General features: G+C 36.5%; 1 protein-coding gene across 1 annotated transcript; it reads right to left on the reverse strand.

The window, feature by feature from the left end:
* Positions 1-1,088: 1,088 nt before the first annotated feature.
* gucy1b1.L (guanylate cyclase 1 soluble subunit beta 1 L homeolog) lies at positions 1,089-43,150 on the reverse strand. Its single transcript, XM_041589388.1, has 14 exons — positions 43,004-43,150; positions 28,202-28,275; positions 18,409-18,509; positions 16,863-16,981; positions 14,209-14,406; positions 13,065-13,295; positions 12,010-12,126; positions 9,391-9,524; positions 8,730-8,927; positions 8,055-8,292; positions 6,628-6,768; positions 4,766-4,920; positions 2,761-2,887; positions 1,089-2,034 (listed from the first exon to the last, which is right to left on the reverse strand). Exons 1-14 carry the CDS (start codon positions 43,004-43,006, stop codon positions 2,029-2,031), a joined length of 1,842 nt encoding a protein of 613 aa, XP_041445322.1. The 5' UTR covers positions 43,007-43,150; the 3' UTR covers positions 1,089-2,028.
* Between the last annotated feature and the right edge of the window lie 28,939 nt (positions 43,151-72,089).

Consider the following 72,089-nt stretch of genomic DNA (forward strand, 5'->3'; position numbering starts at 1 on the left):
GAGAAGTGGAGGGCTCCACCCAAAGAAGAGTGGGCTGTGACTGGAACCTTGGAGTTAGTTCTGGATTTAGGATCCCTACAAGAGCTTAATTTGAAAAAGGATGGCAGTGAAACTATACAGAAGTAAAGTTTGATGCAATCACTTTAATGAATGCGGTTTTACATGCAACTGACTGCAGTTAAACTTTGTGTCGGCAGTTAATTTGTAGCTTTTTGCATTGGCAGTACTGGTTAGCCAATCAGAATGAGTCTTTGTGTGTCATGTGCTCTTGAAGTGGAATGGTAGATTTGTGTGTGCAGGTACAGGTATAGGATATGTTATCCGGAAACCTGTTATCCAGATAGCTCTAAATTACGAGAAGGCTATCTCCCAGAGACTCCATTTTAAACAAATAATTAAAATGTTTAAAAATGATGTTCTTTTTCTCTGTAATAATAGAACAGTACCTCATATAAATATGAATACCCCTTATTCAGGAAATCCCAGTTCCCAAGCATTCTGGATAACAGCTCCCATTCCTGTATTTATATTTTCCTCGCTAACATTATAAATCCAAATACAACTATCCATATACAATAACACATGAAATAATTTGTGCAGGTTCATGGAAAAAATAATTTATTGTAGCTGCTTCGTACATGAACATTTGTACAGAAACGTGATGCAATGATAAAATAAATATACAGAGACATTTATACATAAACAAACTTTTCTATACTGTACTATAGCAATCCCATTACAATATATACTTCAAAAAATTACACTTTAATACAGCATAGAAATATTTCTGCTACTGAGTAATGTACCACATTTCTAAAATAATTCTCTTTGCATTATTTACACTATAAGAATCTGCAAAAAGACTAGCTGTTTGCACAAAATGGTATGGCACTATATTTGAGCTGAATTACTAAAAATATTTGACGAAAAAGCAGAGAATGAGAAAAAATGCAGGGGAGTAACTACAGAGGAAGCAGTGGAGTAACTAGATGCTACTGGGCCCCACAGCAAATTAATTTTAGGGCCCCCAACATTTCCAGAGGTTTCCTGTTTTACCAATATATATTGACATTTCTCATTAATTAGGGCCTCATAGGCTCCCTATACCTCCTGGGCCCCCCTGCAGCCACAGGGTCTGCTTCCTCTGTAGTTACACCCCTGAGAGGAAGACCATGAGGTATATGGGCCCTGTGAGGCCCTAAACCATATACAATTTCAAGAAATATTGGTAAAACAGGTCAACCTTTAGACATTTTGGGGGCCTGAAAAACAATTTGCTGTTGAGCCCAGTAATATTTAGTTACGCCACTGACAAAGTGCTTTTTATTTATAGTTTTGGCAATTAGGTTTGGTTCCTCTATCGATGAGAGGATACAACAACACTTACAAAATATAACGCACTCTTGTTGAGAGACTATGCTGTTATATTTACACAGCTGGCTGATCTCTTGCAACAACAGGCTAAAAGAAAGGGTTCAGTGGCTACCTTCATAACTATCAGTAAATGTCACTAGCACATATGTTGTTTTACATAACAGAAACTTACTTTTAATTGCTCCAACACTATAAATGCTTAAAACATTTAAAAAAAACGTATTTTAATGTGCATCACAGCACAATATTATTATTATTATTATTATTATTAAGTGTGTAATATCAGCATCACAAAATAACATACAGAACAAACGTATTATTGCAAGGTACAACATTCACTAGAATAGTAAACAGTTATTCTTATCCACCATGTACGTGAGTGCCGCTACTGGGAAATCATTGGAAGTGCTTTTTAGTTTAATAACATGACTAACTGCCACCAGGGCAAGAGACGCTAAATGGAATGTTAACAATATCACAAAGATGCTGAAAACATTGTAGACATGTTATACAGAAGGTAAGGAATAATAATACTGATTCTCCTAATGGCATTACTTAACTTTGACTTGGTCAGTAATACCTTAGGTTGGAGAAGTGCAAGTTTTATTAGCCGATCTTCTAGATGGAGGGACTTCGCGTACAACAACAGACCATTTACTCCTAGATATTGGAAAAAATAAATAAATAAAATGACATTTAATGTATGATAAAATAATGCTTGTAGCATACACAAGAAATCTATCATTCCATATTTATAAAGGGATATGTCTATAAAGGTTTTCATTTATCTAGAGCATCTGAACTTGCTGAGTAATCACTGAGGATGTTTCACTACTCATCAAGCAGCTTCTTCAGTTCAACTGATACGGGAAGTCCTTGACATATAAATAGTGATGGCCGAATATATCCCGTTTCGATTCGCCAAAATATTTGCGAAGCGGCAAAAAATTTGCGAAAAATCGTGAAATCGGAAAGTTCACGAAAAAATCGTGAAATTCAGACGTTTTCTCGAAAAAATCATGAAATTCGTATATTTTCACCAAAAATTTGAGCAATTCGAAAGTTTTCACAAAAAAATCAAGCAATTCGAACCTTTTCACGAAAAAATCGAGCAACTCGAAAGTTTTCATGAAAAAATTGTGAAAATCTGGAATTGACGCCGGCGAATTTTCACCAGCGAATTTTCCCGGGAGATTTGCGAATTTATACGCCTGCAGCGAAACACGGGAATTCGCCGCAAATTCGTGCAAATTTATTCGCCCATCACTACTTATAAACTCTTGAAATAATCTAATCACAATGTAATTATCCAGAGAGAGGTGACAATTGAAAGAAAACTATAGTTAAAGAATACTAAGGAATAACTTACATCGCAAGAAGACCTACCTCTGTTTCTAAAGCCTGTCTAGACAAAAACCAAACTTTCATTGGATCGGTTTTTCCCTTCATGCTTATTGGACCACGGTATTGCATGTGAAACTGAGGATCGGAATTCTCAGGACTCATGAGGCACCTATACATGTATACGCATAAGTAAGTGTTTAAAAAGGGAAAGCAATGTAAGGTAAATCTCTAGATGCAAGTACCATAACTAAGAATATAAATAAACTTTACAATATAATGTCTCAGAAACATTTCCAAAATGCAATCTGTCCAGTTCTTTATAGAGCCATTTGTTGTCACAGCATGTAGGACGTGCAGAAGGTTTGCACATGGATAAATCATTGCAGGCTGGCACCAAAACAGGACCAAGTATGTGTGGACCAACCTCCATGAGTAAGTGATAATATAATTCACAATCAGAGTGTGTTTGTCCTTTCTTTGTAAGAATTAAGATATATAGATGGCATAAACTACTAGGGATGCACCGAATCCAGGATTCGGCCAGGATTCGGCATTTTTCAGCAGGATTCGGATTCAGATGAATCCTTCTTCTCAGCCGAACCAAATCCTAATTTGCATATGCATATGCAAATTAGGGGCGGGGAGGGAAATTGCATGACTTTTTGTAACAAAACAAGGACGTCTAAGCTCTTTTTTCTTTCCCACCCCTAATTTACATATGCAAATTAGGATTTGGTTCGGTATTCGGCCGAATCTTTCCCGAAGCATTCAATGGGTGGATTCGGTGCATCCCTATAAACTACTGATGTGTATGAGTATGTTTTCATTGTACCAAAAGCTGAAATATTTAAGGCCTGTAAATTCAAGAGAGCTTTGAAAGAAATTTGCCTAGAGACCAGATCAAGAAACAGACAGAAAACCACCTAAGGGACTAAAAAAATACATGTACAAATTCAAATTGACAGCTAAGAAAGTCAGATGAGTTGACGTACAGTAAATGTGAACATCAGAGAGGTTAAGCCTCCAGCTATTGTGTGAAACTACAGCTTCCAACACCCTTGACAATATATGTCTTTTGAACTTTTCACAAATTATGGGGGGGGGGCTTTATGGTTCTTATATTTGGACCTGATCTTTTTATCCTTATTAAAGAGATACTGACACCAGAAATTGAACCTTTTTTTCATATACCATAAAACTGACTGTGCATGCTTCTTATAAATTTGCCATAAAGTATTTGCCCAATGCTTTTACATTACCTGTCTGATGCCCCATGTTCCTGTATGAGGGGGCTGCCATATTTGTGCAGCAGGAATCCGTTAGCATTAGAAACTTTAACTGACAGGCTGAGATGGGACAGTCAGGTTGGCAAAACAGTCAGGTTTAGGAAATTCAACTAACAATTATTTACAAAAACAAACCTCTCAGCAAAAAACAGCATGACCTATAGGTAACTTTTAATGTACATTCATATAGTGTCAGTATCACTTTAATCAAATATATTGTGTGAAAGCGGTGTGATAGTTTTGAAAACTTCAGGATAATAATTTAGATAATGAAAAAAGAGGTTTTCCTTCTATAGGCTATACCACGGAGATATCTACTGATAAATAAGACAAAATATTTCTGTACTTACACATACCAGTGAAAATGAAATGATGAAGACTATGCTGAAGGGTGAAAGTAACAGCTTTGCCTTCTTTAACATTTAGCTATAAACGCAAAAAATCTCTTCACTGCTTTTCTTTCTCATTTTCCATTCTTCCTTTTTTCTTTTCTGGCAGGTTAGAGACTTTTTTGGGGAAAAAGCTTTATAAGGAAATATACTTTTGTCGAGGTTTAAATGTTTGCCATTCGGCAATAAATCAAATCTGACAAAGCTAGTATTTAATTACATATGTTCCCAGAATAAGTAATCGCTTTGTGTCTGAAACAACAGTATTGCAGTAAATGTCAAGTTTTCTTTGTGCCGTTGTCTCTCTTTCTATGAGATGATAAAACTCTTTCAGTTTCACATATGAGAATGTTTGACGCTATATTGCCTTACCGGTATGTGTACTCAGATACGTTAATCTTTCCCTTTTCTCCTGTTGTTTCTGTTCTGCTTGTCAGATTAACAGTGTTCCCAAACAGGCAGTACCGTGGCATTCTTTGGCCAATGACCCCTGTAACCACTTCGCCTGTATGAATGCCAATAGTTATCTAGAAATGAGGTAAAATAAAAGACCTGTTTGTTTATTTATATTTGGAAAATAAAATATTTGCAATGGTTTGTTATTATATTATTATTTATATTTGGAAAATAAAATATTTGCAATGGTTTGTTATTATATTATTATTTATATTTGGAAAATAAAATATTTGCAATGGTTTGTATATTACCTTTTAATTTGCTTACCACAAAGCAGTGGTTTGAGAAACCATCAAGTACTAAATTGTGGTAGGACCTTATGTTTGTGTGAAAAGAAATGTCATAGAAATATATATATATATATATATATATATATATATATATATATATATATATATGTGTTCACCTTAAAATTAACTTTAAGCATCATGTAGAGATTGATATTCTGAGACATTTTGTTATTGGTTTTCATTTTTTATCAGCTGCCGTTTTTTAATTATTTAGCTTTTTGAGCAGCAGTTCTTCGGTTTGGAATTGTAAAAGCTATCTGGTTGCTAGGGTCCAAATCATTCTAGCAACCAGGCAGTGGTTTAATGCAAGACTGGAATATACTGTAAATAGGAGGGGACTGAATGGAAACATAAGTAAAATAAAGTAACAATAACAATAAAATTGTAAAAAAACAATCCTTTTTTGGCTGCTGGAGTTAGTAACCCCCCCCCCCATCTGAAAGTTTGAAAGTGGCAGAAGATGGTGGCAAATAATTCAAAAGCTATAAAAAAACTAAGTATTATCAAAAAGTTGCTAAGAATTGCCCATTCTATAACACACTAACTAAAGGTGAACTAAGTTTAAATTGGGCATCCCGATTCTACAATCCTCTAGGTGGAGCTCCTTTTCTATCATAAAATATGTTTCATGTCCTGGTAGATTTTTTAGGTTTTCTGTACATAATGATGTTCATGAAGTCATTTATCAAGTTATGATGAAAATAAAAAGGGACATAGTACAGCACCTTGCAGCGAAAATGTAAAAACTGAGATTTTCACTCAGATGGTTACCTTAGGTTCTAATGCACTAATCCACATCTCAGAGCAACTTACAGAAGGTAACTGTGTGTTAAAGTAGCTGCTCACTTCAGAGGCAGACTCCTGTTGTATGTATTTCCACCCTACTCCCAGTTCCCTTTAAATATTACTCTAATTACACTGGGGAAACTAATGTGAGCAGCCCCCATGGTGACCTACCGTAAAAGACAACAGGGAGTCAGATTTAAGGTGAACTGGCTCATTTATTTATTATTATTATCAAGTATTTTTAGAGATATGAGCAGCTCATCAGTTCTTCTGTAAAACAAAAGCTGAGCATACTATAATTACATTACAAAAGTTCGATGTTTTCATGTTTTTATTTTTATTACTTTGTAAAGCACCCATTACTGTGTCAGTGCTATATAAACAAAAGATAATAAAAAAAATGCAGTCAAGCCACTGAATATCACCTTTAACTTTAACTAGCCTTTAAGCACAATGTACAGCAGAGAATAAAGTGCAACACGGACATGAAAAATCAACAGTGCTGGCATACTAATACTTTATAGCAGCCCCATAGTTTAAAACACTGAAGGAATTATCAGTCACAAACATGAATACCTATTTCATTGTATTATGAGTTTAGAGTCAATCTGAAGCAGGCATATCCAACCAGATGTTCTTGAACTAACCCCCACAGTCTCATCTGATCATTATTATTATTAATACCTGCATCTGATTACTCACCTGAACAGACTCGCCATCTACTTGAACCTGGCCTGCAATTTCCATCATATCTAGAGCCAAGTGGCAAATGGATCGTGCATGGTGCATACATGGCTCTGGAAGGCCACTTACTGTCATGTATTTGTCTCCAACTGTTTCCACCTGATAGATTAAAATGATCTTATGTTTATATAGTTTAGGTTTAATAAAATAATAAAAATGATAGTGAAGCTTAAATGCAGATTTCAGAAGATCTGGAATTTAAGATTATGGGGCAAATTCACTAAAGCGCGAAGCGGCTAACGCTAGCACAAATTTGCCAGTGTGACGTAATTTCGCCCATTTATTAACGGGCAATGGCATAAATTCGAAGTTGCGATATGGCGAAGGGATGTAACAACACTAATTCCCTAACTTGCGCATTTTACTGAACCTTACCTCTTGCGCCAGACTTGCCTTCGCCACCTCAGACCAGGCGAAGTGCAATAGAGTAGATAGGTCTTGCTTCAAAAAAAGTTGACATTTTTTCTCAAAAAAACGCTGGCGTCTTTTACTTTTTTAAGGATGAAAGGCTGAAAAAGATTGTAAATTTTTTTTGGGGGTACCCTCCTGTCCCCCTACATTGCCTAACATATGGCACCTAAACTATACAGTGGGCACATGTATAAGGCAAAATAACAACTCTATTTTATTGTATGAAGCTTTCCCAGGCTTGTGTAGTGTAATGTATTTGGTGCTACATATACAACCATTGTACTTTAACTTGGCGCCGTATGCAAATTTGGCATCGCTAGAGTAACTTCGCTTTGCTTGACGAATTAACGCTAGCGCAACTTCGCTACCTTTCGCCTCCCTGAGCGCAATTTAGGATTTTAGTGAAATAGTGGCACCCTGGTGAAACTTCGCCTGTCGAAGTGCAGCAAAGGCGTCACTAGCGTATTTTCGGCGCTTAGTGAATTTGCCTCTAAGTCAAGAGGTTGAAGACTGGCTTTCTAATCACAAAGATTGCAACGTCACCAAAGATATGATTAGTTACATTTTCCTACAAAAGCATCATTTAAAAACAATCATTTTCGCTATGGGAAAACGTTGCACCTTTTATTACGTAACCCTATCTACTAATGCCTGGATGCCCAGAAGTAGACAGTAATTGCAGGGCTCCTTCTGCTCCAGAAAGCCAGTTGCAATGTTACTGAGAGTTTATCCCTTTACATAGGAAACCCACGCAAATGATTGCAATTAACAGGCATAGAAATAATGAGGGAAGAGACCCGAAAAAAGAAAATGGTAATAGCTTATTCAAATCATCTAAAATTGTTTATTCAGGTTTAACAAATGTAGTTGTTAGATGTCCTTCTTTTTATATATATCACACACTTCAGTGATGTAACATTTTACAGAACAAAAGTAATGTTATATACATATGTTCTCCTTAATAAGTCCCTTACCTTATAGACATATGGATTATTTCGGGAGTCGGTCAGAATGTCAAACTTTGTGTAGATATCATTTAGAAGGTTAACAATTTTCATTGCACCTTCCCCAGAAGCATGTTTACTACAAAATGTATTGAATCCCACAATGCCGCTGAAAAGAATTGTCACATTATCGTATCTCTTGGCTGGAACAGGACGCTTATGTCGGAGCTCATTTGCAACAGAAGGTGGAAGAACAGAATACAGCAAGCTGCATAAAGAGAAACAGATTTCATTCTGTGTTCCACGGTGTTAAATTACTGATATTTTGTGTATTTGAGAACATCTTCCAAGAGCAGTCATGGACATAAGCTCCCTTGGCATTGGTAACTGTGCTACAGCATATGGCATTACGTGCAACATTAAATCAATTAACTAAATGTTAAACATTCAATCAAATGACTGCATTAAAAGGCAGAGTTGTTATGTAAAGACTATTGAGACCATTACAGAGAGGCCATATTTGCCATGAGACAAGCTGTGGTGCTCAATTCACTTGGGTAAGATGTACACACAAAAATCTGGAAATTAATATAGGGGTTTCTGATGAAATGATGTTGATGTTTTCTTATTTTATTAGACTAGATTTTTACTCGTCACAAATTTAAAATATTGACTATGAATCCTTATCTTTGTCAAGAATCTTACGTATCTGTCTTTTTCTTCTCATCTTCCAAGGCTCTCAGTGTGTGCTGAAGTCTGTCTGTCAGAATTTCCAGTTCTTGAGTCAATTTGTATTCCTCTCGGAACTGTTCCCCCAGCAGGACCAAATCGCGAGTAGCATCATGTAGTGGAATGTCACTGAGGTACAGCCCTCTTCTTGTGAGATCATCGAGATTCATTACACTGCAATGTAAGTTAGCCAGTCAGCTTTGGAACCTGAATGTCTACCTTCATTTTATGTATTTGAAGGCAAGGATTTGATCCTATTATTCTGCAATCATATGTAATGATTGTCCAGGTTCATATGAGGCTATGAATAAGTCTGAAGGCCGGGCGCCGTTCCCAATTTGACTCTTACGTTACCTCAACTTGCACACAAAAAAACCCACATTTTTATAGATAATAAACCTTATGCCTTTTATAACAATATTTCCAAATGTTCTTTAGGAAACAATCTTATTAACTTTAGTCTATCCCATAAGATTAATAATATCCACTTCGCTATGAAATTGTTGTGCCCCGATTAACCAATAAAAATGGAAGCAATGAACATTTAATTAGAAAATGTTCTGGAACTTCTCCTAATCTGACTCATAGTGCATGCAGTTAAACACGAATAATAAACTTGGGAAGCACGTCAGCCTACCTCGGAGAGCACAGGAACAGAATGTTGTCAGCTTCGGGCAAGTAGATCATTTGTCCTTTCAGACGAAGGCAACTAATTTCAGTGCCAGTCAGCTCATCTTCACTCTCTGACTTTTCCACATCAAGTAAGCCTTCCTTGAATAGAATATTTCATTCATTTCAAAGTTATTATAGTAAAAAAGTTATAAAAAGAAGTATGGTTTTTCAGTAAAGGAGATATTTTAAGTAGTTCCTCAGAGGATGCAGTGCTTGGGATAAAAACATTCCAGAAATACCGTAATAGAGTCTTTTTGTGCGCTAAAGTTAATATCACACGTGGTGCTTTCTCTACCGGAATCTTTTTGCCAATGTCAACCCGCTCTAATATACACTGTGGTTAGTGAGCACTAACATACAGATAAAATGCATTGTATGACATTAGCCTTAGGAACAAATAACTCATTGTACCTACTACTCTTACTTGAAGTACTGTTGTTTGGGAAGGACAGAAGTTGCAGTTCAGCAATCTAAATAATCTTTATCTTGGCTTTAGTGAAGGAAAATGCTTTTACCCTCTACTGCACATAGTAATGCTGGGGTAAAAGAAAGAGAAAATAATCTGTGCAAACAGTAGACACAGATGACATTCATATTGTCTCAAGTTTTATGGGCTTTCTTGTTCCCTGCTTGTTGTACTGTGATCCTGAATTTGCATCTATTCTTATGATGAGTATTTATTCTGTTTAACTGCTGCTCTTATATGGACTGTGTACTTATACTGTGGATATGTTTGGAATATTATTGTATATGCAGTGGTGTAACTAGAGTGTGCCAGGCACCCCTGCAAAAAAATCTTCAGAGGGGCCAGACGCACTCCGATCCCCATCCTCCTGCCAACTTCTGGTCTCGCCCACTCCCCGCCCATATCCTGCCTCTGCCCCGCCCACTCCAGCCCACCTTGCACCCCCTTTCCTCACCGCAAGTAAGAGAGCAGCTGGGGAGGAGGTTTTTTCTTATTAGTTATAGAGGAGGCAGACCCCACAGTCTGGGCCCCCCTGTTCCCCGGGCCCTGGGCTGTGACTGCACGGTCTGCTTCCTCTGTAATTAAGCCACTGTGTATATGTTTGCAGGGTCGCCATCAGTAATAAGAAGGCCAAATACTACTAAGCTAGCATGGACCACCCCCCGGGGACCCCAATTTTTTACCTCACTGGTCTCCTGGTCCCCATGGACTGGGCCCTGATAACAACAAAGTAAAATGGGCCCAAATGACAAAACAATAACCTTACATGCATGGCCGCACCCCTGAAACTACCCAAAACTCTGCTCACAATCCATTTCTTCCCACTTCCACACAGACCTGCCATTTTGGGACTCCATTTTGGGACTCCATTTTGGGACCACCTGACTGCACTACCCATGTAACCCCCTATTGGCAGCCCTGCATACTTGCTACATTTATGGAATGAAATTGGCTTGGTTGGCAGCTGGGTACTTTTGATGTAGAAGCCCAATGCAATTCTTTATCCAGACATCTTTTTTTCCAATTTCTCACTGTTGCATTTAGATGTTATGCTATAGCTGCATGAAAATGTATTTGTATAATAAATTTCATACTAGTGTGATTTTTTATATTTGAATTAATGAGTGATTGGGGTTTTTTTCTTGGCTGTCTCTTGGCAAATTCAATGTATATGTACTGTACAGGGTATATTATTTTACATACTGGGGGTCATTTATCAAGACTGGGCAAAACCCATGGCAACCAATCAAATTGCTGCTTTCATTGTTCTACTTGCAGCTAGCTTTAAAAAGCTAATCACTGATTGGTTGCTATAGGTAACTGTACATGGGCAAATTTGCCCAGTCTTGATAAATGAGCCCCACTGTGTTTATAAAGTGGTAACATACTTTGCATTGCTGTACAATAGGAGGGTGTATACATCAAGTCCAGGGATCCCGTTGCATAGTCAATCTCTATGGCAACCAATAAATGGATTGCACCCGATTACATGTTCAGTGATAGTGGCACCTATTTTCATTTTGATCCATTTTGATCCATTTTACAGTGCCCGGGTGAGAATAACCAGATAACTGTGGGTGGGGAATATGGCTACAGAAATACACTTCTGCTTGTATAGGTATAGGAACTGTTATCCAGAATGCTTGGGACCTGGGGGTTTCCAGATAATGGATCTTTCTGTAATTCAAATCTTCATACCTTAAGTGTACTAGAAAACCATGTAAACATTAAATAAACCCAGTAGTTTGCTTCCAATAAGAATTAATGATGAGTGGATCAAGTACAAGGTACTGTTTTTTTATTACAGAGAAAAAGGAAATCATTTTTAAAAATGTGGATTATTTGAATAAAATGGAGTCTATGGGAAAAGGCTTTTCCTTAATTCAGAGCTTTCTGGATAATTGATTTCTGGATAATGGATCCCATACCTGTACTAACCTCAAGCTTTTAATGTACAATTACATATGGCTACACTAGCTAATGCCTCACATCCATAGATGTGAGGAATCATCTGTTCTGTTCTTCTACTATCACAAAAAAATAGTTAAAATACTGAAATCTTAACTACAAATATTGTGAATTTTGAACTGTGTTTGTACTGCTGTAATAGCACATTACCTTGCTTCTTAGTACAAATACAGTGTTGATATGAGAAAGAATCCCATGGAAACTGATGTCTATATGAGGCCGCACCAAAGAGAAAACTGACAACAGGTTGCAATTTCCAGGCTGGAGCTAAAATATGGTGAGAAAACATAAGAAAGGTGATAATTAGTTAAATACATTTTTTAGAAGGAGCACAGTTGTGTAATCAGCACATGAACCAATGAAACAAAATGCTAATTAATAAAAATTGTGTTCTGAAAAATTTTGTTATATAGTAATCAGCATGTTGTTTGGGAAGGACAGATATTGTCAAACAAATGTACTTTCTTTTATGATGTAGAAAATAGGAAGATGGGTAGTGGGGTTGCATAAGGTGTGAACTGTTTGGTTTAATAGAACTGGCTAGAGTCTTTGTCAAAGGTACATCCACTAAATGGACTAGGGTTCTATTTTTTTTATTGGGTCTGCTTTTATTTTAACTGTTCACTGATTAATTCATAACTGAAAAATAATGTATTTATTCGGAATGCTATCCTCGCAGACTAGAGACCTGGGCCATAAAGTACTCATGCTTTTATATGGTCATGGACTTCTAATATCCTCATATTTTACAACAGGGGGATTTGTAGGTATCATTTTGTAAAACTTGCTGCAAATGACTTCTCAAAAAGTAATTTTGTTTGCTTGCAGTCAGGCATGTATTTCATTCCACTAATATAACCGTTTCAATTTTGTCTCTGCCAAGCCACAGAAGGTCTGTCTTGTTTTAAGGCATCTATTGAAGCTAATTCACTTTTTGCTACAGTATACTGCTGCTTTGATATGTATATGATTAGCAATGCCAGAGAAAGAGATAAGAAAGCTTAGCTGAAGCGGAATACATAGAAGAACTGGACCATAACATGGCAGACAATTATGTAACTCTATTAAAGCTGATAATAAAAAAAAAATCACTGTATTATAAAAAAAAATTAAAATGACAGTAGCCATTTCATGTTACTCCGACAGGATCAAAATTCTGATAAATGGAAAAATACACATCTGGACTGAATGAATGCATAAATTACCTGTGGAAGAACTCTGTAGATAGCATTTCCACACTGTGTGACAAAAAGGTCTCTGTCAAACATTATGTGAAATGGAAAAGCCTTGCAGAAGGTATAGGGACTAATGCGGGACTCTTGAGTTCCATTTTCTTCAAATCTGTCTTGATCTTCATAAAAATCTTCCTCTTTTGTATCCTTTTCTTCAATCAAAAACTGTGTGTGGTCACACTCCTCATTTCTTTGTTGAATTACCTAAAAGAAGTATATTGAATACGGCACTGAACTGCTACAAATCTTACAAAAGTTATCACCAACAATTTAGTTTCCAGAGAACTTCTTTGTGAGAAGCCTTTGCCACCCACTCTTCAGAACCAGGGGCTAATGTACTAACTGCTGAAAAGTTCATTTTTCATTCTAGTAAGAGGGCCACCAATTGGATGGTTTTTTTTTCAAATTGCAAACAGTAACTTCTACTAGCTTATTGGTTGCTACAGATTATTACAACTGTAGGAAACTGTAGCTTTTTGGGATTACTCCATAGTGCCCCTTGTTATTTTTTTATATTTCATTTTAGGGTTTTCATTAAATTCAGAATCATTATCTCATAATTTGTTATAATTCAACAATTAACAGCTCAAGCTCATTTACTGTATGATTACAAGTGTGGCAAACAGAAATTGTGTTTTTTGAGATCATACATAAAAGGGACCTGTACCCAGTCATGTTTTTCACAATTCTGTGCTGAGTGCAAATGCACCGGCCCAGCCTGTTCTGATGCACAATGTGCTTACACTAGGAACGCAGGTATCACCACCATGACTCAGTACCATGCAGGTACAAGAGCGTAGGGCTCATGGAGATGCATTTACACTTTTAATAAAAACTTTTTTTTAATTTACACTTTTGACTGTTGGATAGCCCTATCTTTTTTCGCTCTGCATATCGGTTTTCCAATCCCTTAAACTGGGGGTCTGGGGCAGGTGCACCTGGAACATGTGATCAACTTGGTGAGCTATTTACTTTTTCATTCTGGAGCACCATTCATTAATTCTTAATGCTGTTATTAATGCCATGTGCATTGGCAAACCACAAGTGATGTCATCCTCACTACCAAACTAAACAGTAGTTAATATAAACCTTGATTTACTTGATAATTCCCTGTTACCTTCATGTCAATTTCTGTTCCATGGATCTGCTGAGCCACTGTCTTAATAATCCCAATAACGATGTCCTGGAGACCTTCTCGTTCTGAATAGTAGTGCAAGATAAGCCCTTTTCCTTTCTCTGCGTCACTACATCGGAAGGATGGAGCACGCATTCCTGGATAAATAGTACCAAGGTGGTCGTGCAGGGCATCCAAGTTCTGCAACATAGCAAAATGATCATTCTTATCAGCATTGTATCTATAAAAGGGAAATGGAGAGGAAGTGGCATGGCAGCTGCCATTAATCAACTCCCAAATATGAAACCAAACATTTATAGATAACTAAAGAGAGACAAGCTTACTCATCACTAGTGTATATATATTTTCTCATTCCAAAAGTGCTAAAAAAATTCACTTTTTTACTCTATTGAAACATCTTATAACTGTCAGATTAAAATACTATAACCAATATGCCATTTATAATATATTAGCATCCAGGCACAGTACTTAGCATAATTGATTTTATTCTATAATACAGATCTTAAATACACTCTAGAGTCTTATAACAACAAACCCATTTACTTGCTGTCATTTTTAAAGCCAGCATTGATTTTCTTTTAATGTTAAGAGAGTGAAAAATAGACGTGGCCTGTTTTTTTTTTGGACAGCATGAAAGTAATGGCTGGTAATTTATTTATTCTAAACACCAACAGCATTCAAATAGGGCATTTTCACCTCCTGAAATGCACCAATGATGCCTCATGTGTCTCCTATTTACATGAATCAAAAACACTGCACAGAAAGCTCTGTTGAGTGCTACCCCTATATCCTATTTAGGTGAAAGAAACACCAAGAGGCAATCCTGGGCACTTGTTGCCTAAATGTTTTCTTTGGTATAAACCATTGTGCAAATGTTAAAAAAAAACACTGTGCAAAAGTCCATCATAAAATGTAAAGCAACACTTTTTGCACAGTAAAAAACATTATAGACCCCTATATAAATTGAGTGGGGCATATGGATTTTTTTTTTCTTTGCTGCCATTTGTTTCTACCCAAAGGGGCAGATTTATCAAGGGTTGAAGTGAATTCGAGGGAATTTTCAAAGTAAAAAAATTCAGAATTCAAAGTAATTTTTGATAGTTTGAATATTCGACTATTTGATCATCGAAGTACTGTCTCTTTAAAAAAACTTAGATTTCAATACTTCGTCAATTTAAACCTGCCGAAGTGATATGTTAGCCTATTGGGACCTTCTAGAGCATTTGAGCATTGGGACATTGTAGACTTTGGAAGTCGTAGAGAAATCATTCGATCAATTGATGAAATCCTTCGAATTGTTCGATTCGAAGGATTTAATAATTTGATCGAACGATTTTACTTTGACCGTAGGATACCCAAATTCGCTGAAAAAAACTTCGACTTCGATATTCGAAGTATTTCAATTCTATGGTTGACTTTCGAAGTATTTTTAACTTCGGCCCTTGATAAATCTGCCCCAAAGCATACATAATTAATAAATTGAAGGGGTTGTTCACCTTCAACACTTATTTTCAGTTCAGATATTTGTTCACCAGACAGTTCACCAGCAATAGAGACTTTTTTCAATTATTTTCTATTTGTGACTATTTTTCTAATATTGACATTTAGAGGAGTATTTACTAAAACTGGAATGTATCTAATTTTTTTATTAAAACAAAGTCGACATAACTCGCATCCACACAATTAACTCATTTATCAATAATCAGCTTGAAAAGTTGTTGCTCAAAAACCCAGACTTTTTCGGATTATGATACGAAAACCAGCGCAGATCACAACATCTTGTAAAAGGGACATCGGCCATTAACCTCTACATGACCTCAAAGGGTTTTAGCTGGATTATTTTCAGATTTGGATTTTGAGCGTCTTTGGGGTATAATAAATCTCTAAAAAAAAATCCAGTTTTTTTCCTCTAAAAAAACTCAACCAGAAAAAAATCAAGGTTTAATAAATTGTTCTTTTAAAGTTTAATTGTTTCCCTTCTTATATCTTTCTGAAGCAGCTCTGGGGGGGCGGGGGTCACTTACTTTTATAAACTGTTCTAAATTGATCCATTTCTTACATTTGTCCCTGCTGAGCAAAATCCCTGAGTTTCATTAAAGGCAGCAGTTATAATTGATACAATAGTTGCTAATACTCCAGAGATGCTGCTGAGAAACGTATCAACTAATGTAGCAAATTGTAACAGTTCCAAATCTGCACCTGAATTACTGAAGCAATGGCAGCAAAGAAAAACTATTTACTATGCGTAGAGGCTTTCTTTGCATTTTTTTGTTGATGGACTTTTGAATTGATACAATAGTTGCTAACTTTCCACAGATGCTGCTGAGAAATGTATCATCTAATGTAGCAAATTGTAACAATTCCTAATCTGCCCCTGGATCATTGAGCTGCCAGACTCAAACACCAGCGACAACATGAATCTTTACACCTATAAAATAGAAAATGGAAAGCAATTGAAAAAAGTATTTATTTGTGGTGAACAATCTGAAAACAACTCAACTGAAAAATGTGTTTGGAAGGTGGACTACACCAGCAAAAAGCCTGTGATGGCTTGCACTTTTATAATTACACAACTCATACAGTGAGCTGGAAACAATGTTGCCGAATAACATGGAAAACATTAATGGTTTTCTGACCTGCAAAAATTCTCTGACATTGGATCCAAGGACACGAAGGATTGTGTCATAGCCAGACTCTTGACAAAAAACAAAAAACATATTTCCAAACATCTGGAGAATGTCACCTGCATTGAGATCTGTAAGGCATTCAAGCAATATATTCAGAGAGTTGTTATGTTGGTCAGTTACTGGTAGCCTAGATGTGAATACTATACATGCATTAGCTGTGCCATTAGCATGCCATTCATAACTAATGCTAATGTTATTAGTGCTTGCAGCAGCACCTGCAGATGACCCTTGTTGCCCTGCTCGTTAGTATCTAACAGTACATGCCATCTATGCCACTTCTAAAAATTATTCTGCACCCCTAATTATCACTGGAAGGAAACATGTTCTCTAGCATATGTAAATAAGAAAATATCCTTATGGAGTTATAGTGATTATGCATCTGGCACACAGAGCATGCACCCTTGTTTGTTGATGAATGTGTGTATTTCCCTCTAGAAAGAAAGCCCTAAAATGCCCTCTGCATGTAGGGGCACATGACATGGCAGCACAATACTGCACAGGAAGGGGTTAAGTTAGGGATGTTAGACGGACTAGTGCAGTGGGTTGTAAAAGGAGGGATTGTGGGACACAGCGTCCATTGTGGAAGAGCAAAGTGTAGTTCCACCATCCCTCTGTTTCATTGGTTAGCCTTTTGTGTTAGTTGTGATGAAGGCTAGGGGATTCAAGTTTGGTCACTGGTCTCTTGTATGGTAAGTTGGCATGAGTAAAGCTTAGTTAGCTAGGATTGTCACAACGAGTGGCGGGTCCATGGTGAAGGAATTTGTTTTATTAGTTCAATTTTGGTTTGAAATAATACAGTATTAAATTTTGCTTCCCAAGAGCAGGGGTCTCTGGGAGGTGGTAAGCCTGGAAATGACAGTAGTGTAACCTTGTGCATACCCACCATGCTGGAGTAGGTAAAGCGGCTGGCAGCTGGTACAGTTATGGCATCTATTGAGGGGGGGGGGTGCCCGGGCCTTGTGTGTTAGATTATGATTAACATGTTATACACCTTTGCTATTCAACGATGCATTATTATAATTATATATCTGCTACTTATGTATGTATTTATATTCTGCTATGTTCATTTATATAAAGCTTTTGCCAAATTGAGGCAGTCATAACACTGTCCATGTAATTACTTGCTGCAGTAAGGGAGCAGACAGGGGCAGAGAGATTGCTGGTAGGTCAGTACCAAGTGACAGGTCAGCACAACTAAATTGAAAGTTCTCTGGAATATTCATGGCAGACGAGATATTGGTTGTGATCGTTTAGCCAGCAATGCATACTGAAAACTGTATGAAACAATTCTATTGGCATGTATACAGTCAGTTTTAATCAGCTGGCTATTGCTCATTGTTTCAGAAGTCAGAATATGTAGTGCAAGATATTGCTTTCAGTAGCAATCACGTTGACTTTCATTACTTTAAAACAGTTCTTGGGTGGAGTTCCCTTTAACTTCCTGAAACAGTTATCAATGGAAAACAAAACCTCAATGGGAACAAAACATACTTACTAAGTACTTTGCTTGCTGCACCAACCAAGTCATAGGTTTTTGAGTCATCATATATTATTCTAACCAGAAATTGCCCCTCTTCATCCAGCTGTGCCTCTTTCCTACAATAAGGAAAAGCAAGTAAGATGGATGTTCTTTGTTTTGCAGAGAGGCAATTGGATCTGTAACATTGTTTGGATGACTTGACTTGCTGTGGTCAGTCAAACTCTTTAAAATGTCAAATGCTTCGCGTGGAGACAAGCTGTTCCTCCAGCAGAATCCTGTGTTGAAATCAGTTTTTCAAAAGAGCAAACTGATTTTTTTTTACATATTGTCACTTTCCCAGGTGCCCCCAGTCATGTGACTTGTGTGCTGATAAACTTCAGTCACTCTTTACTGTGGCACTGCAAGTTGGAATAATATCACCCCTCCATCCCCCCCCCCAGCAACCCATCAAGAACAATGGGATGGTAACTAGATAACAGCTCCCTACACCTGTATTGCTAAAAATTCTCCCATGTCCCACCTAGTGGTAGATATGAGAACAGCACTCAATGGTAAAAATCCAAGTCTGGCTAACACAAGTCATGACTCCTTCAGTACATAGGAGAAGGAAAAACAATAGCCTATCATAAAGTAGTTCAATTGTGAAGTGCTGGCTCTTTCTGAAAGCACATGACCAGGCAAAATGAGATGGCTGTCTACATACTAATATTACAGCTAAATAAATTACATTTATTGGTACAATTTTTAATGGTAGAATGATTGTGTGCAATGTACACAGTGAAATTTAGTAATACAAACTATACCATACAAATCATGACAGAATCCCTTTAAGGTTGTAAAAATCAATTTTAATATAAGATATACCCCTGGAAAGCAACTTACTTTTTATTAATTAGCACCATGGTAAAATGAATTCAGTCAACAGATACTCCCATCCTATAATTAAATCAAAATAATTGTCCTAATAGAATAATAGTATATTTAGGGTAATTCCTCATATAGTTCATTGTATTCTCTAAGAAATCACCAGAGAAACTGATCAAAGGAGCAAATATAACACGGAGCTTTTGAGCAAGTGTGAGCTGAGGGCCTCATTTGTAAAGACATTTTTATCTGGCTTTTGCCACTGTGATTATCTGTGAGACAAAATCTATTAACAATGCAGATTGTAGAAGGTACTTGCCACTAGCACAGTTTATTTATACAGAACAGCATCTATAAAAATTTGCAAAAAAAGCAGTATAAATGTATAAATAAAAAAAAACGTAAACATAATAAGGTTCGATCACACATACAACTTTAGTCGTCCGCAAGCTTTTCCAGTTTCACCAGCTAATGGTGGTGGGTGAGCATGATGGGTAAGCAAGGGAAAAAAGGTGCCATAAGCCATCAGGGCGTCTTTTCTGATGGCATAAGAAGGCTCAGTTTGATAGGCTGCAATGAAGCAGTCCTATTTGCTGCCACAGTTCCTTCTGAAATAAAGATCATTGGCCAGCACTGAAATGTGGCGATCCACTTTTTTCCACCAGATTTTGCTTTCACAATAGAGCGATTCAGTTGACTTGGCTTTTGTGCCATCAGTCTTAAGCCATTATGAGTTTCCAGTGAATAAAAAAGTTGTCCACTTTGTATGTCTCTTTAAAATTCCAGATCCAAAATATTACCCTAACGCCAGTCCAATTTACTGACTTACTTATTTACTTATTTGACTTACTGAAGTATTACTGACTTGTATTATTTGTTTGTTAGGTCCCTGTTTGTGTTTTCGTGTAATAGAATATGTTTGGAGTTTTAATATAAACAATAATATTAATAACAAGGTTGATTTCTTTTTGAGAAAATCAGTGATCTTTGTGAAAACTTTCCTCACTACCAAATTCTCACATCTTTGGTTTCACTTTAAAATATATATTTAAAGAAGATTCTAGATTTACTGTATATTGCAGCAGCGCAAGCTATCGTTGGCATGAGACATCAGCATCCAAATGTTCACAAAATAGTTACACAGTTAAGTTGGGTTGAAAAAAGGCCAAAGTTCATCAAGTTCAACCCCTCCAAATGAAACCCAACACACATACATACACACAATTATACTGACCCCTCCATACACTCACATGAACTATATATACCCATATCTATACTAATTGTAGTCATTGATATTATGCTTTTTCAAGCCCCTCCTAAAAGCAGAACAGCCATCACAACATCATCCAGCAGTGCATTCCACAGCCTCACTGTGAAGAACCACCTACGCTGCTTCAAATGAAAGTCCTGTTCTTCTAATTTAAATGGGTGGCTTCTGATGTGTTCATCATTTTTATGGGAAAAAGATTATCTGTCTATAATGCCCTCTAATGTACTTGTAAAGTGTAATCATGTCCCCTTGCAAGCATCTTTTTTCCAGAGAAAAAACAACCCCACCCGTCACAATCTACCCTCATAGTTTAAATCTTCCATCCCCCTAACCAGTTTAGTTGCACGTCTCTGCACTCTCTCCAGCTCATTTATATCCCCCTTAAGGACTGAGGCCCAAAACTGCACTGCATACTCCAGATGAGGCCTTACCAGGGACCTATAAAGAGGCAGTGTCCCATAACTATATAGTTAATTTGTGCCACTTCCAGTCCCCTGGAGTTTGGGTCTTTATATGGCATGACTCATTAGAAAGCCAAACACATTTTTCTTTCATGATACAATGTCTATAAATCAAACCAGACATTCAAGTTAATTATTTATAGACTTGTGTGAAATGTTTCATTTTATCAGCATTACAAACAAAATACTGAATCTTTTTTTAACTAAATTTCTTTCTTTTATTTCTTTTCTTTTTTCATGTGCCACAATTTCTGTAGGGCAACCAATAGCATAATGAACAGCAACTTTTTAGTGAAGTTAAAAAGCCTTTATTTTCAAATGGCTCAGACCAAACCCAGCAATGTTTCAAGCCGCTCCTCTGCTTTTTTTCAAACAATTTCCGTAGTGAACAGACGTTTCCGTAAAGCTGCTTTTGCTTCTCTTGGCACTGTATTATCCTGCTGGGACAGCTGAAATCTATTTAGCACCATAACAGTTATTTCCAAAAAATATGCTTAAAATACTTATGTTGTATATACAGCAATCTACGAGAATGGCTCAAGGGTGGGTTTTAATACTGGCATACAGTATATACACTAGCAGAGAAAAGCTGGTTCACAGGCCCACGTGAGAATTTTTTTTGTAATGTAATATTCATTAGTTTTTCATAACAAACAGATTTCATGACCAAAAGTTATTGTGCACAATAACTATAACATTAAGGGGCAGATTTATTAAGGTTCAAGTTGTGTTTTCCATGAAAAAATCAGATTCTTCGGGTTAAAAAAAAGCTTGAATCCAAAAATACGCCATCTAAAACCTGTTGAGGTCATGTAGGAGTCAATGGCAGAGGTCCCTTGAACCATTGGAAGATGTTAATAGCTTTCAGTTTCAATCAATTAGTTCAAACTATTTGAGTTTTTCTCCCCTGAAAACTTGATCAATTGATGGACGTGTGTCTTTTTTCAACCTAACTTCAACCTAACTTACTATGTTACAGGTTTGTTAAACCCGACTTCAATGATTCAAGTTTTAACATTAAACTTTTTCCTCAAATTAGAAACCATTTGAGGTTGTGAGTTCATTCGAGGTCTAAAAAAACCTCACATAGCTCTAAAATTCGACCTTTGATAAACAACCCCCTTAGTTATTACATAACAAATTAAATAACATAGAAGAATATAACAAGCTTTCTAGATTAATTGACTCTAGCATTATTACATCTTCATGTACATTTTGTACAAGTTGTATGCATTTTGAATATTTCTTTTACTGACAAAGTCTCTTGGTGTTGCTGTTTCATATTCTAGATTGTTAACTATTTTTTAACTTGGGTTATACTTGGTATTTCTTGCTTTTTCCAGTCTCTAGCAATCTAGCTAAGATTTGAAAGGTTACTATTTTCATTGACTTTGTTGGTAATGTATTGTATATGTTTAGTAGCATTACTTCCGGAGTCATGATAAACTTATTTTGAGTGGAATCAACAATCACTTTAAATTGCTGACTTCCAGAAGTTTTGTGCTTCTCCACAGGCCTATCAGATATGTAACATGTTTCCTGTATCTTTGCCACATCCCCAGCAATGGTTATGAGTATAAGGATATGCTTTTGCGCAGTGAGAATTTTGGTGCGAACATACTGAAATATGCTCTATGTGTGCTGGGGGTCACTGAAAGAGCAGTGAACGTGCTTTTATTTATTATTAGTAACGGGTGAATTTGCTGTGAATTTGCGCATTTCGCCACCGACGAATAAATTTGCAGTTAAAATTTGCTGGCATCAAAGTATTTTTGTCCCCGGCGACGGTTCTGACGCTGGCGCCAATTTTGACACTGGCAATGATTAACGGACACCCATGGACTTTAATGGGCGATGGCGTCAAATTTGATGCTGGCACCCATTTTGACTCCGGTGAATTGTCGTCGGCATCAAAATCTGCATTTCAGTTTCGCGAAATTCGTGGCAAAGCGAAACGGGACAAATTCGCCCATCACTATTTATTATTGATAAATTATCTTTCTATTCAGGCACTCCTCTCCCATTGATAGTCCAGTATCTCATTCAAACCACTTCCTGGTTGCTAGGGTAAATTTAAACTCTAGCAACAAGATAGCTTCGGAAATTCCAACATTGTCAAGCAAAATGATTCAAAATCGAAAACAATTGTAAATGGAATTAGAATATGACTGCATCACAATAAAAACGAATTTAAAGGTGAACTATCCCTTCAACGTTATATATTATCAAAATAGTTACCAATAATGGCAAGTTTTGCCTCAAATTTTTAGGGAGATGGTTTCCATCAGCCTCTATTTGGCTCCAGGTATAGAAACGTTTCAGACATTTTGGGAGTTATGTAATAAAAGGCACTAAGTTTGCCAGTAACCCATAGTAACCAATCAATAGCTAGAATTCACCTGTTTAAAAACAAATATCTTATTGGTTGCTATGGGTTACTGCCCTGGGCAAATTCAATGCCTTTTATTACATACGTGGGATTTAGTATAAATAGAAAGACTATATTAATTTAAGCTATGTTGGAGATAAGTCCACCATGCACATTTTGATTCCCTCTATTTATCTGGTATTAAAAACCACTTGTTTACATAAGTAATGTTATTAAAGCAGCTAAATATTTAGGTATAAAAAACACCCGACTCTACATGACTCCAGTGTATAGCTTAGCTTTTCCTAGACATTTTTTAATGTAAGTTTGTTGATCTTAAAGTGTCAAAGCTTGGTATAAGTATACTCTATATAAAAAGAAGTGAAAATAAAACACACACACATTCTCACAATTTCTATGTGTCCGGAAGGCCAGTGTGTGAACGTTGGAAGAATATGTGTTTTGAAAATAGATGAAAGTAACTACAGCAACACAAATCATCACCAACACTGAAACCATCACAATGTTTATCTTTTCTAAACTACAAACGTCAATTTCACTGCAAGTCTATTTTAAATTATTCTTCCTAGTCAGCATAGGAGCCATCCCACTGGATTTTTATAACAAAGATACTGTACACTTTTACAATGCCTAGTAAAACCATAGCAACCAATCAATGCAGTAATAGCTTTTAAAGAAGTACAATTTAGATAACAAAATAAACATGATTTTTTGAGTGTTAAGATGGCCATACGCAGGTTTATCCTATCATTTGGTGAGGTTGCTACGCAAACAAATCTTTTTCCAGTTATGTCACCTAAATTGTGGGCCTAATTAGGCCCACTATAACTTTTAGTATGTTATAGAGTGGCTAACTCTAAGTAACTTTTCTATTGGTCTTCATTATTATTTGTATATAGTTTTTTTTTTAATTATTTGCCTTCTTCTTCTTCTCTTTCCAGCTTTCAAATGAGGGCCACTGACCCAATCTAAAAACGAATGCGTGACCAACCCGAATTTATCGAGTTTGACTTCTGAAAGCTTGAATTTCTTGAATTATCGTGCAAAACCCAGTGCAGACCACAATATATTTAAATTAGGATAGTGACATCTGCCATTGACTTAAACATGAATCCGGCAGGTTTGAGATGAAGTATTTTCAGATTCTAACTTTTAGCAGCCTCGGGGTATAAAAAAATCTCAAAAAAATCCAGTTTTTTTGTGAAAAAAAATGTAAAAATTTTTGACCGTTAATAAATAACCCCCAAATTCTAAGCCTTAAAATGAGTTTAAGGTGGCAGTAGATTAAATAGCCCTGGACTAATCAGTGAGCCACCAAAGCTAGTCCAGTTTCTTATATTATTACCATGTATTTATGGAGCTCCAACATATTGCGCACATCACACACTGGTTATTCCTTATGGAACAATTCTGGAGTTTCCATAAACAACATAGAGTGAGAATATGTGCTGGGAACTAATCCTGAGATGCATATTGTATGATTCATGTAATAACTTAAATGTCCTCTTTTATCTCGGTGCATCCATACAGCACATTGCAACTTCCTGTCCATTTTCTTTAGTCCTGTCAATGTTTCCTGTTCCACTGATATGAGTATTTTGATATATTTTGAGGCATTTAAAAAAAAAAAACATATCTAGAAAAACGAATCTGTTTTAGGATGGTGGGAGGTGTAGCATTATAACTTGAAAATCCTTGATTTAATCATTAGCTGTGCCTAACAAGTAGTATTTTCATACAAAGTGTTCTCTAATACAGTGTGGCAGATTTAATAAGGTTCGAAGTAATTTTTTGGATACTTCGACCATCGAATAGGATACTACGACTTCGAAATTTACTTCGACTTCGATTCAAAGTATATATCGTTCGAATAATCCACCATTCAATAATCGAAGTACTGTCTCTTAAAAAAACCTCGACTTCAATACTTCGCCAAATTAAACCTGCCGAATTGCTATATTAGCCTATGGGGACCTTCTATAAACTATTTCTAAGTCTTTACACATTGAATAAAAATCCTTCGATCATACGATAAAACCGTTCGAATCGCTCGATTGAAACGATTTAATCCTTTGATCGAACGATTTTTATTCGATCGTAGGATTGCATATTCGGTGAAAAAAATTAGAATTCGATATTTGAATTTGAAGTTTTTCAATTCGATGGTCGAATTCCGAAGTTTTTTTGTACTTCGAAATTCGACCCTTGATAAATCTGCCCCTGTGTGTGTCTGAATGTGCACAGCAAATCTGGAGCCAAACATACATTGCTGTAAAACATGTTAATGCTCACGATGGTTGCAATCAAGGATTTTATACTGCTCTAGGGATAATCCTTTCAAAGTATGGATTTTTGTCACTATCTGAATCCCCCACAATTTAGCATCTAGTATAATCTGCAGAGAGAGCCAGGGACCTGCAATTCTGATTGGTTGCTAGCTGCTTAATGTTATAATGAAACACTGCATAGTGTGTTCATCAAGAAAGGTGGGACTAGAAGGCAAATGGGTTTGTTCATTCCACAAATTTCTGAAGAAGGTGGAAGCATCCAGGTTTGAAGGAATGCACCCAAAGTACCATGGTCACAGTAGTTGTGTTCTCAAATAATAATAAATATTGTATTTTATGAGAAAGTGATGGTAATTTGCTATATTATTAAGGGCACATACAACTGGGTAAGTACAGGCAGAGAAATCCCTTTTGCCATGTTGTCTATTTCCTATAAAGGACAAAAGTATTAATATGTTATGTACATAATGTTGGCTAGATTTGGAGAATATAGGCTCTTGCAGGGAATAGCTTGCTGTAGTAGATAATCACGAGGCTAGGGAAGGTACACGGATTATTATTTTTTTTACATGTTTTTGTTCTATGTAATGCCCATGCTATACAGCCATCATTTTCTTAATATTTCAGCCAGCTCTTATGTATGAGAGAAGATTTGCTGGTATGTAAAAAGATAACCACACTGTATGCATATCGATCTGCAATCAATGGCAAGCAAGAACACAGCATATTTGTTTATCAATGCCCTTTTCTTAATAAATGTATATGTCTAATGATAGTTTTGTTTACTGTTTTAGTAAGTCTGTTGGAACAATGGAGATGGAGTTATCATGCTGTTTTATTGTTTGGTGTCCTTTACTTTCTTTAACAATCAACCTGATTACATTAAAATGCATTTAAAAAAAAAAAAAAAAAAGAAATGTGTAGAATGTTACAGTTGAGCAGAAGAGACCATTTTATCCCACAGTAAATAAATACTGTAACAGGTTAGGTTATGATTATACAACATGTCTGGCAGCATTAAGAAATAGGACTGTTTATCTCGCATGAGCATGGGTTGTGGGTACCTTCAGAGAGCTCAGCGGAGAGTGCAGAAGAATGCCAGCCATACAGCACTGAACAAGATGCAGCAATCATTAATATACTGTACTATTCACCATAACCCTTAAATGTGTTTCCCAAATGTGATAGATTACTAATTATCAGCATAGTCTGTGTCTGGCCTGTTTATCACTGCCCTATACTTGCTAGATAAATATGCTTTTTAATTTAAGTATTTTCTCAACTAGCAGGGTTCAGCCACAGGTCTTACCATGTGAACAATGAGCCAGGTTAGGGAGGATTTGTTTGACTTTTCCAACTACCATGGAACGAATGCCTCCCAGCATTCCATTGCGATGACATGCATGGAAGGCATGTTTGGGACCTCAACCCTTTCATTTTAGTTAGATATTGAAAAAAAGAATGATTGTTACCATTCCAACTTAAATCCTGTATTAGATGTTGTCTTATAACATGCCCAGGAATGATTCTGACCCCTCTACTGCCCTGAGGTGGCTTTCCTGCTGCAGGGGGGACCATGCCGAGTGCAGAGAAAGCAATTGCATTCTGTACACTAGAACAGCCAAATTTATGATTTGAAAAACGGCTCTTAAAGTTACTAGGAGTGGCTTTTTGCAAACCCTTGTAACTAGTGGGGGCACTGCCACCTGAGTCAAGTTTCTCAACTCTCTTTATTGGCACACTGCCCCTGGACATACCAATATTATAATCAGATATTTGCTACTCAAGAAGAGCAGAGTATATATATATGTTAATAGTAGAATACCGTGTTTATATACAGTTTGTATATTTTAAATGTTAAACCGTGGTGTGGTATTTTATCTATTTCCAACTTCACAAGCATGGCTGACATACCATAGCCTTAAAGGGATTGTTCACCTTTACATTAACTTATAGTATGATGTAGAGACAGGGCCGGATTTACATAGTTGGCCCCCCCTAGGCCCACTGCCGTTCGTTGCCCCTGTCCCCTCCCCTTTATTTGTGCAAATTTTCATCATCTGAACTGGAGCAATGGGGTTTTAAAAAAATAATTGTATCCCCAGCGCACCCCCAGTGTTTTTGAACCAATGTCGGTGTGGTTGGGCAGCATGCCGCCCCCCTAAAATCCTTTCCACAAATCAGGCCCTGTGTAGAGTCTTATTGTGAGACAATTGGTAATTGGTTTTCAATTGTTATTGTTTTTGTTTTTTGAGTTATTTAGCTTTTTATTCAGCAGCTCTCCTGTTTGCAATTTCAGTCATCTGGTTGCTAGGATCCAAATTACCCTAGCAAACATACATTGCTGATGGAATATGAATAGGAGAGGGATTGAATAGAAAGATACACAATAACAAGTAGCAATAACAATATATTAGTAGACTTACAGAGCATTTGATGATAGCAATGATGACCATTGTCAACTAAAGCTTATTACATTTCATTGTAGAATGTACAGACTAAGCCAATAGCCCATATGACAAAACAAATCACTTACTTAATGTCTTCCCACACTTCTGGACCATAGTTTCGTATTACAAGCAGCTCCAAGGCATGGTTCACAAATCCATACTATCAAAACAAGAAGAGAAAGAGAGAGACTTTTCAGTTAAAACTTTGAGTAGATAGAATTGGAAAACCACTTGCTAACTATGAAGCAGAGTAGTAACAGTAACAGTGGCTGACACTGAACAATCAGATGTCTATCACGTTCAATACTTGAAATGATTCCTAATTACTTTCATAAATCAAACTGAAGAAAAAAAAACTTAAAAAGGGTTAATTTAGCATCAGACAGGGGAATCCTCCCTTACTGCAATATGCAACCGGTCTTTGGCTTAATGCTGAACTGTGCATATTAATATCAATATCCTAGGATTGTCTCAGCTGTTAAACAGACATCTGTTTTCTTGAAGCAAGTTGCATCTTGTATCTTCCATTATAACCACCCTTTTCAGCAATAAGTTTTAATACTGTATATACACTTGGAATACGGCCAGCCATTAACTGTTGCCAGGAACCCAGTGAAATGTGACTTATGTATCTAACAAATATTTTACAAAGAAATTTACTAAAAATACATATCAGTTAATGACACTGTTGAGCAGCTTGTATCATAGTAGGTTTGGTTGAAAAAAAAAAAACATCAATCATGTTCAACCCTTGCAAAATTTACCAAACTTCTAGTTGATGTTGTGTAGCACATACTAGGGATGTTGTCAAAAGTGTTGGTACTACTACATGCTTCTGTTCATAAGGGTAGTCTTTCTTTTCTTCTAACCGACAAAGTGCTACTGTCATGTTTCTCCATTGTGGAGAATCATTAGTTGCCATAATTGCCAATTTTTTTCTAATACCTGTCTTTGGGAAGTGAATCACTTAGCTAGTTCATGCGTTCATCCACTCAGGCCCGGACTGCCAATCTGTGGGTTCTGGTAAATGCCAGAGGGGCTGCTGTAAGGTGCCATAGAAAGTCAGTATTTAGTGGGCTGGTGGGGGCTGTTTGGGCCTCTATGTGGGCTGACTGGGCCTCTGTGTACCTGAAATGCCAGGGCCTATTTTAATTCTCAGTCCGGACCTGCATCCACTGTACCTATTTGGGTAACTCCTGGCCATGCTGGCATATTTTGAAGCAGCCCAGGAGTATATATATATATATATATATATATATATATATCTTCCAGGTGAGTATCCGCACTCCGAAATCAATCTTAATGAAGGCAGGGGTGCACGGTAAATCTTGTATACACCAATGTTTCATAGACCAGCACTCCCTTTGATGTAAAACAAATAATCTTTTATTGCATCTTTATCCAACGTTTTGGTCACTGTTGGGACCTTTTTCAAGGCCCAACAGGGACCGAAACGTTGGATAAAGATGCAATAAAAGATTATTTGTTTTACATCAAAGGGAGTGCTGGTCTATGAAACATTGGTGTATATATATATATATATATATATATATATATATATAAAGTCAATTGTGGTGAGCGCACTCTTACCGGATTTCTTAGATGATGGGTGCGTTGGTCAAGTTTTTTGCATATGTAGTAAAGAATGGACCCGCACTCCAATGTTCTTAGTGAAAAAAATTTTGTGTTTTATTCACAATGCATATCCAACGTTTCGGTCCACGTTGGGACCTTTCTCAAGGATAAATGGCATTTTCACAAACAGTGCTTAAATCCCTTTAGAATTGGCGCCAAGTATGACGTCATAGGATGGAAAAACCCCAAGTTAAACATTCAGAACATTCGTATTGTGGAAAATACAAAAAGTGTAATACATACAATTCACCACTGGGTGTCACCGTAGTGTCGATGGTGGTAGTGTTCAATTGAAACAAAAGTGTCCATTAAAAAGTGTCCATTCATAAAGTATTCATGAACAATCTGTAAAATTATACAAATGTATTACTTTGTTGTTTGTTTCAGGCAAATGCAAAAAAGACATTATATGTATCAACTCATATTTAATCATATTCAATAAAGTATTTTATGCAACATAAATCAGCTACAAAGTGCTTTCATGTATTTTCTATATATATATAGAAAATACATGAAAGCACTTTGTAGCTGATTTATGTTGCATAAAATACTTTATTGAATATGATTAAATATGAGTTGATACATATAATGTCTTTTTTGCATTTGCCTGAAACAAACAACAAAGTAATACATTTGTATAATTTTACAGATTGTTCATGAATACTTTATGAATGGACACTTTTTAATGGACACTTTTGTTTCAATTGAACACTACCACCATCGACACTACGGTGACACCCAGTGGTGAATTGTATGTATTACACTTTTTGTATTTTCCACAATACGAATGTTCTGAATGTTTAACTTGGGGTTTTTCCATCCTATGACGTCATACTTGGCGCCAATTCTAAAGGGATTTAAGCACTGTTTGTGAAAATGCCATTTATCCTTGAGAAAGGTCCCAACGTGGACCGAAACGTTGGATATGCATTGTGAATAAAACACAAAATTTTTTTCACTAAGAACATTGGAGTGCGGGTCCATTCTTTACTATATATATATATATATATATATATATATATATATATATATATATATATATATATATATATATATATATATAGAAAATACTGCTGTTGCACGCACTCCTGCAAAAATCACTATTTATTAATCATATAGCATTAAAATACATCGACGTTTCGGTCCATGGTCTAGGACCTTTCTCAAGATGTAAACCCATATAAAAACATTGTTACAAAGATACAAAATTTAAAACCATTGTTGCTCCTCCCCTGGAATGACCTAATTTCCCCACCTGTCGAGGTAATACACCTCAGCAAGATTCAAGGGAAAATGAAGCAACCTAAAGATATCAAAAAATGCTGGCACAAGTTAAGTTTAAACATATAGATATTCACATTACACACATTATGAAGTATCCTGTGGTCAACATCTCTCAAGGAAACAATTGAACGAACAATATTCGTTCAAGCCCCCTGGTGTTACTGTCCCCAATTTTTTTATCCAAAAAGTTTCCCGCTGTAATAATAAGCGAGATCGATCGCCACCTCATTTGGGCATAGGGATGTGGTCGATTGCAATATATTTAAAGGTGGGCAACCTGTGCCCCATCTCCAAAAAATGCTTCGCCACCGGTTTGGTGGTTTTCTGGTCACGGAAAGCAGTATTGATGGCCGATCTATGGCCATCCATCCGTAATCTAAGTGTTAAGTCTGTCTTGCCGACATATGAAAGCCCACAAGGGCACGTGATTAAATAGACAACATGTGTTGTGGTACAAGTGATATGTTGTCTTATGTTGAACCTGTGTCCTGTATGTGGATGGACAAATGTTGTGCCCGGTGTCATATGGCGGCAAGACAGACATGAGGGACACTTAAAGCATCCGGCTTTATTAGCCGGCAACCACATCGGGGACAAGTTTATTGGAGTATAGCATTTCACTGGATCGCTCTTAACTAGCAAATCTCTAAGATTTTGGCCCCTTCTATATCCAATAATTGGTGGCTCTGGACACAATTTACCAATAGTTTCATCTGCTTTAATAATAAGCCAATTGTTGCGAATAGCTTGGCTAATAGAGGGAGCCAAGGTATTGTAACAAGTTGAGAGAATTAAAGGATTATTATTTTTTTGAGCAATAAGCCCTACATCAATTTTATTTCTAGCCTTTAAAAGGGCATTATCAAGGTCCTTGCTAGAGTATCCATGTTGTATAAACCTGTCTTTCATTTGCAACAATTGAGTCTCGCATATAGTTGATTCTGAATTATTCCGTAATACTCGTAAAAATTGTGAAAAAGGCAGAGATCGTTTTAAAGCAGGTGCATGACAACTTCTCGCATGTAGTAATGTATTTCTATCTGTGGACTTACGATAGAGTGAAAAGTTAATGGTCGGTACATTCAACTTTAGATGAATATCTAAAAACTCCAATTCAGTGCCACATTTGGCCGTGAATTTAATGGTCTCATGACACGTATTAAGTGTTTCCACCATAGACAGGAAACTGTGTCTATCACCTCTCCAAATAATGATGATATCATCGATGAAGCGTCTGTAAAGCAAAATGTTGCTGCCATATTTAGATAAAATGTTAGTTGATTCAAATTGGTGCATAAAAAGGTTGGCATAAGAGGGCGCCATTGGAGCCCCCATCGCCGTCCCCGATACTTGTTGGTAAAAACTGTTTTCAAAACGAAAGTAATTCAAACTCAAACATAAGTTTAAAAGTTCAATAATAAATTTTATAGGTGGACCAATGAAATCAGTCTTTTCCAACAATGACCTTTCTACTGCTTGTAAACCCAGTAAATGGGGAATGCTTGTATACAAACTGGCAACATCAACAGTTGCTAATATTAGCGGTTCATCGATGGGTAATTTGAGGCTTTTAATACTAGATAAAAAATCAGGAGAGTCACGTATATACGATTTAGTCGAAGTAACTACTGGTTGTAGTAGCTTATCAATATATATACCCACAGGATGTAGTAAGCTGTCCCTCGCTGACACAATAGGTCTACCAGGTGGCGCTATTAAGCTTTTATGCACCTTAGGTAATGTATACAATATTGGGCAGCGAGGGTGGTTCTGACAAAGAAATTCAAAAAGCGACTGTGTAATCCAGTTATTTGATAATGCCAATTGTAATAAAGAATCAACCTTGGATTTAAATGACCAAACCGGATCATGATCTAAAATTTTATAGACAGTAGTATCAGCTAGCTGGGAAAGAATTTCAGAACGATAATCACTGTAGTTCATAAGAACAATACCACCTCCTTTATCTGCCGGGCGAATTACTAATGAAGTATCATTTTGCAAGGTTATAATGGCTTGTGACTCAGCCTTTGTCAAATTTTTACTCATATGGCCTGGTCTTAAAGATAAAAGATCTACATCTTGATCAATGGCCTGCTTAAATAATTTAATTGCAGTATTTTGAATCGGCGGACAGTAATTACTTTTCAGTTTTAAATCCCCCAAATCTACATCATGGTTAGAATTTACACCAAAATGTTCCTTCAAATTAAGTAGCTTAATAGCGCCACCTGGTAGACCTATTGTGTCAGCGAGGAACAGCTTACTACATCCTGTGGGTATATATATTGATAAGCTACTACAACCAGTAGTTACTTCGACTAAATTGTATATACGTGACTCTCCTGATTTTTTATTTAGCATTAAAAGCCTCAAATTACCCATCGATGAACCGCTAATATTAGCAACTGTTGATGCTGCCAGTTTGTATACAAGCATTCCCCATTTAGAGGGTTTACAAGCAGTAGAAATGTCATTGTTGGAAAAGACTGATTTCATTGGTCCACCTATAAAATTTATTATTGAACTTTTAAACTTATGTTTGAGTTTGAATTACTTTCGATTTGAAAACAGTTTTTACCAACAAGTATCGGGGACGGCGATGGGGGCTCCAATGGCGCCCTCTTATGCCAACCTTTTTATGCACCAATTTGAATCAACTAACATTTTATCTAAATATGGCAGCAACATTTTGCTTTACAGACGCTTCATCGATGATATCATCATTATTTGGAGAGGTGATAGACACAGTTTCCTGTCTATGGTGGAAACACTTAATACGTGTCATGAGACCATTAAATTCACGGCCAAATGTGGCACTGAATTGGAGTTTTTAGATATTCATCTAAAGTTGAATGTACCGACCATTAACTTTTCACTCTATCGTAAGTCCACAGATAGAAATACATTATTACATGCGAGAAGTTGTCATGCACCTGCTTTAAAACGATCTCTGCCTTTTTCACAATTTTTACGAGTATTACGGAATAATTCAGAATCAACTATATGCGAGACTCAATTGTTGCAAATGAAAGACAGGTTTATACAACATGGATACTCTAGCAAGGACCTTGATAATGCCCTTTTAAAGGCTAGAAATAAAATTGATGTAGGGCTTATTGCTCAAAAAAATAATAATCCTTTAATTCTCTCAACTTGTTACAATACCTTGGCTCCCTCTATTAGCCAAGCTATTCGCAACAATTGGCGTATTATTAAAGCAGATGAAACTATTGGTAAATTGTGTCCAGAGCCGCCAATTATTGGATATAGAAGGGGCCAAAATCTTAGAGATTTGCTAGTTAAGAGCGATCCAGTGAAATGCTATACTCCAATAAACTTGTCCCCGATGTGGTTGCCGGCTAATAAAGCCGGATGCTTTAAGTGTCCCTCATGTCTGTCTTGCCGCCATATGACACCGGGCACAACATTTGTCCATCCACATACAGGACACAGGTTCAACATAAGACAACATATCACTTGTACCACAACACATGTTGTCTATTTAATCACGTGCCCTTGTGGGCTTTCATATGTCGGCAAGACAGACTTAACACTTAGATTACGGATGGATGGCCATAGATCGGCCATCAATACTGCTTTCCGTGACCAGAAAACCACCAAACCGGTGGCGAAGCATTTTTTGGAGATGGGGCACAGGTTGCCCACCTTTAAATATATTGCAATCGACCACATCCCTATGCCCAAACGAGGTGGCGATCGATCTCGCTTATTATTACAGCGGAAAACTTTTTGGATAAAAAAATTGGGGACAGTAACACCAGGGGGCTTGAACGAATATTGTTCGTTCAATTGTTTCCTTGAGAGACGTTGACCACAGGATACTTCATAATGTGTGTAATGTGAATATCTATATGTTTAAACTTAACTTGTGCCAGCATTTTTTGATATCTTTAGGTTGCTTCATTTTCCCTTGAATCTTGCTGAGGTGTATTACCTCGACAGGTGGGGAAATGAGGTCATTCCAGGGGAGGAGCAACAATGGTTTTAAATTTTGTATCTTTGTAACAATGTTTTTATATGGGTTTACATCTTGAGAAAGGTCCTAGACCATGGACCGAAACGTCGATGTATTTTAATGCTATATGATTATTAAATAGTGATTTTTGCAGGAGTGCGTGCAACAGCAGTATTTTCTATATTCTCCAATTGAGCACAGCACCCGCTACAACCGATATCTAATTAAACAAAGGAGAGCGTGTGCGGACCTCATTGAACATTTATATATATATATATATATATATATATGTATATAAACTTAGTCCAAATGGGTTCAGCACACCTCACGATAGAAAATGACCCAGGTGCTACTCTCATTAGCAGTATACAAAAATATCGAAGGAGCGAGGTGCACACCAGGAACCTTTGAAGGGTAAAAAAATCTTTTCTTTATTTATTACATCTTATAAAAACAGGTATATATATATATATATATATATATATATATATATATATATATATATATATATATATATATATATATATATACTAGAAATAACTAAATTTCACTGAAAAGAGCATGAAACTTAGTTGATGTACTTGAATGGATGCAAAAGCAGCCGTCACTGCATAGAAACAAAACTGTTGTTTATTTTCCCAAATGTTGATATGTATTTGTCATGTGCAAAAAATAACTCTTGCAGACATAGGATTATTGCAACATCTGTAAGCTTCTTTTGTAACAGGTTTACAGAGCAATGCACTGATCATGTAATATATAATCAAGCTAGTTTAAACCAATGATACTGGACTGTATACCACATCATTAATCATTTTAATGTTTGCCTCCTAATGTAATTGTTAGGCATAGGGTGCCTAGTTAGGAGGCTGTTTTTAGAACACATCACAAGTGCCAAGCAAGGCAGATGGTTTTGCTCCATCATTAAGTGATCTCTGTGACTCCCAGACTTTAAACAAGACAGGCCTGCGTTACTATTGGGATCTTCACCGTGTGCCTTTTGAGCTGCTAAAGTGACGATGAATCTTCCCATAGTGCAAGCGTAGAGTTATACCGAGAAGCTTTGTTCCATAGAAAAACATGAGCTTGTTGTATACTATACTGCACAACGACTGAAGCAAGGAGTCATATTCCAACGCTATTGCATTTGATATATTGTATAATCACTTGGCAGAACTAAGCAAGATCCAGAGGCCATTCTTTTGTCTATGAAATAAATATTTGCTCTGGGAAAAAAGGATATCTCCAACTATCATTGGTATGAACATGCAGATCATAATGCTTCTAGGCCAATTCTAGGCCAGCTTTTTCAATGCATTTTCACAATTATGACATGGACCCTGCAACTAAGTGTCATGGGGACATTGGAAAGATCCAGAGTAAACAAAATGCTATGGAAATATATTCGTCGTTGCACCTACTGCGGTTTTTTCTGTGTTTTTTCCAGAGCAACTTCAGACGGAAATTATTTGCTGTTGAATTTCGGCCTTGTGCTTTTAGATGGTAATGGAACTCCTCAGTGACTTATAATATACTTATATTTTACAATAGGGGATACATTTAAACTACATATGTTGTTACAAATCTAATACAGGTATGGGACCTTTTTAACTAGAATGCTGGCAATTTCTGGATAATGGATCTTTCCATTATTTGGGTCTTCATACCTTAAATCTACTAGAAAATCATTTAAACATTAAATAAACCCAACCGGCTGGTTTTGCTTCCAAAAAGATTTAATTATAGCTTAGTTGGGATCAAGTACAAGATACTGTTTTATTGTTAAAGAGAAAAAGCAAATCATTTTGAAAAATTTGGATATTTGGATAAAATGGCCTCTATGGGAGAAAGCCTTTCTGTAAATCGGAGCATTCTGGATAACGGGTTTCCGGATAACGGATCCCATACCTGTACTGTGCAAAACTTTAGCCATACAAACTAATAATATGATACAGATACTTAAAGGGCACCTTTTGGGCGAAAATATGTTCCCCAACCAAAGGTGTGTGCTCTATTACCCCCAACCGGAGTGCTGCTTCTATTGGCCCATACCTTTGATTGGGTAAAATATTTTTGCCCAACAGGTGCCCTTTATGACATCTAGTAACCTGTTAACTATTTTAAGTTACAACAATATATTTAACTCTACCTCTACTTATAGCTTATAGGGATTGTGTACCATTCAGAACAAATACAGACTAAAATGTTGCTATGCAATGTATGTAAACGTTTTCAGCAGATCAGTGGAATACAATTTCTTTCCCACTCCTTTTTCTCTTTATCGAGTCAGTCGTTCTGCTTACATTGGCCTCAGTGATGACAATAACCAGAGCAGCCAACTGGTTACCAGTGCACTTTTTATTGTTGTGGGACAGAGGAAAGTTTTCTTTACGGATGTGTGAAAAGGCAAACTCTGGCCCTACCGGACCAACAACAGTTTTATTAATTAAGAATAATTACGTTATTAGGTGTGGGGGTCTTCACAATGGTAAGCATTGTCTTGCAGTGCTGGGATTCTAGGTTCACTTCCAGCCAGGGGAGTTATCTGCAAGATGTTTGGTACAATTTAAAATATATCTTCCCACAGAAGCTTAGCAAAACTCATAGGAACAATAATGCTAAAAGTGCTTGGCCACAATATGGAACTTACTATAAACACTATTGCCAAAAAGACCTCTCCATGTGCGGGCATTTTCTAACTGTGCCTTAAAAGGGTTGTTCATCTTTAAATTAATTTTAAATTCAATGTAGCAAGGGATATTTTGAGATAATTTGCAGTTGATTTTCATTTTTTATTACTTGTGGTTTTTGAGTTATTTAGCTTTGTATTCTGCAACTCTCCAGTTTGCAATTTCAGCAACCTGGTTGCTAGGGTCTATATTACCCTAGCAACAATGCATTGATTTGAACGAGAGACTGGCATATGAATAGGATGGGGCCCACATAGGCACATGAGTAATTAAAAGTAGCAATAACAATACATTTATAGTTTTACAGAGCCTTTGTTTTTGGATGGGGGCAGTGACCCCCATTTGAAAGCTGGAAAGAGTCAGAAGTGGAAGGCAAATAATTAAAAAACTATAAAAAAAAATTATAAAAAGTTGCTTAGAAATGGGCATTCTATAACATACTAAAAGTTAATGTAAAAGTGACCCATCCCTTTAATGAAAGTTTCATTCTTTCTGGACAAGACACTCAAAAATATAGAGCCTTATACCAATCTTCTACTGTCCTTAATTATCTTTATTTATGTCTATTGGTTGCTAGGATTTTGATTAGGAGATGTTCTCTTATCTGGACACACTTCCATAACTGAGATGCTTTACTTTGTTGCTAACATGTTACCAAGCAACCTCTATCATTCCACAGAAAGATACCACTAACCAGTAAATGCTGTCTGTTGATTGTTTGCTACAGGTAAGTAGACCTGTGGCAAACCTTGCACCTTTTATACATAACCCCATTAGATGCTTCTTAGAGCACAATAAGGCATGCAGTCGGCGAAATTGGAATTCTGCCTTCCAGTCGTCATAAGAAAATTATGGCTTCTGCATTATCACTAAATTCTGGAGAATAAAAAGGATAAAAGAGCTGCAACATGCTGAAGTGAAGTGCACCATTACATATATATATATATATATATATATTGTGCGCCGCATTTTCAATCGATTAGTACGATACGTAGTGGCAGGTAAAATAACATCTCACATTTTAGGCAGATTTTTCCACCTAAAACCTGTTGAGATTTAAAAAAAAAAACACAACTTTTTTTATTCAGCCATGATGTTTAAAAAAGTTGTGTTTTTTTTTTTGCACCATTTAATATACCTGCCCCTACATCTGGTTTTAGAGCAGATTCAAGTGGATGGACAGCAAAGGGAGTATGGGCAGATGTTACTGAGGCATGGCCAGGTGAACAGTCCCCAGCACCAACCATCTGGGTTTATTCAGGGCCTGTCTGGGGCCTGTACAGAGAAATAACCTTTATTTATGGTAGGACAACTATTTCCTTGAATTAAGCACAATTTTGCAGGAAAAACAAAGGCTACTGCAAGCCTCTTTTCTCTAGAAAATGTATCTAAAGCATTGTTAAAGGAAGCGTTTGTCTGTTTAATTCCCAAAAGCCACTTACAATAATACTTATCTCTCTGCCATTTAAAACTAAATCTCAACAAAGATCGCCTATTTATCTAATTGCTGTGTAAAAAACAGTACGCAAGCTGTGTATGAAATTTCAGTCCAAAAGTAACATTTCTATTGGAAAAAAAACAGTGCCCAGTTGACAATTCATCATCCATTGCAGTTTTTTTTACACATTTTTTACTACCAGAATTTTCTTGTCGCATTAATCTCTCCAATTGCCATGAATGATTTACACCATAAACATAACAGATACAAATAACAGAGTTTAAATCTGGCAGTGTAAAAGAAAATAGCCATCTTTATCAAGATAAAATTATTTTACACCGCATAAATAGGCTTTCAGCTTTCAGTTCCTAAAATATCCCTAGGCCATTGTAGCCCTTTAGCAATGAAGATGCTGCCAGCAGCCCCCATCTTTTTTTTGGGGCAATGGGCCATGGCATTAGTAGTCCAGATAACTGACATTCCTTGATTTCTCTTGAAAGCAGTACAGAATGGATGTGGGAGCCCCACTGCAATGTTGACTTCCTATTTATCCATAAATGCATACCTTCCAACTGTCCCGTTTTTCACGGGACAGTCTGTATTTTGACAGTTCAACCCACAGTCCCAGATTGTTACTGAAATGTCCCGAGTTTCTCTTTGATCTCCTGCATTGAAGTTTCAAAACATAATTGACTTTTGGGAGAGAGCCCAGAATATGTGGCAAGTGCACTTAGATACAATTAAGCAAAAAAAAAAACAATTGTAACCACTTAAGAAAAGCAGTTCTCTTAGGGAAACTGTGACTTGCAGCTTAAAGGACAATTCACTTTCATTAGCAAAACTGTAATAACACAGAAAAAACACAGAAATGTGTTCAAACTTTCATAATCTGCCAAATTTTGTAAAATGAACATTATAATTTGGGGGTTTGGCCACATAATGGGCGTGGCCAATAAATTTTGCTGCGCTACACGCACCAAATTTTTTTTGTCCCTTTTTCTATTTCCATAATGCTGGGAGGAATACTAAGTGGTCTAAGAAGATTGGGGGTGGGGCATACAATTCTCTGGTTCGTTTTATCTGTAATGTTGGCAAGATAAAAGGTTTTCATCTTACAGAACATTACCAATAACTTATAGTGTAAAATAACATAATTAGTAACCAGTATATGTTGCAAAACTGAAGAATGCCTTTATTACTGGGTGAGTATTTTATTTTAAAAAAACTTCAGTCTTGTTTGCAGAACAAATCATAGTTGGTGGTGCTGTTCTATTGCAGCCTCAGTGAAACATCTACTGCTGGCAAAACATGGTAGCGCATATGCCAGTGTCAGAGATACAAAGTCTTCCATGTTTTAACTTTGCCTTGTGAAAACTGTCTTAATTTAAAGGGGTTGTTCACCTTTCAGATAACTATTAGTATGATATAAAGATTGATATTCTGAGACTATTTGCAATTGGTTTTAATTTTTTATTATTTGTGGTTTTCGAGTTATTTAGATTTTTATTCAGCAGCTCTTTAAGCAATCTGGTTGCTAGGGTGCAAATTCCCCTATCAACCATGCACTGATTTGAATTAGAGACAGGAATATGAATAGGAGAGAAGCTAAATAGAAAGATTAGGAATATCAAGTAGCGATTGCAATACATTTTGTAGAGCATTTCCTTTTTAGAAGGGAGTCAGTGATGCCCATTTGAAAGCTGCAAAGAATCAGAAGAAAAAGGCAAATAACTATAAAACAATAAATAATGAAAACCTATTGAAAAGTTGCTTAGCATTGGCCATTCTATACATACATACATACTAAAAGTTGCCTTAAAGGTGAACCACCCCTTTAAAGGAAAACTATACCCCCCAAACAATGTAGGTCTCTATAAAAAGATATTGCTTAAAACAGCTCATATGTAAAACCCTGCTTCATGTAAATAAACCATTTTCATAATAATATACTTTTCTAGTAGTATGTGCCATTGGGTAATCATAAATAGAAAATTGCCATTTTAAAACATAAGGGCCGCCCCCTGGGATCATACGATTCGCTGTGCACACAAACATACCAAACAAACTATACGTCTTAGGTCACATGAGCCAATTAATTAATCTTTTGCTTCAACACTTCTTCCTGTTACAGTTAGAGTTGTAGTATTTCTGGTCAGGTGATCTCTGAGGCAGCACACAGACCATCACAAAATGGGGGTTCAAGGCAAGAGATGTAAAAGGGCAATATTTACTTAACTATATATTCCAGTTTGGTAATATTCTTTAATATGTCACTTAATATGATATATCTGTTGCTTACATTTTGATTTTGGGGGTATAGCTTTCCTTTAAAGAAGAAGGAGAGGTGAAATCGCTGGGGGTGACACATTTCAGACAACCCCCATCCCAGTGATTATAATGATTTACCTGATACCCGGGGCCACTGGTCCTGTTAGCAGCAAAAAAATGTACCAGGGAACTTCTGAGTGAGCTCCAGTACATGCGTAGTAAAATTTGTTTTTTGATAAGTGCACCCAACAGTGTCGAACTGGGAGGGGGTCCATATCTACTGGGGCTGCCTTATCAGGGGCCCGCCAGCACCAGCTTCGGCCCCCTGACTCCTCCCCCCGCCAACTTCAGGGCCCCCCTTCGGCAGCCTCCCGCAACCCGCCTCCACACCTCCGTGACCAGCGCGTTCCTGCGATTTTCTTCTATCGGTCGGGAGGGGAGAAATCGCCAGGGAGATGAGAGAAAATCTGGGCTGGCGGGGCCCACAATGGCCAGGGCCCACCGGGATTTTTCCTGGTGTCCCGTCTGCTTAGTCTGACTCTGGCACCCATTGTGAAAAGAAAGAAGCAGGAAGAAGATGCCTCCTATTATAGTACCCCGGGCCAGTGCAGTTTTCTGCTATTAGGTACATGATTATAAGGGATGTTCCTAACATTTGGCACCCCCTGTGAATTCACCCTTCCTTCCCCAATACTGTAAATACATATGGCTAAAAGAGCAACTAACATTTTGGGGAGATACAGCTACAAATAATCATGTTCTGCACATTGTATACAGAGTAAAGGTTTGACAAATAGGGGGCACAGGCAATGTTGGAACCTGCTTAGGAAAAGTATATAAACTGGAGGGTCCAGCCTGAAGCCCTCCAGCTGTTTTGCTACTACTCATTGCAGCAGAGCCCTGAGAATGTTTCTTGGTCATCAGTTGTTTACAAAACCGAACACTTCTTAATGGTAATATATTAATTTTCTCATCCCACAGATATTTTCTAAAGCAAGAGCCCCTCTTAGACTCAGACTCACGAACAAACACTTTTCAAGTTATGCTGTAAAACTGACAACATTTTTTTTAAATGACAATAGTAGGAATAAATCTAATGTAACATGAATGCAATTGAAATGATGCTGTGTTCATTCTATGGCTGAAAATATACAGATTCTTCTTCCTGGCAATCTATGGCCTCCATCTTCCCACCACGTCTCATACACAGACACACATAGACACACAGAATAATAAACTCGTAGATAGAATTTTTCTACAATTTATTTAAAACAACCAGTATTCGGCCAATAAATATTTGTAACTGCTTTATCACCTAAGCTGCAGTGCTTCATAGCAGGGAATTTCCTCCCAGACTTCAATTGGAAGAAGCCAGAAAAGGAAAAAAATAAGCATATACATTTGATAGGATTCCATTCATGTACTAAAACCATTTCTGCATGCAATTCCCTTACATATGATTCACAAACCATGTTGCTCTGCTGTTTCATATTCTCTCAGCTCAGCACTAACAGGCATTGCATTTAATGCTTTCTTTTTTTTACATTCAGACTGTTCTCTAGCAAAATATTATATACATACAGAAATGACTTACCATTCTAACTTTAGTGTATCCCTGCCACTTCCAAGAAAGAAAATGGAACCTGGGCAGTTGCTTAGCTACAGCTTCTGCAGTGTTAATGAAGCCTGCTCAAGGCAGAAGCACAGACCGAGGCGATCAGCCCCACCTACTGATAACAGACAGCAGCTAAGAGCCAATCACTGCTCAGATGAATGAGGCTCGCAATCCTTCCTCTGTGGTGTATGTGAGACTGGTCTGTAGGCAGCCGAGGATGCTTGCAATGACAATGAGCTCGGTGGAGGGAGTTAGGGATGGTCTGATGATGCTCTCTCACCTCCTCTTGTTGCTTCAGCAACAGCAAAGTCATTTTCAGGAGCTTAGAATGTACAGCTTTAAAATGTACAGCATGAGGCGGATCAGCCAGTCTGCCAGTTGGACATTAACCCTTCTCATCAGTTTTCTGCTAGTCATAAAAGTGTTGAAGCCAATTTATCATCATCATTTATTTATATAGCAGCAGCAAGTTATGCAGCGCTTTACATTAGCATATTTGTTTATATTGGGTTTGTTAAAGGGCATGTAAAGTCTAAAATAGAATAAGGCTAGAAATGCTGTATTTTGTATACTAACTATAAACATGAACATACTGCACCACAAGTCTAATCAAACAAATAATTTATGCTTTCAAAGTTGGCTACAGGGGGTCACCATTTTGTAACTTTGTTAAACATCTTTGCAAGACTAAGACTGTGCACATGCTCAGTGTGGTCTGGGCTGCTTAGGGATCGTCATAACAAAGCTGCTTGAGTTCTGCATGGCTGGGAAGTAAGGCAGAGGCTCCCCCTGCTGTTCATAATTATGATTGTTTCCCTGCTCAGCAGTTAGGGACCATCTGACAATTCCTATCCACAGCAGTAAAGGAAGGGAGAATTTCACTGCATACACATTTTTTAATTAAAGTATATTGGAGATAGGTTTCTTTTTCATTAAAGAAAGTAAAAATGGGATTTTATTTTTTGCCTTTACATGCCCTTTAATCTCAGTACTCAGTCATGATTTTTATTTCTATATTACACTGTTTAAATTGCAAATAATTCACTCTAACATTTAAAATTTTATTCTAGAAGCAATTTTTGAGAGGCACGCAGTGCTCTGTGGTACAAAGCCCCCCCTATTCTTTATATTTGTCTTTAACTAGGAAAGAATTACAGGGTTCCCCATTTGTTTGATAGCAAAATCTTATTCCAGTTGCCCAGGTTTAGATTTGTGGGATGGTCGAAAAGGACCCAACCTAGGATGGTATTATTTTTATTACATGCCACTCAGCTGCATCTTTATTTGTTCCCAGAGCATTTGAGACTTGGTGCACAGCAGATCTGACAGTTGTTTACATGTCACTTCTGAAGAAACAAGAAACAAGAGTGCGCACGTGAGGGCGACAGGTGGATTGACCTTGGGGCAGTAGCGCTACAATTGGCCTGCGGATGCTCTCTGATACACCATGACCTTCTTTCTCAGCTAGGTTCTCGGAAGGTAGTGGAGAAAAGGAAGCCTGACTGCAACTCTCAAACTTATAACCTGAATTTTTAAAGTTTATACTTTATAAATGTATAGGTTTTATATAGATTTATATTACCGGTATATGAAATGACTGGATGTTAGTGATTCTTAATCTTAAAAAAGAAAAGATGTATTTAACAGTAGCAATGGTACTTCTTTAGTAGAACAAGTACCTGTGGCTCCACACAAACTACACACAGACACCAAGTTCACATAAGGTATTAAACACACCACTGGTGCCTGCTCCCCCTGGACCAGAATGTCTCCAAGGGTGCTCCACAGAATTGCACTAAGAACTCCTGGGGATTTACGCCACACTATGCCTCTTTGAAGGACCACAAAACCGTTCCTACTAGCTAGCTTCTCTATACTCACATTCCTAACCTATGATAGTTATCCATTATCTTTACCCCATTCACAGATAAGAAGATTGGACCCACACCATCGGCATAACAACAGAGCATTGAGCCCCCCACAAAAAATCTTCACAGGGACCGTTGTGTATCTTGTGTCCCCCGTTTCCCACTTTGCACACAAAGGATTTCTTAAAGCTGTAGAGAAAGCCTGATAACTGCACGGTCTGCTTCCTCTATAGTTACACGCCACTGACTCACACTACATACTGGGGTCTTATGCTCCAGACTTCCAAGCAGCATCCAACCATTCCTGGAGTGGAGTCTAAAAGGCTAGTGCCACACAGGGGCTGAAATTGGTCTACTGAAATACACAGGCTGAAAATCAGCCCCTACGCAGGCATTAGCGTCCTCTCCTGCCTGAACTCTGAGTTGCTGTGTCACAATTTTAGCCCCATTGTGGCACTAAAGAGCAAGAACTATGTGCTCTCTCACATTATAAAACCCAAAGACATGAACTGCAATCATGGATCCCTGTCAGTTAGGGTAACCTCCCTCCCACAGGCAGGGTTTGTCAGAGATATCCATAAGCCGCCTAGGTGATGCCCAGCATGACATAGATACAACTTATGAGATATTTAAAATTAGGGCCTATATTTGCTCCTTCATTTGAGCCGTGCACTACTAGAAGGGTAAATATTTGCCTTTTTTTCAGCTTTGAACTCATTAGTAATTGAGGCTTATATTCAAGTTTATGGCAAAAAAATATATTGGCATAAACTTACAGTGATCCTGAGCACTATTTCTACTATTTATATTTATATAAATGTCATATTTTAAGTTGTTTCTGAGATAGCAGTTCTTGGAATTTTTTGGCTTAAAAGATTCTTCTGAAGGCTCAGCATTTCTTAACTATCTGTGCACTTTCTTTGTACATTCTGCATGCAGATGTCTCAGAAAACATTAAAAATAGAAAATAAAAGTGCTAAGAGAAGCACATTTATTTCAAATCGTTTTAGGGGATTAGTTCCCCTTTAAAAACAAAATGTCCTGTGTTTTGAGAGTCAGTGGCTGGTGCAGAAACTAATAGAAATATAATATTTTGTTTAATAAAGTTGTCCAAAGCTGGGAAGAAAATTGGTGTCAGCTGAGCCACTCTTGATGCAGTTGGTAGCCTGTGTGCCATTGACTACTTCAGGCCATATATATAGCCAACGAGCCGAGGAAGGAAGGGATGAATCATGCAATCTGCATTTGGGTAGCAGATCAGTATTGCAAGCTTTAAGCTAACAGCATTCAATTGATCTAAGTTAACTTCTAATTGGCTGCAACGGATGGCAAGCCTAGTGCACAACTCATCTGCATTCATCAATTTTCTTTCAAGTGTACAACTCTCTGCAATCCTTAAAGCGATACTGTCATGGGAAAAAATTTTTTTTTCAAAATGAATCAGTTAATAGTGCTGCTCCAGCAGAATTCTGCACTGAAATCCATTTCTCAAAAGAGCAAACAGATTTTTTTTATATTCAATTTTGAAATCTGACATGGGGCTAGACATTTTGTCAATTTCCCAGCTGCCCCATGTCATGTGACTTGTGCCTGCACTTCAGGAGAGAAATGCTTTCTGGCAGGTTGCTGTTTTTCCTTCTCAATGTAACTGAATGTGTCTCAGCGGGACATGGGTTTTTACTATTGAGTGCTGTTCTTAGCTCTACCAGGCAGCTCTTACATTATCTTGTATTAGGTAGCTGCTATCTGGTTACCTTCGCATTGTTCTTTTATTTGGCTGCTGGGGGGGGGGAAAGGGAGGGGGTGATATCACTCCAACTTGCAGTACAGCAGTAAAGAGTGATTGAAGTTTATCAGAGCACAAGTCACATGACTTTGGGCAGCTGGGAAATTGACAAAATGTCTAGCCCCATGTCAGAATTCAAAATTGAATATAAAAAAATCTGTTTGCTCTTTTGAGAAATGGATTTCAGTGCAGAATTCTGCTGGAGCAGCACTATTAACTGATTCATTTTGAAAAAAATGTTTTTTCCCATGACAGTATCCCTTTAAGCAGTACATGTGTATATTGTAGTATGATCTAATTTTTAGTCTGTGACCCTGGGTGTTATATTATTTTAAAGACTTTATATACTGTACATTTTTGTATAATATGTAAGCAACATAGGCATAAATTATGATAATTAGTGATGGTCGCATTCATTTTACCGCCTGTTAATATTTTCGCAAAAATTCGGTGCTACAAAAAAATTGTCATACAAATTGTCGCGCTTCAAAATTTTTCAGGCGGCCATTGACTTTAATGCATTTGGACAAAAGAGTGCCAAAATTGTTGTACAAAAATATTTTGATGCCCATTGACTTCAATGCGTTTCACAAATTTTTTGCCGTTTCGCTTCACCGAAAAACTCGCGAAACTCCAGAAAAATTTGCGAAACGTCTAAAAATTTGCCAAAAGCATTGAAATAAATGGGCATGAAAAGATTCGCCCATCACTAATGATAATGTATACCTCTGTAATCCTCTAGCAGTAAATGAATATAACATACTAGAGCATACAGTAGAACCTTGATTTTACATTTCCCATAGGACTGTTAATTTTCCCAAAATTATGTTAATTCTGGCAAAACTTGAAACCCAGGGGAAAAAAGATGCCACTTGCCTGTATGGAACAATCACAAATATGGAGCGCTCACCTCCCAACTCATCTCACAGTTGTTGTGCCAGGTGCTGAACCGGAAGACCCCAATCCTGTCGAAGGGTCACATCAATACTCCAAGAAATTACCAGCAGCACACTGTTAGTCTTGCATAAGTGCTCAAGTGCAGATTTATTGTGTAGCCCATAGCATATAAAGGCCTGTATGGAACTGCAAAAAAATAGTGTAAATTTCAGAAAATATAAAATCCAGGGTTCTACTGTGTTTCTAAACTCAAGAACATCTTCAAACTAAAGAAATAATGGTAATTCCAAGGTTCCCTTTGAGAGTAACTGGGTTGAACATTAATGCCTAATTAAAGGACTGGAAAAATGAAAATCACAGGGGGTGCCGGTCAGGTGCCTTTGGACCAATGTTTGCTCTCATTAAAAAACACCCCAGCACAGGGTATATTCCTATCAGCAACATGCAGCTTATTGTGTATTTATCTTTATACAGTGCTCCAACTGTAAATGTATACAGTATAGCATGCTGCCAGGGGGACTTCCGTTACTGCTGCCGATGCTTCAGTGAAGCCTGGTGACTATTAGACCACAACAGTAGATCCCTGTTTACAATCATCCCTCAGCTCTACTCAGGAAAGGGATCATCTCAGGTGTCTTTTCTCAGGTCTTTCCTGAGCAGTGCAGTATCAGAAGAGTTTTCTGTTTTCCTTCAGGACATACTTTCTTTGACTGCACAGTTGGAAGAACTTACCAGCAGGTGGTACTGTTGTTACAAAAGTCCAAGCAGCTTGATAACTATGAAACAAAAATAAATGTAAATTGCTGTAAATATAACGTGCTTAGAAGACCGCCCTGAACAATTTGACATTCTTCCCTTTCTTTCAAGGTTTATATATACTTTAATGTAAGTAAAGAAACTAGTGTGTGCTAATTGGCCTGAAACCTGCAGGACCCACGAGTTTACCAGCAGGTTCGGGCCAACATTCAAACCAGATTTCCGGGTCGTGCACAGGTTAGGGTTGGGTGTAGGACTTTTTGTCCACCTGCACATGTAGAAACATATTCAGCCTTGCAATAGAAAAGGGGAAATTTAACAAGTAACACAGGGCACCCTGCACACAACAGAGGAGAAGGTTTAACTTCAGGCAGAAAACATTATATTATTAGAAGACAAACCCTTCTCTGAAGATTAGCCCACTATATCCCATATATAAGGCTCACTTGTTTTACCCTAACTTTCCTAAAGCTGACCATACATTTTCACCAAGATATCAGTCAGGCAGATCCTTTTAAGAACAACATACATAGGCCAATATGCCTTTAAGGGGCCCATTTACTTAGCTCGAGTGAAGGAATAGAAAAACTTCGAATTTCGAATGATTTTTTTGGCTACTTCGACCATCGAATTGGCTACTTTGGCCTTCGACTACGACTACGAATCGAACAATTCAAACTAAAAATCGTTCGACTATTCGACCATTCGATAGTCAATGTACCGTCTCTTTAAAAAAAAAAACTTCAACCCCCTAGTTCGCCACCTAAAACCTACCGAAGTCAATGTTAGCCTATGGGGAAGGTCCCCATAGGCTTTCTAAGTATTTTTTGTTGAAGAAAAATCGTTAGATCGATGGATTAAAATCCTTTGAATCGAACGATCAAACTATTTGCGCTAATTTCTTCGACTTTGATATTCGAAGTCGAAGGATTTCAATTCGGCAGTCCAAAATTAACCCTCAATATTCGACCATAAGTAAATTTGCCCCTTAGTGTATGGCCAACTTAACCCATGGATTTTAAGATAGCCTGCACATAACTAATTTTAAAAACCTGCATCATGTATAAATCAGCCCCTGCCCCATACTAGGCTGGTGGATGATACTAAATAAGAATTTTTGCATGGCACTCCAGCCATTGGATTGTGGATAGTGTGATGGTAGCACACTCTGTAGCAACCAGAGAGAAGTATCCAAAGGGAAAAAGGGCTGTAATTATACAAAATAGGATCAGCGGGGAGCCATTCAAAGTGACTTCCTTACACAAAAAAATGAAATTGTGTCACTTTTATAAAAAGCCCTGTTTACATAATAACCAATCTTAATCCTAAGTGTCATTCACAGAGTGTAACAACTAAAATACATTTGTTAGTAATATTTTTATTTTTCATCCATCAACAGTTACATAAATCTTTTAGTATACAACAGCTTGGATCTGTAACTGGCAGCAATCCTACACATTCACAAAATTAATTGCTACTTTTTCGCCCAGGGAAAGCGTTAGGATTTTTTTTTTTAGTTTCTTGAACAACAGCCAATAATCATTAATGCAAACAGCCGAGATAGAGAAAAAATTGTCAGAAATGTACAAAAGCATTTTCTAAGCCTGGTTCAATGCTCTCTATTAACTTTGAAATCAACCTATTTTTGTGGCATACGATGAATGCTTTTGGCCACAAACAGCTAGGAATATAAACTGTTTTCTGTCAGTTTAATGTGTGGTAGGATACATTAATTACAGAACTAGATGAGGAAATCTTTGTTCGCCAGCGAATTCACGGCTGGCGAATAAATTCGCCCATCACTACTTACTGCTTTAGTGAGTGTTTTCAAGGTGAAAAATTTCCAGGTTAATGAGATTCAGCATCAGATATTTCTGGCTATTGTCCAAGAGAGAGAAATAGAGAATATGCTCCATGGACCTAAACCCTAAGGACCATGGCATACCGAGAATTTTGATCTCCCTTGTGGCACATTGTTTTGAGTGCTGGTAGCTGGACAACCCATAGTGGATCCCATTCGACTAGCTGTGAAGAGACTTGAGGTGGCATAATGTTAAAGGTAAGAATGATCCTTAATCCTTAATGATCTCAACCTAAATGTATTTAGGGGAATGCACAGTAATATATTTAGCTTTAGATGCTATACACCGCTAAACTTTTTTTGCTTAGCGTTGTAAAAAGTAGAATTTTGTTCTAGCATTTCCTCTCCGTACAAGGAAATCTATTAATTCTCTAGTAAATCTGATGGAATGCCTAACCTCTGGCACACATAGAGCTCTAGATGTGCCAACTACACACTTTTTCACAGATTCCATATTTTATATCTATTGCTAAACAATTCTGCTTACTGCATGCAGCCCAGTATTTGCACAACTCTCAGTTCTAACAAACTGTGGTTTGTGGCCATTTCCCTTATTTTTCCTGAATAGAAATTCTCTTTCACATGTTTATTTCAAATAAATAAAAATTTTGTTTTAGGAAAAACAGTTCCACAGATAAATCTGGAGATCTAATACATTATGGAAGTTATTTACTATTCAAAAAAACCACAACCAAACTCCCTTGCCTGATTTATTAATAAAAAAACTCAAATTAATTTGATTGGGAAAAAACCCTGATAAAATCGAACAAAAACCCAAATTGTCTGATTTTATGGACTTTTGTCCTTTTCCCGAATCACACGATTTTTTCTGGCTTTTACCTGAAAACCCCACATTTTTTGGATTATCAGGCTTCACTCAGCGCAAACCACAATATCTTCAAATTGGTATAGGTTCCCCTCCCATTGACTTATACAGGCCCTTGACAGGTCTGAGATGATGGATTTTCAAATTCTGGATTTTTGCGAAAATTTTAGGGTTTTATTCCAGAAAAAAATTTAGTTTTTGTCCCAAAAAGCTAAACCAGATTAATTTAAGGTTTACTAAATACCCACCTAAACGTCTAACTTTAAAACACATTCTAAAAAAATTGGAATTTCAAACTGATAAAATGTCAGTGTAGGATTTGTTAGTCAAATTAGAGAATTGGTCAAAAGTCTGTATACTTTTGTAAGGCACTGAATATACTGGTACAAGATCTAATATCCAGATTGCTTGGGACCTGGGGTTTTCCGGATAAGGGATCTTTAGCTCACTATACCTTAATTAAATCTGCTAAAAATAATTTAAACATTAGAAAAAACAACTAGGTTTGTATCAGCCACCAATATAGGTTCATGCTTAGTTAGCATTAAATACAAGCTACTGCTTTGCTATTACAGAGAAAGATTTTTTTAAAAAATGATTTGCTTATAATTAAATCTATAGAGATGACTTTCCCATAATTCAGAACTTTTTATTTTATTGGTCTTCTGGATAACAGATCCCATACCTGTATAAGTTTAGTACCCTGTAAGAATGCTACAACTTATTATAAAACCAGGAATAACAATGAGCACATTTTACTTTTTTGCTCACATATCTAAAGAATATGAATACTTTTTCAAAATTAGCCGGAATCGAAATAGAAAAATAATGGAGATATTTTTATTATGGTGGGAACTTCAAATTGGATCAAAGATCTACATGCTGTGCTGTTAAGACTTCTGGGAGGTAATGATTTAACAATTACAAATATTTTACTGCTTTTCAACAAGTTCCAAACTTACAGTGGGATCATGTCAGATCTGTTCTCAATGATTGTTCTTTATACTGGCATTTTTAGAGAATGGATAGTTTAGATCCAGAGTTAACAGCAGTCATGCTGCAGACACTTCATCTTGTTCAGATCGTAGCAGAGGAAAATATTTTCACTTCACTTAAGAGGTGATGTATTTAAGACCATCTAAAGGATCTGCAGAGATGAACCTACAGCAAAGTCAATATTACATGTTTCTCATATCCTGACATCCCAGGTTTACATTTCTTACTGGGCTGCATCATCTGGCTGAGCCGTTTGCCTTTTATAAGTAATATAACAAATCTTAATCTAAATACATTGGCAACACAGCATGGGGAAACCATTATAGAGACAGGATTATGTAGTAGACAAAAAATAAAATAAGATCAAGCTCGAGTAAAAAAATTCCCATGACTAATGACAGATACTTTTGTAAGTCAGCCAGAAGTGAAACAAGTTAAGAAAGCCAAACAAAATGTACACTTGTATTATTTATAGAGCAGTTTCTGGCAAAAGGTCAAACAAGAGAACATGAACCATAAATCTGAAAAAAGTCCCATGCTCATTATGTTAGGGAAACGTTCCCTTGTTAAGCCTAACTGTAAAGGTCACGTGAAAATATTATTCTGCTCTGTACAAGAGGAAATGTATGGCAGGAGTTTAAACAAGCAAATAACAATAATTTTTTATTAACATTTACAAAACAGTCCTCTTTTTTTCAACCTTCTTTGTAGTAGAGGGGGTTGAAAAGAAAGGACTGTTTTGTAAACGTTAATTAAAAATAAAAAACAGAAAGTTAACCAGCACTGGCAGAAATAACTTTATTCAACGTTTAGGCTCAAATGTGTGCCTAACAAATTTCAAAAATGGATTTCCATGGCTCGTTTTTCGTATACTCTGAGGAAGTACCATGAGGTACGAAACCGGTCAGTAGTAACGACAATGTGCACTGTGTCAAAGCTGACATGCAATTAATATAACAATAAATAAAGAAGCTTTTATTGTTTCACAAAAAAACGAGCCATGAAAATCCATTTTTGAAATGTTGCTGTTGCCAGGGAGCTGGATCTTGGACACGTGATGGTCGGGAGCCAACTGGGGAGCTTCACACTGGTAAGAGAAGTGTTTTGAGCTGAAACTTGAAATATAAATTTAAGCATGTGCATTCAAATGTTCTTTTATCATATTAGAAAAACGCATTAGCAAACAATTCAAATTGAAATAAGATTATATAAATAATTATTTTTAAAACATTTTTGTTTGTAAAAACATAAAAAAGAAAATGTTTGCAATTAAACTTTCTTGTTATTAAACTCTTAAAAATGCTAAAGGTGTTTTAATAGTTACCAGTTATTCCCATGCTCCTAATAATACAGGTATGTGATCCATTACCAGAAACAACCCATTTTCCAAAATGCTTCTAATTACAGGGAGGTCATCTCCCATAGATTCCATCGAACAATTCAAATCTTTAAAAAATATTTCCTTTTTCTCTGTAGTAATAAACAGTACCTTGTACTTGATTGCAACTAAGATGTAACTGAGCCTTATTGGAGGCAAAACAATCCTATTGGGTTAATTAAATATGTAAATAATTTTTTAGTACACTTAGGGGCAGATTTATCAAGGGTCGAAGTGAATTTGAGGGAATTTTCGAAGTAAAAAAAATCGAAATTCAAAGTAATTTTTTGGATACTTCGACCATCAAAAAGGATACTATGACTTCAAATTTACTTCGAGTAAAATAGTTAGAATATTCGACCATTCGATAATCGAAGTACTGTCTCTTTAAAAAAACTTTGATTCAATACTTCGCCAAATTAAACCTGCCGAAATGCTATGTTAGCCTATGGGGACCTTCTACAACATTTTTCTAAGTCTTTAGAGGTCGAAGGAAAATCCTTAGATCGATCGATTCAATCGTACGATCGAACGATTTTACTTTACTTTACTTCCAAATTTGGTGAAAGATCCTTCGACTTCGATATTCGAAGTCGAAGTATTTTAATTCGATGGTCAAATTTTTAAGTATTTTTTACTTCGGAATTCGACCCTTGATAAATCTGCCCCTTAAAGTATAGAGATCTAAGTTACAGAAAGACTACCAGGTCCCGAGCATTCTGGATAACAGGTGCCATATCTGTACCTATTTTTGAACAATAATTATTATATATCTATTAAAATGTGGGTTTTTATAGCAATCTCCCTGTATGTATGCATTTTTAAGTATTTCATTGGTAATTGAATTTCAAAATAGGGTTATACCAAACTATTGGGTCATTTACTAAACTCTGAATGCCAAATACCCGAAAAAATGTGTGTTTGTTTAGTATAAAATCCCAATTTTTAGGGGGGAAAAATCACAAATTTTTCGGAATTTATTAAACCCCGAGGATGGAAAAGTCCAAATCAGAAAATCCGGCATCTCAGACCTGTCGACGTTGCATATAAGTCAATGGGAGAAGTCCCAATGATTCTTTGATGTGCGCTGGGTTTCTTGCAATAGAAATCGGAGTTTTCGGTTGAAAAATCCGAAACAATTGTGAAAATCGGGTGGAAATTGCAAAAAAAAACCATAAAATTCGAGATTTTTTGGGGATTTTTTCCCTCAAACAACATTTTCGGAAAGGTGTATTTAGAAATAAGCCAAAAAAATCCTGAGTTTTTTTCAGAAAAAATTTAGATAAATTCAGACTTTGATAAATAACCCCCTTTGAGTGCAAGATTAGGATGACTGCAACATATCATTGGCTTTGCTCAAAATCACCTTGAGGTACAAACAAAAATAAAACAATTTTTTTCACATGTTTCTGACTGTGCAAAGTGATTTTTTCAGACACGCATGCACCACAAGAGTACATTATTATTTGTAGTTTTCTATTCTTATTATAAGGTTCCTTTAAAAATAGTTAAAATTATTACTTAGAGACAGGGTTTTGACCCACCATAATACTTCTGCCTTCACAATCACATTCACAGGGTTACATATAAAAAGTTCAACATTCTAATTTCTGATGCACTTGTGTACTTTGTAATACAAAATATTATAGAATCATCAAAGCTCTAGGGAAATTCTGGAAATTTGAAATTAAGAAAGTCCACATTGTAGTTGTTTTCCAATATTTCCTGTATTAATTTTTAGGTATTATTTTGGTACTATTATCATAGTAATTCCTATTGTCAGTATAGTCAGCTTTGTGAAAATCACAGTGACTGTTTTTTGTTTATACTACTTAAATTATATTAATACTTTACACATTGTGCCACATTTCATACAGATAAGAATCTATCTTGTCCTGTTTACATTTTAGTTGTATAAGCCACACTAAAAACTAAGGTGGTGGAGAGGCCTCATTTTCAGTAATAGAAATTAAAACAAACATTGCAGGTTAATCGACAGTATGATTAGAGGAGCATCAGTAATAGTAAAAGATTTTGCAATTAGTTATATGTGGAAGATTTTTTTGTAATCATATTCCCTTCAAGTATTTTACATTAAAAACATTGAGACATACAGAAATACATGGTGAAACAAATTATCTTATTTTCCCTATAAGTCTTATAAACATTAAAGAATTACAAAAGCCCATAGGTTTCTTGAAAGTGGAGCAGCTGTCCTACAGATTTTTGGGAAATTAAAAGAGATCTGACAATGAGTTTGTCAAGAGCTTCCTTAAAGTAAGTTTTCTTGGCAATCCAGTAGTTGAGATATGAATATATTCCCTTATTCACTTAGGCGAAAGGAAAGTAATGTTAGGAAAAACATCTGCAACTGTCATTATCTAAAAAAGATATATATATATAAAATTCATATTCATGGGAATGAATTTCACATCCTTAGACTTAAATTTTTAACAAAACAAACCATGGCAAAAAACTGAGGGATGTGGCCAAAGAACATACTTTATGTAATATTTCAAACTAATACAACAAACATATGCTAAAAATGTGATAGAAAGAAACCCTGCCTCCTGGTTTATTTATTATGGTTGTGTTTTCCATGAAAAAGGAAAACATGTCAAAAATCTATTTTACGGGTTAAAAAACCTAAATTTTTTCGAAAACCTGTCAAGATAATTTTTTCGAAACCTGTCAAGATCATGTCGGACTCAATGGCAGAGGTTGAATACTTGATCAATTTGAGTTTTTGGGTTGTTAACCCGAACTCGCTGATTTGAGTTTTTTCTTAAATTAGAAACTATTTGAGTTGTGAGTTCATTCAAGTTCATTTGAGGTATAAAAAAACTCCAAAATGTAACCTCTGGTCAATAACCCCCTAAAACTATACTTACAGAAATACAGGGGCTGATTTATTAAATATCAAATTGGGGAGTCCTGAAGGATTCCCCATTTATTGAAGATTCCTAGCTGTCAGTATCATTTTCTTTGAGGCAAGTTTTTGAGTTTTTCAAAAGTTGGTAGACTCCATGAAAATGATGAGTAGAAAGTGATTTTGCTGTGTCGATGGTTTTTTTTTTTTTGTAATTGATTATGTTTTTGAGATTTAGGGGCAGATTTATCATGGGTTGAGTTGAAAATTGTAATTTTTAAATTCGAATTCCAGGGTTATTTTAGTGTACTTCGACTGGGGAATAGCCCAAATTTGAATCGAATTTCAAAAAGATTTGATAATTTGAATATTGAAATTTTCTCTTTTAAAATTCGACTTCGACTATACGCCATTTAAAACCAGCCAAATTGCTGTTTTAGCCTATGGGGAGTCAAGTTTGAAAACTTTGAATCAAATTTGAATGAAAACAATCCAAATTCGATTCAAATTATCGAATACAACCTATTCACCCGAAATTAGATTTTTTTTTTTTTAAATACATTTCGGTTGGTCTTTTTTTATTCGTATTTAACATAACTCCCATCAACTCGAAATTTGGCCCTTAATAAATCTGCCCCTTAGTTAAGAAATAAAAGCATGTACGAGTTTGGTACGATTTTGGGTAAAGTTTTTGAAATTGTGATGGTTGAGAAACATGCCTTCCCATGTCGGAAACATTTTCCTGACAGCTAGGAAAGTTTTTTAAGAAATCACACATATATACTAGAAGATACCTGTGTCATTTCCTCAGAATATATTTGAGCAGCCAAACATCATTCTGTTGGTCAGCAGCACTTTTTATAAATCTCTAAAAATTATCCAAAACTTAGCACTTATTTCCCATATGTTCTTGGTACAAAGAACTTAACATCATATGCATGATACTAGTCTTATGAATACCAAATAGCTATACATATGAGCTTCAAACTACAAACAATTGCTAAATATCTATAGTGAAAACTTGTTTTTTACATGATATCTCCCTTGTGTTCTTGGGCACATTGGCAAAACATAATACATTTCACAGATCTTCTCAATATTTAAATACTACATATGTTTACTCAAATTTTGTTAATGTAGAGAACCCAAAGAATGAAAAAGTGCATACAAAGTTTCATGGCTGCTTGCTACATATGTTATATATGTTCTGCTAATATAGCCTGGCCATACTTCCCTTGTTATTATAGGCACATAAAAAATCTATTTACTGTAGTGAGCAAAAAGTAGTTAGCTAATGCTTAAATAGTTGTTAAAGGGGTGGTTCACCTTTAAGTGAACTTTTTGTATGTTATAGAATGGCCAATTCTAAGAAACTTTTCAAAAGCCCAACTGGAAAAAATAGAGGTTTAGTAAAAAACCCTAAATGTTAACTCACAAGTGAACAAAGGGGTACTTGACAGCTTTATTGGGAGGCAAGGTTGACAAACACATGGAAATTCTGACTGATAAAAGCTCAAAACATGGTGATTGAACTGCAACAGTACTGGCAAGAAATTTGTTGTTTACCCTGATTCCCCATACTATCATACCCCACCCTTTATAAAAGCTTAGCACTGTATGACAATGTTACTAATGAATGCTGAATTATTGGATTTCTTTGCTTGAAAAATAAATAAAAGAGATTTAAAAAAAAAAAGCGAACTAAAGGTGAAAGGGCATATTTTTCATGCTGTGCAATACAATGTAAAACATAATATAACATAAATGTATAATTTATATAGTGAATAAAGTACCCCCCTATTTTAAAATATAAGGATATTATGTTACCAAGGAGTTCCATGACCATATAAAAGCATGAGGCCAAAGGCCAAGTGTTTTTATACAGGTTGTGGAACTCCAAGGTGACTTCTAATATTCTCATATTTTGGGGGGTTACTTTATTTATTATAATACAGTGAGTCACGTGACAACAATTACATCACTAAGATCTGATTATAACCAATGCCATCACTAAGCACCATTTATAAGGATAACATTTACAGGATATTCATGGCTCTTGTGTATTATATGTGTATTTTATGCAGAGCTGGGCCAGGCCAGGTGCCCTAGGCAAACTGGCCGGTTGTGGTGCCAGCTGGTTGTGCACATGCAAATGTGCAATATACTACTCGTGGTGTGCATGCACGGATGCGCAAGTACACAGGCAAATGCAACAGACAGTCGGAGAGAGGGAACTGGACATGGGATAGGCAACAGAGTGGGTACGTGCCTGGCGCCCCCCAGCTTTTGCGCCCTAGGCACGTGACTACTCTGCTTGCCCGGATTTTATGCAGCCTGTGGTATTTGCCATTATTTTACACCATTCATTATATGGCGTAACCCATTGAAGCTTATGGCAAAAACTCATGCAGTAAGTAAATTACAGAAGTAAAAGAAAAAGACCTCTGCATTCTTAGTCGGAATATTATGAAGAAAACACAGTTTGAAAAATCAGCTGTATATTTCACAGCAAAGCATGGCACCGTTTGATAAATAGGCCCTTAAATGTCACTTGTATTCTAAGGGACATGTGGCCTGTGTATTGAAGCGTGTGTGATCCATAATAAAGTAATAGAATTAGCAGTTCTAATGAAATATTATATGCAATGTTGCATTTTACATTACTTGTCAACTATACAGGCAGGGACTGTGTATGGCACCTCAATGTGGTGTGACCAATAAATATACATGACACAGTTTAGGCAATTTAAAATATTTGTAATTATCATCTGTCTTTACTGCTTACTTTGTCTGGGTACACGGTACTAAACAGGACATGTGTATATCTATTTTACTTTCTTCACACAACTTTTTAAGTGGCATAAATGGGAAAATACTATATATAGAAGTGACTTTAATGAAAACTATGTTTAAACTGAAAGCCACAAAGCCACATATATCTCTTGAGTATAGATTCCATAAACAGAAAAAAGAACACACAGAATAATGACAGTTCAGATTAAACAGTGCTTCTAAATATAGAGCATTTGTCGTGCAGAGCCTTCAACGAATGAATGAGAGTGGACTCACAGCTGATAAAATGTTTTGGTGGAAAACTGTACTGTCAGATGGAGAGCAGAGGGTGGATTTAAAAATGTCATGAGGTCTAAGGAAAGCTGCATAAACATGGACGAAATATATATGGAATTCTGAGCGAAAAGAATGGGAGCAATGGTTCTATTCAATTTTCTAATATTATAACTTCTAAATTGTACTGTATTATGGGTTATTCCCATTAGAACATTTCTCTAATTTTCTCTAAAATTATTCCAATCTGAAAGCATACTGCTTGCTCAAAAACCTCTTTTAATCCCATTTAATAGAGAAGTATAAAGTTTACAGTTTATTTATTTAAAATACAGTCTCAATAAAATAATTTTGTAGAAGAGGTGCCTTTGCTAGCTTCTTTATAACAATTTGTTTGCTAATCTATTGCATTAAAATGGATCTCCATGCAAACCCTGAAATAACATGTAGGGGCAGATTTACATATGGTCGAATATCGAGGGTTAATTAACCCTCGATATTCGACTGCCGAATGTAAATTCTTCGACTTCGAATATCGAAGTCGAAGGATTTACCGCAAATAGTCCGATCGAATGATTAAATCCTTCGAATCGTTCGATTCGAAGGATTTTAATCCATCCATCGAACGATTTTTCTTTGACCAAAAAATTGCCAGGAAGCCTATAGGGGCCTTCCCCATAGGCTAACATTGCACCCCGGTAGGTTTTAGGTGGCGAAGTAGGGGGTCGAAGTTTTTTTTAAAGAGACAGTACTTCGACTATCGAATGGTCGAAAATTCGAACGATTTTTAGTTCGAATCGTTCGATTTGAAGTCGAAGTCGCCAATTCGATGGTCAAAGTAGCAAACAAAAACATTCAAAATTCACTCGAGCAAAGTAAATGTGCCCCTTAATATTATTTAATTTTAAAATATACATTATGTAACAAAGCAGCTGGGTTAGTTATAGATGGGCAATATGTTTCTCCCAGGGTGTTATATAATACAACATCCTGGAACATGGAATAATTAATAAAGACCAAACCTGCAAGTTAATTGCTGCAGCTAAAATACCTGACGGACCTTGGGAGGAAGGACCCCTCCCACCTCAGAGTGAGAGAGAGAGAGAGAGCAGGAGCTGCACTGCACATGAAAGTTACTGGTTACCAGTGATTGGGGTATATGTTTTAGTTTTTTTGCTGTTAAATTGGTGTTGGGAAAGCCACCCAACTGTAGTTAGGCTGCCAACTGAATTTAGCCAGCGCTCTGGTACAAGGGTTTATTTTTCCTTGTTTTTCATTTCTTTTGCGTGCTTGTAACCAAAGACTGTGTAACAGAATAAACTTCAGTTTATTCCTGTGAGATTTTTAGAAGTGTATTTATCAAAGTTAGAGCTCAACATTTGATAAATACACTTCTAAAAATCCAGTAGGAACGAATAGAAACTTGAGTGAGTTTTTATGTATTAAGTGCTAAACTCACATTTTAATAAATCTGCCCCTTATTGAAAGCAGTGTCTGGCTTTTTATTTCCTTTGCATTCCTGGGGGCAGATTTACTAAAGGGTGAATTGTCGCCAGTGACTACTTCACACACATCACACCACTTCGCCAGGCACAAATGCGCTATGAATACGCTAATTTACTAAAATGTGAAATTTCTTCCCAGATGCGAACGCTGTCGCCTTTTTGCTAGCGTTATTTCGGCAGTGCAAGCATTTCATAGTGAAGATGCGCTAGCGTTCGTTTGTGCCTAGTGAAAATTCGCTAGTGATCTTGCACTTGTCAATTTGCATACGGCGGGTAATTTAAAGTTATATGGATGTCTTTATTATAAATTTTGGTACAAATGCTTGAAGTTACCACTTTTTCTTATACATGTCCAGGGAACCTTAATAAAGAGAGTTAACAGAGAGACAAGAGAGTTAATATAATGCCCAACACATGAGCCCACTGTAAAATGAACGTTCCATATGTTATGAAATGTCTGGAGAAAACCGGTTACCCAAAAAAAGTTTGTCAGCCAAAAAAGGTTTAAGTCAGGACTTTTGCAGGCAATTCCAATAAAGTCCAGTTTTTGGAGCAGCAATCGTACAATTCAAATTGACATACAAATTTGTTATGCTGTGTTTTCTCTCCAACCTTTTTTAGAATAATTCTTGATAAATGAGTTCAAGTTGTGGATGGGCGTTAGGTCGACTTTGTTTTAATATAAAAATTAGATAAATTAGCTTTTTAGTAAACAACCTCCTAAGTGACTTATAAACAGACATTGGCCTCAGTATTTTTGACATTATCCTAGGTGAAAGGTAAAGTCATTTGTGAAAGGTAAAGTCATTTGTAACCTAATCTATTTTATGTTTTTAATCATTTGCAGTTTTCAGTGCCTCACTTTTTTAATCCGATAAATTCAGTTTCACAAGAAATTAGAATTAGGGCGATACAAAGAAGAAAAAAGATAGGTGATAAAGACCTATAAAATGTTTTTGAAAATGTTCAAAATTGACTATTTTTTTATTATTACTTAAATTAATCTCTTATAGCTTTGAGCACTAAGTTAAAAGTTATTTATTGAGAGTGGCCCTTGAGTAACATTGCTGGTCCACCCGTTGAGTAAGTAATAAAGTTTATTTACCACCACCCCCAAATTTTCTGTGGCACAAACATATTACAAAGGCAAATTGAATGTTGTATTGTACAGGCAATAAATCTAATCACTGAAAGGAGGACTGTAGTAAAAATTAACATGCATTATTCATTATCTCATGGAAATATAATCATTAAAAAAATTCTTTGCCATTTTTGAAATATTTAAGTTGCTCTTCACTATCTCCTTTTCAGTAATCTGTCTCTCTACAGGCAGCTTTGTGTTGGAGTCAGTTATTTAAAAAAAAAAAAACAGTTAGCACTACTAATGTTCTTTAGGGAGAACAACCAAAGCACAAGTATAAGAACCAACTGTCAGGCAAAATATGACTTGGTATGAAGAGAGATAGACTGCTACAATTATTGATATTTTATTATTGGTCTTTCCATATCCACTCTAATGAAGAACGCACTGCTTGAAAGTATCACAAACAATAGTACGCTAGGAAGACTGCAGGTGGCCATCCATGGAGTATTATGGTTGGACCTTACTGCCAGATCAGTACTACATGTGCGATACATCCCTTCTGATTGTTCTGGAATCTGCTTCTAAATCCATCAACAAAAGAAATGTATTATTAAATGATGACCAAAGATGGCATACAAATTGACCATCCGAATAAAAGGACTAAGGTAATTTCTGACTATTTCATGCAGATTGGACAGATAACCCAGAAGTCAGCACAAATGTATCTCTACTGTAAAACCTCGATGCATTGTACATAATTTTTGTGTTCCTACCAGTATATAATGCTTAATGCATTTTCCCAGATTTTACACCATTTTTTCTGGTCCACAGAAAAACATAAACATGGGGGTTCTACTGTATTTATTTATAAAATTGGTTATACAGTATGGGTACTTAAAGGTGGTACAAATATGAGATTTATTATCATAATGCTTGGGACTAATAGTATTCTTGATAAGGGGTCATTCTGGTACCTGCATTTGAAACTCATTCCTTAAGTCTTCCAGAAACATAAAGGGGGCTATTTATCAAAGTCCAAATTTATCTCAATATATTCTGCTACAAACTCTGATCAAATCCTCTTGGGTTTTTTATGCTTATTTATTATTACATTTTGCCGAAAATTTGCTTTGCGGTAAAAAATCTGATTTTCAAGATTTTTTCATACAATTTTCAAAATTTTTTCAGAATTGCACGAAAGCCAGCATGCATCAAAAAATCATTGGGACTTCTCTCATTGACTTATATGCAACCTCGACAGGTTTTTAGATTTGGACTTTTCCATCCTCGGGGATTAATAAATTCCGAAAAATTTGTGATTTTTTAAAAGTCTGAGTTTAGTAAATACCCCCCTTAGAGGCACATTTATCAAAGTTGAATTTCGAATTCATGTGACATTTTTTTCAACTTTAATTAATACGAATATACACGAAATTCGATTTGGGGTTATTGGATAAAAAAATTGAATATCTAAAATTCGAATGAATATTACTGATCTGAAAACTCGATTCAAATTCGACTAAACTTGAACCGAGTTTTTTCTCCAAAAAAAAACTTGAATGTCAGGAAGGCTAGTAACATGTTCAAATTGGTCCCTGGACCTCTCCCATTGACTTATACATGAACTCGGCAGGTTTTAGGTGGCGAATAGACAAATTCAAATTTCTAAAGGGCCAGGGTTTGATAAATCTCTTCAAATTTGAATCATTTGGATTATTCACAATTCGAATTTGAGAGTTATGACCATAAATAAAACTGAAAATTGGAATTTGAATGCTCAATTCAACCCTAATAAATCTACCCCTTTAAGTAAAATAAACTAGTTTGATTGGTTTTACACCAACAATGGTTTATGCTGTTGAGAAAAAGGAAATCAAAAAATAATAACTAAAATGTAATTCCCCTCCTTCAAGTTTTCTGGATAATGGATTTCTAGATATTATATATCCCATACCTAATGCCAAACAAATATTAGGTGTAAATATTTAAATATAAATATATATGTGATGGTTTCAGGGTTTACTGAATTTGATGCTGCAGCTGACTGCTAACACTGCTTTGAATTGTGAACTGAAAACAAAACATTATTGTATTCGTAAATGAAAGCATTCTGAATTTAGAACGAGTATTTTGGTGCGTTTCATTATCTGTGTGCCAAGACCTCCAACATAGCATTTTGTTTATTGTTTATTTGTATTCATATAATGCAGAGCTGTATTAGCCAAAGATTAAATGTATTTCTGTTTTTTTGTTTGTTTGTTTGTTTGTTCTGTATGTGTTTGGGCACAGTATGGCCCAATGAAACAAAACTTTTCAGGTAATATCTTCTCATTTTAGAATGAACAGGTTTACCACTAAAGCTGGAAATACCCCAAAAAGTCACAAAAAAAAGCTTATTTTGTGTTGGTAGGGAACTTAATCATAGGCTATTATTTTGTGATGGTTCCAGTTTCAGTGTCAAACCGTTTTATCTAAGAGGTATATCCACTCACTTATGCTGAAGGTGCACCTGGACCTACTGTCAACCTCAGTGAGTTTACGTCTAATTAATCACGTTAGTAACTTAAATCATTAACAAGGATGTTAACAAGTACTTTTGTTTAAAAAAAATGTTGGGCTCCTGAGTGCAATAGCATGTATCTTGGGATCTCTTTGCATGTGTTATTTCATGTTACTGCAAATCACTCATTTGGACATGAAATACAACCAAAGTTGCTGTAAGCTTCAATCTGCCATCCATTTACGGAATTTTTAGAATGAATGAGTGAATTTTGAGAAATCTGCCCCCTCATGTGCAAACCTGTGTTAAACACAAACTGTATGTGTTCCAGTGCTGGACTGAATTTGAAGGCAGTACAAGATGTTTTAATCCACTGAAGAACATGTATAAACCTTTAGGTGCAAGGGTCTGCTCATTGTACCCTTCAAGTACATTTATATATATTGTATATGCCAAGTGCAGCAGTTGCGAGGGGAGTTCTTTTTTCCTTTTTTATTTTTCTTCAACAAGCCGGAACTATCATTATTTGGTCATGATATTTTCCATGTGCTCACTCAAGGCAATAATCACTGACACATATTAATTTTTCCTTTGATTACTTCATATCTTCTTTTACCAGCTTTCCTTTCCTTTTAGCTTAAGTAATTCTGCCCTGTCATCAGAGGAGAGTGTTGAAAAAACAATTTGCCTAAAAAAAGCTAAATAATACAGAGGGACATATACAGTATATATATATATATATATATATATATATATATATATATATATATATATATATTTGCTTATTTATTTTTACAAAAGAAAGGAGAGAGAGAGAATAAAATTAACTTAGAAATACAATGGGCCAGGAGTAAGTAAAGTGTGTAAAAAAGAGAGGATGGGGCAGTAGAAGTAGAGTGTTAGATGATGGGGAAAGAGAAGTAGAGTGTGGGAAAAAGGAAAAAAGGATGGGGCCGGAGAACTAGAGTATTTGAAAAGGAAAGAGAGACTGGCGCAGAAGAAGTAGAGTATGGGGAAACGGAAAGAGAGGATTGGGCAGGAGAAGTAGAGTACGGGACTAAGGAAAGAGAGGATGGGGCAGGAGAAGTAAAGCATGGGAAAAGGAAAACAAGGATGGGGCAGGATAAAGCAGAATATGGGAAAGAGAAAAGAGATAAGAAGTAGAGAAAGAAGAGATGGGAAGGAAAGTGAATCAAAAGGACATGTTATTCAAGATTGCCTTTCTGCTTGTTACAATATCATACCTCATATTGGTGACAGTTTAGGCAGGGAAGTCCTATTTTTTACAATCTTTTAAAAGGGTTTAGATGAAAGGAGATTGGATTTATGTCTGGAGTCAATTTTGTCCTAGTATATAGTCAAGTGTTGGGAGGTTTGCAAAAAGTCATCATATTTAATAGGTGACTATAATGATTAGGAAAAACGGAGATTACATTAAAACCGATACAATCAATTCATGTTCAATGAAAACAATCCGAATTATGCATTCATCTTTTCCTATTCATATTTAATTTTAATTATTTAAATATCTAACTCCTTTCCAAACATTGGGAAAATGAAATATCTAAATATTATTGGAATCCACCTCTCCCCACATGTTAATAGTATATAAAAGACATTTTTACTTATTAATAACATTGGTATCAAGCATCATTTGTACTGGTCAGGCCGGTACAATACAGACCAGCTGACAATCCTACCTGCATTTGAGAAGGACTCTCTGGCTAGCATTTTCGTCCTAACAATATAGTGTTTTGCTTAGATGAAATTGCAAACTGTCAACTGTCAAATTAAATAACTCAAAAACCTTCAATAACTCAAAAACCTTAAAATTAAGGCTAGACAGATTTATTTTTTTACAGTACAACTGTCTAAATCAGATATTAAGGGGCAGATTTATCAAGGGTCGAATTTCGAAGTGAAAATAGCTTCGAAATTCGACCATTGAATATGGTAGTCCGACATTCGAAGTCAGAGGATTTTTAAGATCGCACGATCGTACTTCGATGGTACGATTTAATTGTACGATTTTACCAAAAAATCCTTCGACTTCTCAAAACTTAGCCAAAGTATTTGCCTATAAGTTCAAGGAGGTCCCCATAGGCTAACATAGCAATTCGGCAGGTTTAAGGTGCCAAAGTCGAAGTTTTTTAAAGAGACAGTACTTGATTTTTGAATGGTCGAATTTGTGAAGTATTTTCAATTCGAAACGAAGTCGAATTTGGCCTATTCGATGGTCGAAGTACCCAAAAATTACTTCGAAATTCGAAATTTTTTTAATAAGAAAATTCACTTCGACCCTTAGTAAATGGATCCCTAAGTCATTTTTATCCATGGAACCAGATATTTTTTTGCCTGACTTCCTTTGCTACCATAAGCCAAAATTCCTTGTATGACACATTAAGGAAGACAGGCTGCTGTGCATTTGCAAAGAGAAAAACAGGAGATCACCTGAAATCCAGTAAAACAGTGAATGAGCCCTAGATGTCCAGCAGCTGTACTGCCAATATAATGGGTCAACTCCAGAAAATAGAGTCCTTAAGAAGAAATGTCAGTGATAAAAAAATGTCAGTAACACGCTCCAATTATTGTGTGAAACTTTACCTTTCACTTTTACAGTTTCCAAATGTTTTTAGTTCATTCCTTGTCAGACCCAGGAGGAAAATATGTAAAGTTTTGACAAACGCACTAAGCTGATGACATTGTCCAGTCTACTTAATGTCTAATGACCTGTGATCTGTTTTCCTTCCTGAAAGTAGAATTGTTTTAGTAATTTTCCTCCAGAATCGAGTCACTATTACATACTTCTATTATAACACAAATAATGTCATACATACACTTTTACAAAAAAAGGTTTTTTTTCACTTAGCTTTCTTTTTTTTAAATAAAGTAGACTTGTTTAGACTAATGTATTTCCTGTATATTTAGTTTTTCTCCAATAGTAAAAGGAAATTGGGCCACTTCAAAATCAACTCCATTCTTTACAGTCTTAACATTTCAATTGCTTCCTACAGAAATTCAATATTTAACCATTTAAATTAAAGCTACATTTAACCTACCATTTGCTTTAATAAGATTACAACTCCCAAACGGTTACCCTATTTATTGGACACCCCTGAAAGAAGTTAGTAATGATAGAGGCTCCAATTGCCTCTGTCCATGTTTAAATGATTGCATTGCAGTATAATACTGTATATGCTAGACGTCATTTACTACGACCCCCCCCCGTGAAGGTCGGCATGAAAATGCCTGCCTGCGTATTTGGGCCGACATCTTTGAGTTTCACTCTATTTTTTTTAGCACAGCAGTTTTTATGGTAGTGCATAGATTCTACATTTCCCAATTTCATTTAAATAAATGGAAAAAAAACACTGCTAGACAAAATGCAGCATTGGAGCAGCCACTGTCAGATGGTGGTAACAGGTAAAAACAGTCTAAGAATTGTTCAAGCGCAGAAATGAATGCTATACCTATTGGGAAGTCTGCACTGCTGAGCTGCGATGGGCTGTGTCACTTCATTGATAAGATTGAAGTTCTACTGCTCAAAGCAGTCTAATATGTGATAAAGAATTGTCTCAGGTATCCAATTTGATAAGTATGACAATTCATTAAAACTTTCTTTCAGGAAAGTTTTGATATATTAAAGAAACAGCTGGGAATCTTTCTGTATTATCCAGTTTGAACTTTATTAAGTCAACCCCCACGAGCTGATAATTCAGACTCAATTCTCCAATTGGCGGCTCCCACAGTGGTTTGTCCTTTCTACATAGCTGAGCTTTGTGCTCAGCAGCCACCAACTATTAACATGGCAGCACCAGTTATAGGATGCTAATATATACCAATGGGCTCAAAGCCAGCCACAACATTGCAGTAAATGTATCATGTGACATCTGCACTCTCAAATACACAATATGCCACTTCCAGGTACTGCTGCAACAAATACTTCCTTAGGGTCATATCTCAGAGTATCATCCACAGTATCAGCAGCATGTAACATATCATGGAATTAGACCCAACATGTGTAGGATACGCATGGTAAGAATACTTGGGCAGCACAAGTACAACTTATTCTTGGATATGCAGGCTTTGTGGTTGTGTCAATAAGTGAAGCTTCTTGATATCTGTTGGATATAGGTAGCTATCCACTCAACATTCACAGGGGCCACATACCAATATGGTAAAATGCATCAAAACAGGATAGGACATTCTTTTCACCTGTTACCAACAGACTTTTTCCAAGAGTGCAGTCTATATATCAGGGGGATGCTGTAGACGTAGGAGAATGGCAATGTATTTGCACAAACCTCTACATATATTTCTGTCAGACAATTCTGACATCTTATGGTAGAGACCTGTTTATGAAATTGGTTTTTGTTAAAACATTGCAAGAATTACATAGGGGTCATTTACAACCACCTGTGCAGTGAGGAAAGTTGAATTTTGAGTGCAATTGCCATGTTTTTCCCCATATTGTTGTATTTTGGTGTCCTTGAGACATTCAGGATTTCTCCACTTCTCATTCAGGATGACGCCATCCATGGACACATAGTGATGTCATTGTGCAGTGGCATAATTCAGCAGCACATGAAGTCATCGTGCCACACTTCATTTCAAGGTTCCTGAGTGTGCTTAAGTTGCTATTTTGCCTTGATCCTTCAGTTTCTGACCTCCTACCTTGATTCAGACTTTGCTATTCACTGCCTGCCCTGATATTTTGCCTGGATTGAACTTTCTTAACTCTTCGGATACAGCAAACTGGACTTTTCTGTATACAGCTCCCTCCTTGGTCGCAACTCCAACCTACTAGAGCCACTAGGCCCTGACAGGCACCTGACATGATTGTGGCTGATGCATCAAAATAAATGCAATTGCTCTTGCACTTCATCACAAATCACATACAATTGTGCAAAATATTTTTTAATGCATTCAGTGTGTGAGTAACACACCCTATTCTGTAGGCACATGAGCACTGAGCCCATTGACACAGGGTTCTGTGGGAATCCAGCTACTGCCTGCCCTGGAGGTGGACGTAGCTCCAGGGTTCCTCCATGGCTTGGAACAGGTGGCAGGAAGGACAGCAACTATATGGAAGTGCAAGGAGCATATTTTGATCCAAGTACCTTTAATGCACAGCACTTATGGTTGTAAATGAGCTCTCATGTGTACCCAACTCGATGCAGGACTTTGCAGGACTGTCGTGTCAGTAGATTACCAATCATTTATGAATCAGCTCCTACATTTCCCCAACATATTACTTATGTAATTTATGTTCGCACCCACTTTCATTTCTAATATTGGTCCAAATGGTCTTTATATCCATTTCATTTCTGAATACTTTTGACAGGGTCCAGGGCAAAAGGATACTGGAACTGAGTTCTGTTTGCTAACAGACTACTGTGTGCTGTGGGCATATAACTTTGAGCCAGTCACATACAGGAGCTGTGCCTGAACATAGATCCCGAGGGCCCCCCTTGAGCAACTTGAGTATCAGATATATGCTTGCTGTTAAAATGTTTATATTCTGTACATCTTGATATTATCCAGAAAGACATCTTATCATAGTGCATGTGCTTTGCTTTCCACTAGTCCTGTCAGCTGAGATGTTATGTCACATTCATTTTTTTATATATTTTTTCTCCGTTTGTGTGTAATGGACTTAGTAGAACGCAGGGTATTATTGATGTCCTATGTGTATTCAGTGATAAATCAATAAAAGTTACCATGAAAAATGTAGCAATGACAGCTGTCAAGCATGATCACATCCAGAAACTAAGGCTAAAATGTAGCAGCAATTGGAATCTCGCTACTGGTGTTGCTATTTTTTGACACTCTCATTAAAACATCATTACAGAAACTCCAGCCTTAAGGCACCAGTCAATCCTTTTTTTCCACTCTTTATCTGACACCTAGACTAGCCCATCTCTAACATTATTACTTTGCCGTTAAATTATTCCAGTAACAGATACAATATTTTTCCGCATATGAAAGGTCATATTTGGAGAGGATTGTTTAATACTATTATTATTACATTTTACATAAATTACACAGTCCAGTAGAAAATAACCATGGCAATGGACGGAGTAACAAAACATTCCAACAGACAGCAGTGACCATAATTTAAGCAAATGTTTAGTCTGCCCCGGGAGCAGATTAACAAACGTTAACAAAAGTTATGTTTAGTGACAGAACAAAAATGAAGTTGCTTGGTTTACAGCAAAATCTCTTTAAGGATCTCCAAAAACCTACAAGAAGACCATCAGGCTTGCACATAAACAGACTGCTGGAGATGTGCCTCCACCAGACATTATTCAGTGCATCAGCTGTCTCTTCTGCTTGCCTGGAGAGTGGAGACACAATCTTGAGAAGTTTTAATTGTAGCCATAATCCCTTATTTTACAGGTATACATTGTCTAACAGGCATTTAACTGCAAATACTAGGAAACCATAGGCTTCCTTCATGTTTAACTACACCATAAGGCCCATATTTATTACACCTAATCACAAGACGATATTGTATATGATCAAGACTGTAGCCCCACGCTCGCAGGTTTGGACCCCAAACTTCTTTATCACTGGAAATTCTGTTCTCTAAATGATTGCTGTAGACCAGTGATTCCCAACCAGTAGCTTGTGAGCAACATGTTGCTCTCCAACCCCTTGGATGTTGCTCTCAGTGTCCTCAAACCAGGAGCTTATTTTTGAATTCCAGGCTTGGAAGTAAGTTTTAATTGCATAAAAAACTAACTATAGTGCCAAGCAGAGCCTCCTGAAGGCTGCCAGTGCACATAAGGGCTACCAAATAGACACTCACAGCCTTTATTTGGCACCCAAGGAACTTTTTTATGCTTGTGTTGCTCCCCAACTCTTTTTACATTTGAATGTGGCTCACGGGTAAAAAAGGTTGGGGACCCCTGCTGTAGACAAAGCCTTCTCATGATATAAACAACTATATATGTGACTTGGAGCATACATGGTTCATTCTAATAATACCCTAAATGACTAAAACCTTCAACCCTGTAGATAATTGGTTGAGGTCAACTTAAGATTACAGTTTTTTAAACTAGGATCCTTGGGGGTTATGTAATAGAAGACACTAAGGGGAATGTTTACTAACATTGAAGATATATAATATCTCCGGAGATCTCCATGATATCCGTGGCAACTAATGAGCAATTAGATTTAAGCAGTCACATACAAGTTAGAAAACAAAAGCAAAGATATGATTGGTTGCTGTGGGCAACATCTCCGAAGATCTCCGGAGATATTTATCTCCAATCTTAGTAAACATTCCCACAAGTTTGCCCAGGAGCAATCTCCCATAGCAACCAATCAACAGGTAGCATTTGCTGGTCAACAGTTTAAAAACAAGCATCTTATTGGTTGCCAGTGTTTACTGCTCCTGGGCAAACTTAGTGCCTTTAATTACTTATGGGGGCTTGTGTCTTCCTACCTTGTATTTTTGCAATGTCCTGCGCTGCCTCATAACTTGTTTTATATACAGGTTCAGCTGTTTTGCTATTTAGTAAAAGTGTATTTTTTTTAATTAGAAGAGAGTTTAGGACATTCAAAGAATATGTATTAAATTATGTAATGTCTCACAATTGTGGTGGCTCCTAAAAGTATGTCAGCCTGTTTGGTCAGTGCCTTCCTGAACCTCAAACACTTCACAACAC

Source organism: Xenopus laevis, chromosome 1L, assembly GCF_017654675.1.
Source record: "Xenopus laevis strain J_2021 chromosome 1L, Xenopus_laevis_v10.1, whole genome shotgun sequence".
Taxonomy (NCBI): domain Eukaryota; kingdom Metazoa; phylum Chordata; class Amphibia; order Anura; family Pipidae; genus Xenopus; species Xenopus laevis.

Bases quoted from the DNA above. Each gene is read 5' to 3' on its own strand.
- gucy1b1.L (XM_041589388.1), bottom strand. The intron at 12,127-13,064 runs GTAATTTATGCA...ACCATATTTTAG, and splicing joins TCTACAGAGTTCTTCCACAG to CTCCAGCCTGGAAATTGCAA. The intron at 2,888-4,765 runs GTAAGGCAATAT...ATACATGTATAG, and splicing joins GTATCTGAGTACACATACCG to GTGCCTCATGAGTCCTGAGA.